Source organism: Eulemur rufifrons, chromosome 30 (assembly GCF_041146395.1).
Source record: "Eulemur rufifrons isolate Redbay chromosome 30, OSU_ERuf_1, whole genome shotgun sequence".
NCBI lineage: Eukaryota > Metazoa > Chordata > Mammalia > Primates > Lemuridae > Eulemur > Eulemur rufifrons.
The window spans coordinates 66,788,694-66,860,782 of NC_091012.1; the positions used below are offsets into that span (position 1 = coordinate 66,788,694).

At 38.4% G+C, this 72,089-nt stretch overlaps 2 protein-coding genes across 3 annotated transcripts; both read right to left on the minus strand.

The window, feature by feature from the left end:
• Positions 1 to 7,222: 7,222 nt before the first annotated feature.
• On the minus strand, positions 7,223 to 52,399 carry GPRASP1 (G protein-coupled receptor associated sorting protein 1). 2 transcript variants are annotated; one of them, XM_069463878.1, is made up of 10 exons: positions 52,350 to 52,399; positions 50,446 to 50,614; positions 34,312 to 34,386; positions 14,816 to 15,010; positions 13,819 to 14,046; positions 13,301 to 13,390; positions 12,678 to 12,749; positions 12,485 to 12,547; positions 12,268 to 12,345; positions 7,223 to 11,987 (listed from the first exon to the last, which is right to left on the minus strand). In XM_069463878.1, the coding sequence occupies exon 10, from the start codon at positions 11,660 to 11,662 to the stop codon at positions 7,562 to 7,564; it is 4,101 nt and encodes a 1,366-aa protein (XP_069319979.1). In that variant the 5' UTR covers positions 11,663 to 11,987; positions 12,268 to 12,345; positions 12,485 to 12,547; positions 12,678 to 12,749; positions 13,301 to 13,390; positions 13,819 to 14,046; positions 14,816 to 15,010; positions 34,312 to 34,386; positions 50,446 to 50,614; positions 52,350 to 52,399; the 3' UTR covers positions 7,223 to 7,561. The 2 variants fall into 2 exon arrangements, with proteins under 2 accessions (XP_069319979.1, XP_069319980.1); XM_069463879.1 differs by lacking the exons at positions 13,819 to 14,046; positions 14,816 to 15,010; positions 34,312 to 34,386; positions 50,446 to 50,614 and having other exon boundaries at positions 52,350 to 52,380.
• On the minus strand, positions 52,108 to 54,676 carry ARMCX5 (armadillo repeat containing X-linked 5). Its single transcript, XM_069463883.1, has 2 exons — positions 54,620 to 54,676; positions 52,108 to 54,282 (listed from the first exon to the last, which is right to left on the minus strand). The coding sequence occupies exon 2, from the start codon at positions 54,015 to 54,017 to the stop codon at positions 52,311 to 52,313; it is 1,707 nt and encodes a 568-aa protein (XP_069319984.1). The 5' UTR covers positions 54,018 to 54,282; positions 54,620 to 54,676; the 3' UTR covers positions 52,108 to 52,310.
• Between the last annotated feature and the right edge of the window lie 17,413 nt (positions 54,677 to 72,089).

Here is a 72,089-nt window from a genome sequence, read left to right on the forward strand (position 1 = left end):
TCAAGAGTGATCGTATGTTCCAACTTTATAACTAAAATTTTACACATTTAAATTAATATGAAAAATTACTTCTCAACTCAAATTACTGGGCCTTTTGATTTTATTTTTAATTTCCTCCAGGTCTGTATACAGTGAGAAAATCCACTGAATGCTAGTATTTCAGTTCCTTTGATATTACTATTTCCCCTTACAAATTAATAAACTGATATTCTGGATTCTGTAAGTCTCATGACCTTGTTAAATACAAGTTCTCCCCATACAGATGGATCTTATTTTTCTGTTATGAGGAAATTGAGCTTCTGAGCGGGTATAGTTGAGGGCCAGATGTTGTATACTTTTTTCAAAACCCATCAAAGTACTGAGCGCTATCGTGGAAGGCTTTCTTGAGGATATCCAGCAGACCTGGTAATACAGAGACACATCCTTTGGCCTGGCCAACAGCCTTTTCCATTTTGAAACTCCAAGAGAGTTTCAAGGGAGTTATGGGGGAATATTGATGTCCCCTACCACCAATCAATCTGATCAATGGGACTTTAAAGATAAGATGATAAAATTAACTGGAAAGTCCAACCATGTATGTGAGTTATGGATATAACATCTCAGATAACTCACAATGCTTATCACAAGCTGCATTATGTGAACTAGTGTGTTTCTAATACCAGAGAGCAAGTTACCTCAGATACATGTGTCAGGCTTTCTCCATAAGTTACAAAAGAGATGTGAGAAATTGTTAGAGGAGGGGCAGATTATTTAATAAATGATACTGGTATTATGTAGAAAGAATCCATTTCCATTGTCCTCTATGTGTCACCAGCCAAAATTCATTCCAGGTAAATCAGTGTTTCTCTTTCTTCTCCCACTCCTTTTAAAACACTCATTAAGACACTTAATCTTCCTGGAATTAGTGCGTGTGTATTGGGATCTAACTTGTTTTCCCAAATGACTAGCTAATTATTCCAACATCCTTCATGAAATGTGCAAAAAGGAGTTAACATAGCAGGCCTGAGATTGCTCTCCTTAGAATGTCCTGTTTTATGGTTTGGCCCTGGAGTTTGGAAACTTGGACTAAGGGAGAATTCCCACCACTCCTAGAACTTATAAGAATGGCCTCACTGTACCTAAATATTTTGTGTAGACAATGTGGTTTATGCTAAATAATTTCTTTCCTTCTGGGATTCTGGAAGTTTGGTACACCCTAGGCACAGGGTACGTATGTTGAAATCCCCCAATAAAACTCTTGGGCATTGAGTCTCTAATGTTGTCCCTGGAAGACAACACTTCACATATATTGCCAAAATCTGTTCAGAGAAATTAAACATATCCTGTGTGATTCCGCACTGGAAGAGGACTCTTGGAAGCTTGAGCCTAGTTTCTTCTTTACTTCCCTCTGTGTTTCTTTTCCCTTTGATGATTGGGCTTTGTATCCTTCCACTGTAATAAGTCACAGTTGTAGGTACAACCATACGCTGAGTCCTATGAGTCCTGTGAGCAAGTCATTGAACATGTGGGTGGTCTTGAGGACCCCCAGAACATGGAACATTTCATTTTTTTCTATGAATCTGAATTGTTATCCTAATATAAATGTCCATATACGGGCTCTCTATTTATGTTCCATTTATCTTTTCTGAGTCACTTCTCCTCTATTTAAATATCATAGCTTGATTTTAAAAATTTTAGATTCTTGCTCAGCCTCCAAATTATTTTTCTTTCAAAAATTTCTTAACTATTCATAGGTTTGTGTGTGTACAGAAATCTATAAGGATTTCTTGAACCTCTAAGAAAACCAAGAACCTCTAAAAGGCAAATGGGAAAAATCTATAAATACTCCATTCACGAGAAAGAAAATTCAACTGGTTGAACTTCTGAAAATAGGTTTAATTTCATTAATAATACCAAAACAACAATGCAATACCACATACTCCAATTCCACTGGTAAATGACTTAAAAATTAAGAATATATGCTGCTAGGGTCACAAACTTGTTAAAAGAGTATCTACCAAGCTCACCATCCCTCTCTAAGACAAACTATCCAGCCTATAGCCCTATTTTAAAGGAAGAAATCCTTGTTTGATTCTTGAGCAAAGCATGACCACTGACCTGGACCAACACTGAACACCTGGCCCAAGGATGCACAAAGATAAACAGAGACGGGGAAGGATCAGGTATGTTAATGGCAGAAAACGCAGATCTCTGAATGGCTGTCCAATCAAATAGGACAGGTTAACCACTGGAGTGAAGGTATAAAGCCATTAGGTTAGGAGATGGGCTTAAAAAAAGCTGAATGCTCATAGAGTTGGTGAGAGCGATCAGGAGTGTCACCATGAAGGGGGTGGATGTCCTTCTAGAAAATATTTGAAGGATGGATAAGCCTTTGACAGACAGATTATAGGGGGCTGGGGATAACTGGAGGGAACGGACAAGGTGAGTAAGAAAGGTGACTCCTCTAGGCACAAGGAACTGTGTGAATAAGCCGTGGTGCAGACAATGACTGTGAAAAGCCTATATTTATCTGTAAAGGAGCATATATTTCATGTGCTACCCTAAAAGGCATTAGGTACAAAAGGTTTTAGAGTTAAGTTCTAAGGTATCTTTAAGGCACAGACTATCTCACACAAACCATTTCTGAGACTAGAAAATGAACAGAAGCTGTTGAAACTCATTTAATGAGTGTAATATAACAAATCCATAATGAGAAAACTACAGAATCAAAAAATAAAATTATAGGCCAATTTCAATCATTATTAAGAATGAAAAAAGTGGCAAGTTAAGTCCAATAGTATATTAAAAAAATAGTAACAATAACAATAATGCTGTGACAGAACTTCAAGGAGATAGGCATATCCACAATTGTAAATAGGCATATTCATAATTATAGTCAGAGATTTCAGCACCTCTCTTTCAATAACAAGTAGAGATAAAATAAGTAAAGATATATAATAGAAGACCTAAACAACATTATGAACCAACTAGAATTAATTGACATCTATAGAACAGTCCATGCAATAACAGAAGAATATACATTGTCTTCAAGTGCACATGGAATATTTACCAAGATTGACCATATTCTGGGTCATAACTGAAATCTCAATAAATTAAAAGAATTCAGGTCTACAAAGTATGTTTTCTGATCACAATGGAATTAAATTAGAAATCCATACCTGGAAAAGCCCCAAACACTTGAGAACTACATAGCATACTTCTAGATAATTCTTTGATCAAAGAAGAAACCAAAAAACAAATTAGTAATTTCAATTGAAGAACAAAAACACAACATATCACAAATTGTGGGATGTAGCTAATGCAATATTAGAGGAAAATTTACAATACTAAAATGTCTATATTAGAAAAGAAGAAAGGTCTCAAATCAATGACCTCAGTTCCTACTTTAAGAAACTACAAAAATCAGAGTAATTTAAACACCAAGTAAATAGAGGAAAAGCAATAACAAATATAAGAGCAAAAAACAATGAAATAGAAAATAGAAAAACAATAATCAATCAAACTAAAAGCTACTTCATTGAGATGGTCAATAAAATTGATAAGCCTCTAGTCAGAGATATTTTTAAAAAGAAAGAGAAGACACAATTATTAACATCAGCAATGAGAGAGGAAATCATCAGATATTCTACAAATATCAAAAGGATAGTAAGAATTTGATTATTAAGGTTGCAGGAAAACAGGCACTCTCATACATTCCTGGTGTGAATGAAAATCTATAGTTCTCCTTTGGAGGGAAATTTGAGAATATCTAATAAAACTACACATGCACTTACCATTTGAACCTTCAGCCCCAATTCTAGGAACCTATGAAGATATACCACCAACCATAGAAAAATAGTTTTGCACAAGGTTATTCCTTCCAGTACTGTTTGTAATAGCTTAACATTAGAAACACATGTCTGTTCATAGGAGAGTGATTGAATAAACTATGGTAGTGACACAATGGAGTACTCTGCAGCTATAACAAAAAGACTAAGAAAGATGTTTATGGATTAATTGGCTTCAAATACATAAGATGTGGAAATAGAGATGTTAACAAGAGTAGTAGAATAATTTTTCCTAACTGTATTCTAACGGACTTTGGTATCCTGAGGCTGTCTCATAGAGCTGAGCCTGACCGAAAGAGAGCAACACAAACAAGAGGTGGCACCAAGAATGGGTGCAAATCACAAAGTCTAAAACATTGGCCATAAAAAAGAAACAAGGAAGAGAGTAAAGGATCTGAAGAAGGAAATCTGTAAGACTATCCATAAAGTGGTCTCTGTACGGGGTTCCACGAAAGACCCTCCTCTGAGGCCCAGGACTTTAGGAGGAGGGAGCATGAGATGGAGTGGCAAACCTTGTGTTATCAGATGCGAGGTAGCTGTTGAAGGCACACTGCTACTGGGCTCTTTCAGAACCTCACATCCAGGGCAGACTCCCAGGATGTTACTGTCTGAGAGTGAGATGCAGGAATCCTCTTTGGGGTTGAGAAACTTGTAGTATCCCAATAAGAAATCCTATGTGAAGGGCCCAAAGCACCTAGGTTCCCTACCCTTAAGTCTGTATGTCTCCCTCTTCCTTAGTGCTGACCAGGTTGAGGTTCATTCCTTCCTGCATTCCCAGCCATCAGGAGCCTTGGAACAAAAAGCAGATGTGTCCCCGTCTCCTCCCCAACCCAATCCTCCTCCAGTTTTGAGCTGGTTTCAGTCGTTCCCACTGTCTGGATACTGACAGTAAGAAGACAGATAGTAGAGTGAGTGCTGACTTGGTGGGAGGAAGAGAGTGGCAATGTGGCCCACGGTTCCCATCTCCACGCCTGCCTTTCCTGATCCAGCGCATGGGTGCTCATGACTTGTTACTTGACCGTTTCCCCTCGCTGGGCTCCCCTGAAGCCAATTCCGCCCAGATGCCCACCTCCCCCACCCACACATAGAAACAGAGTCAGGAGGCGCTGGGCGGCACGGGGCCCCCATGTCCAGGCTGCACACAGAAGGCAGGAGGGAGTAGAAGGGTCCGAGGCATTTCCTTCACCCGCGTCTCAGCCACCACCTCCCACGGAGGCCATCTGCCGGCCTCGCACCCACCTTCTCCAATGGCAACCGCCGCTTCTCTCCGCGAATGCCTCCTGCAGGATGACTCCCCGCTCCTTGAGCTCCTGGACAAAAGACAGACCCGGCTAAGACGCTCGCGGTTGGCCGAGGGATTGTTTTCTCTACCAACAAATGCTGTGGGTGCCTGAGAAATTAGTTTTCAGGCCAGTGCATCATGGAGAGACACCCACCCACCTTAACATCCCGCTGCTCCTCCCACCTGGGTCTGTGGATCCTCAGGTGTCTGTCCTTCCTGTCCCTTCTCCAGAAACACACCTCTCTGCCGGCCCAAGTGAGAGCCTGGTCACATGACCTACCATCAGCCTCACGTGACCGTGCAGTCAGCTTGTCTGCGGCAGCCTTGCACCACGGATGGCAGGCAGTCTTCTGCCTCTGGGGGTGAACTGTTTGCTAGAAGACGCTGAAGCTCCTGACTCTGGTGAAAACAGAGAGCTGGAAGGAAGGCTGGATTTGGAGCCAAAGCTTCCAGCCCTATGCCCGGGCCTTGCTCGGTAGGAGCACTTGGCTGGCGAGGAACACTCCATGAGGATTTTGGAGATGAAGTGATTTTTGATATTTTGTATACCACTCGGGCGATATATTAAAAAAAACACGCACACACGCACACACACACACACACAGGATCTGTCTTGAAAAATACCAATAATCAAAACAAACATTCAAACTCCAATCTGCACCACCAGGATGATCCCTGTTAACATTTGTGGTTTGTGAAGGGAGGCAAAATTGCTACTTGTCCCTACTTCCATAAACCTTAGCATACTACCATCAGAGGGGAAAAAGCACTTTGCACCCTGAGACAAACCAAAAATAATAGGATCCCTGAGTCTAGTTCTTTTCCTTAAAAAAATAAAACTCATCATATTTCCCCCTATACTGAACTCCCTTCCCAAACCAACTTTATCACTGACTTTTGCTCCTGTCTGAATATACGTTCCAACCTTTTCAAGTGTACAAAAACATGTGGAATTAACTCAGGAACTTTGGTAATTTTACAGTTTATTCCTCTTAAATAATTTTGTATTTTTATTTGGCAAACCAGTTCTTCTAAAGTTGTGTTTTGTACCTCTATTCCTTTGACAGATTTTATATCATTGTAGAATTTTCTATATAATCAAATAATATATACTTGCATGAATTCAATTTACTCACATTTTTTTAAATGGGATATTTTCCATATATGACACAAGTCTTCTCTATCACACCAAATATAGAAAGCATCAGGGCTTTTCCTAATTAAAAAACCTATATATCATCACTTTTAATTGCCTTAACACTTGTCATGGGCACCATCATGATTAAGTCATTTTCCAGACTCAAATAAAACCCTGTGCTTTCCTGTCTTGTTCTTTTACCCTTTAGGTAGTATCAAAGAAACAGTTGTACTTCGAGTTTCAAAATCCAACTTCTCAGCTCTTCAAAACTTACCTCATCCCCAATACCCCTGAGTATATTCCTCCCACTCACTCCAGGTAGACTGGATACCTCACTCCTGTAGGAACACTTTTCCCAGCTCCATGCTTTTCTTTATACATACCACCAACCTCTTTCCTACACTGAAGAGTGCAACTTAAAAATGAGTTCTTTTTCTCAGAAGCCTGCCCTAAGTTGCAGTCCATGGTAATCTTTGTGTTTAAAGCTGAGAAAAAGCTTTTGCAAGGAGCATATTATTCATACATTATCTCTGTGTGTATTCATGTTATCTTTGGATCTGAATTTTAAGTTCAAGAAGGGTGATTTCTGGCCTGGTGCGATGGCTCATGCCTGTAAATCCTAGAAGCTGAGGCAAGAGGATTGCTTCAGGCCAGGAGTTTGAGACCAGTCTGAATAACAGTGAGATCCTTATCTCTACTAAACATAGAAAAATTAGCAGGGCATGGTGGTGTATGCCCTAGTCCTAGCTATTCCAGAGGCTAAGGCAGGAGAATCACTTCAGCCCAGGAGTTTAAGGTTGCAGTGAGCTATGATGAGGCTACAGAACTTTAGCCTGGGCAATGAAGTGAGACCCTGTCACACACACACACACACACACACACACCTTTAGCCTGGGCAATGAAGTGAGACCCTGTCACACACACACACACACACACACACAAAGAAGAAGAAGAGTGAGTTCTGCCAACTTTAATAGAACTTTATTGAAACACAACACTCAGATAGATATCTATACAGTAGAACAACACTCAGAACAATCAGAAGGGTAGCTTATTTATGATGGCTCAGTTCACTATAAGCTCAAATACTAAAGATCACAATTTGGACGAGACAAATATCACCAAGTGTGTTTTCAGTTATAATATTCATTTGGCATCAGAAAAATGATCCAGCTTACACACAGGGTTAGGCAAAGTTAGTATCAGCATTAAAGATGTACAATGCAACATAGAACCAACTGTGAAAACCAAAGCATTACTCAAGGATCATAACTCAGGAACATAAGGACAATCAGAGGCAAGTAATTAATCATACTAATTCTCTTGGTCTTCTTCAGGGTCATTTTGCTTGTCTGTTTTGCCTTGCAGTTCCTTAGCAAATTTCTCAACTTCATGGAATGCAGAAATAAGCGGCTCAAGATCGAAATCATCATCAGCGAACTCTTCTTTTTTGATATTGTTACTAATATTCTCAAAAATCGCAAGAACAACTTGAATATTGTCAGGTATCTCTTCCCTGTTAAAGAGGCCCATAAATTCTGACATTGTTTCAGCACTGAGTAGTTCTTTTGTCATGGCAAGATTTTCAGACAAATTCAGTAGCATTTTCAGAACATGAAACCTTGTTTTGGCATTGCCTGTAGCTAATAAGGAGAGAAACCCAGACATATAATTGGCAACCAGTGTGTGATAGTCACTAGTAGTAGTGAAATGACTAATCATTCTTATTCCAAAAAGCTGCTCAGGGGAATCCAAGCTATAAGCAAGGGTTTCCTCACACACTTGACATATGTATGTCTGAATCATATTTAGATTTGGATAAGGTGGAGCCATGCGAACCATATTTTCCAAAAATCTTGTTCTAACTCGGGAGGACGGATAATTGAGCAAGGCTTCAATAAGTGAGACAACACCCGAATCACGAATGAAATCTCGGGTAAATTGAGAAGCACTTCTCATACCCATTGCAATTTTAGATATTTCATGAACAAAAGGATCCCGAGTTTTCTCCATTAATAAAAGGAGTTCTTCGAACTCTTCAGAACCAATTTTAAGCTCACATTGTATGCAGCTGCAGGACCAACTCTCAGGCTCTGCACTCGCCTTGGCCCTAAGATGCTCTCGAATTTCCCGGACTGACCGGTAGGAAGGATCATACTGAAATGGGAACTCAGGGTCAGGCTGATCAGTTTGAGGTGAAGATTCCTGCTCTTCCCCTTCTGGGCTAAGTTCTGCTTGTTTGGGCCCTCCCCCAAACATCTCACAGAATAAAGATGCTGCTTCTTTTGGAAATTTAAAGGGGCTTATGGATGGGAAGCCAAGCCTACCCCATGGACCAGGCTTGAACTGAACAGTGACCTCCTCCCAAGTCTGGGGCCTGCGTGAAGGATCGGGATCCTGCTCAACTGAACACCCCGACATGCAAATGGCCCTGAATACAGGTTTAGGATTTGACTCAAAATGGGGCTCATCTCCTGCCCAGAACCAAGACCCCACTATGGCCTCATCCTCATTGACTGATGTCCTGGACTCACAGTTGGTAACATTGCCAGTTCCGTTATTCATCTCATCTTCAGCTCCAAACAAATACCCAATAGCTATCTCTTCCTCATTTTCTGACCTGGACTCATAGGTGGCCACAGATTCAGTTTCCTTAATGGCCTTGTCTCCAGACCAGAACCAGGATTCAACAATCATCTCTTCATCATCTGATTTAGATACACAGCATGTCTCTGCTTCAGCCCAGAACCAGGATCCAAAAATGGTCTCCTCTTCAGTACCTGACCCAGTCTCTTCTACTGCCTGAGACCCAGCCTCTATGCTGGCTGCTTCTTCAGCCCAGAACCAGGACCCAACAGTGATTTCCTCCTCCTGAGTCCCAGGATTAAACTCAAAGTTGGTCCCTGCTGCTGCCTCCAGACTGACCTCTTCTTCCCAGAACCAGGGCCCGACAATGACTTCTTCCTCTTCAGTTTTGGGACTGGATTTGCTGCAAAACCCGGCCTCTCTTCTAATGGCCTCTTCCGTGGCCCAGAACCAGGACCCAACAATACCTTCCTCCTCAACTGCTAGCCTATCTTCTTCTCCAGCCTCAGGTTCTGCCTCAAACCTGTACTCTTCTCCAGCCCAGAACCAAGAACCAATAATGTCCTCCTCCTCAGCTTCTGACCTGGACTCTTCTCTGTTGGTAGCCTCTATAATGGCTTCATCTTCTTTCCAAAACCAGGAATTGATCATGATCTCCTCTTCAGCTGGTAGCTTGGCCTCTTCTCCAGTCCAATCTATACTACTCTCTTCTTCAGCCCATAACTGGGACCCTACAATGGCCTCTGGCCTTGTGTATTTTTTGGACCAGAACCACGAATCAACAGTGTCCTCTTCCTCCTCTGGGCTAGACTTCCAGCTTCCTCCACTGGTAGGATACATACAGGGTTCTTCTTCTGCCGAGAAGCAAGACCTATTTTCAGTATCCTCAGCCCCTGCCATAAATTTGCATCTGGCACCAGCCCCATACTTCATACTGACCTCTTCTCTGGCCCCAAACCAAGATGGTATAATGGCCTCTTCATCATCCTCCATGCTAGACTTGCTGTTGACATCAGCCTCTACTCTGGTCCAGAACCAAGACCCAACAATGGGCTCCTCCTCCTCAGCCTCTGGTGTGGTGTCACAGCTAGGTTCAGCCCCAGAATCTATGTGGGTTTGGTTTTCAGCCCAGAACCAGGACCCAAATATTGTCTCTTCTTCAGCTCCTGGCCTGGCCTGTTCTCTAACCCCAGTCTCTGTATCAACTTCTTCTTCAGCCCAGAACCAGGGACCAATGACCTCTTCTTCCTCAGAACTTGGCTTGGACTCACAGCTGACCCCAACACCAGATTCTACGCTGGTCTCATCAATGACCCAGAACCAAGACCCAAAAATGGTCTCTTCCTCAGCCTCTGGGCTGACTTCCTCACCAGCCCAGAACCAGGAACCAATAATGACCTCTTCATCATCAGCTGCTAGTATAGATTCAGAGATGGCCTCAGTTCCAGTTTTCATACTGGTCTTTTCCCCAGTTGCAAGCCACGAATCACAAATAGACTCCTCAGCTATTGGTCTGGATTTACTGCTGGCCCCAGTCCCCACACTGTCCTCTTCTTCAGTCCAGAACCAACTCCCAACAATGGACTCATCCTCCATTTGTGGACTGGACTTGACACTGGCCCCATCCACCATGCTGGGCTCTTCTGTAGCCCAGAACCAGGTCCCAATGAGGACCTCCTCCTCTGACCTGGCTTCTTGCCTGGCCCTGGCTCTAGCCTTGGTTTTGGCCTCTGCCTTTGCTATTGCTCTGGCCCTGGCCTCTTTCTTGGTCTTGGGCCTTGAAAAGGTATTAATCTTCTCTTCAGGCCAGAAGCAAGACTCTTTTTTGATTACATCTATAGACCCAGACATGAAATCAATGCAAGCTTCTCGCTTGGCCCTGCGCCTGGCCCTGGTATTGGCCTCTTTCCTGGCTCTGCGTTTGGATCTGAATTTGGCCTCTTCTCCAGCCCAGAACCAGGACTTCATATGGTCTTCATTCTCAGATCCAGAACTCGATTCAACATAGACTTCTTTCTTGAACCTAAACCTGGACCTGCTACTGTCCTCTCCCCTGGGCCCAGACGAGGTATTGGTCTTTTCTCTGGACCAGAACCAGGATGACTTCACAGACTCATCCTCAGAACCAGAACTAGATACAACATAGAGCTCCTGATTAGTTTGGGGCCTAGACATGGTATTAGCCTCTTGTTTGGCCATGTGCCTGGACCTAGTACTGGTCTTTGTCTGGTTCCTAGGATGACATCTTGTAGTGACGTCATCTCCACTCCAGAACCAGGAACTCACAGAGGATTTATCAACCCATCTGAAATTAGAATTGTAAGAGGCCTCTTGTTTGGATGTAGGCTTAGCAGAGTGCCAGGACCCCATATAGGTCTCATCCTCTGACATCAGAGAAGGCTGGAATCCAGCTTGGGAGTCAGCTTTCCTTCCGTGAAAGTTCACAGTGTCCATATTAACCAGTTCTCTATCCACAGACAGGCACTTAGCTTTAACAACCAACCCAGAATCAGTACTGACCAGTGGAGAGGCATTGGTCTGGGCATACACCTGGGGTTCATCCTTAAATCTTGACCCAGGTATTGCCTTGGCCTTACTCTTAGGACGTGATCTACCCGCCGCACTTGCCTCACTCTTTGGCTTTACTCCAGGCATAACCTTGGTCTTAGTTTTGGGCCTTGCCCCAGTCATTATCTGGGCCGGGGTCCTAACCTTGGGTCTAACCACCAGAGGGACATCACTCGCTATCTCAGCCCCAGCCACAGCCTCTTCCCCAGCTTTCTTTTCAGGCTTGGCCTGGGCACTAGGCTCAATCTCTGCACCAGTCATGGTACAAGTTACAGAGAAAACCCAGTTATATGCCCCGCCCTCAATCTCAACCTTGACCACAGATCTGTCACAGGTTTGTTTCTTCACACTCTGATCTTTCAGTAATTTAGGATATGAGGTTGGAAACAAGAGTTACAGTCAATTGCCAGTCCAGCAGTCAATCAGTCTCCTTCCCACGCACAGTCCCAGTCAATGACACAGACAAAGCGCAGAAGATGCACAAGCAAGCTGGGGATGATGGACGGTTCTTGGGTGGGTTGAGACTTGTTGAGGGTGGCGGTCAGCAGCAACTCCAACACCACCAGAGCTGCCACTGGAAGTGGATCTAGGGAGAGAGAATGAAATGGGGCTTTGAGTCTCTTCCAGTTGTGTCACCCATGCAGAGACTTACACAGAGAGACTGGTGTTGAATGCTGGGTGGGACAGCTGGGTTATGAGAAAGACTCTCTGGCCCTGCTGCCTGCTACAAAACAGGTACAGGGATGGTAGGAAAGCATGTTGGCAATTGGAGGGGCTGAGGAGTCCCCAGACTGGACCCTAATCAGTCCCAGACCAGTGCTGGTCTCTGCTACCCCACCCAGAGGTGTACCCACTCTCATACCAACCTTCACTGATGGGGTGCAATTTCTCCCTCCTTTCCTTGTTCAAGTGGTGTCAAGCCCCACAACCGACAGCAGGGGGTCCTATAAACAAGTAAACATACAGGAGAGAATGGAGTCTGAGTGCTCAGTAGATAGGCACACATCCAGGCTGCTGAGACAAATATCTCTCTTCCATTCAAGGGTCCAGTCTGTCCAATGTTTCCTGTCCCCTGGTCCCTACCTGCAGGTCTTCTTCTCCCAGTCACAGCCCAACCTACACCTGTGTCAATATTCCTAATGTTACCTGCAAGAAATGGACAAGGGATGCAGTGGCAGCGTGCAAATCTAGCAGAAAGCAGAAGCACCCACTTGGATCAAAGCCACCTGCCATGCTCTTCCTCTGTAGCTATCCCCTGCATTGCCCCCTTTCTCACCAGACTCCAGAGGTTTGAGCCAGTCTCCTCCTCCTTTCCTTTCTTGCAGAACTGATGAGCCTTAGAGCAGGCCTATGGACAAACAGATGAAAAGGTAAGACAGGAAATGAGGGTAGCAGTTGAGCACCTGGTAGACAGACCAACACCAAGAATAGGAGTCCCCATATTATCTGTCTTTCAACATTCAGGGTCCTGCTGGTAGAATATTCTCGTCTTATTTAGGCCCTGTTGCAGGGTTCCAGAGATAACAACTCCTTCTCTTGACGTCATAGTCTTCCCATTACTCCCTTCGCCAATTCTGAGGATCCACCACTAGGTGCACTACATCCTCTTGCAATGCGCAGCATAAAATGGGGGAAGGGTGCCGCATATTCTAGAAGGCAGGTTGTGACGTGATGCTAATAAATATGACTCCCTCATCACCCCCACCTCCAAAGCCCATCTTTTCATGGCCTCCAATTTCAGAGGGTTGGGGAGGAAAGTGGGGGAAGTGTCTGGAAGGGTGTTAGAGAGGGGAAGATTAGGAGATGCTCCTGGATGCCTGACCTGCTCTGGTCGCAGTCACCCCACCCCGATTCGGATCTCCAGCCAGTGCCTGGCGACCACCCCCCATCCCCACACACCTCCAGAAATCCAGGCCATTTCCTGCTCCTCCTTTTTCTCAAGCCTCTCGTCTACAGATGCTCACTGTGGCCTGTGAGAATACGCCAGACCTACCGCGCAGACAGGAGACTTTGACATCAACCTGAGCCTGTGGGAAGGGACGGCACCCAGGACACGGGGCCCAACGGGCGCCTTTCCGGAATCAGGGCCCGGAGTAGCAAACTCGACCCACCTCCCGCCGGCTGGGCACAGGGCTCCGACACCAGCCCCTGCCCCAGGCGGCCTCCCCGGGCGCCCCCCACCCCGGCTCCCGCTCCGCCATTTCTCCCACAGCAGCCTCCCCACACAGCCCTCTCCGGGCACAGACACCGTCGAGGGCGGGGCGCGGGCGCCTGGAAAACTGGCTGGGACGCGGTCAGCGCGGTTCGCCTCCAGGCCATCTGCGATACCTCTCGGGCCACCCCCTCCGCCCTCGGCCAGGCCCGACCCGCGCAGGTCACCGCCTTCTCTTCGCCAGGGGTCCTCGGACACTGCGCACCTTTCTCAGGGACGGGATCCGATCGTGTCGCCTCCTCCTCGCCGGGCTGCCAGGGTCTGGGGGACAGGCTGCCAGCCGGTCGACGGGGGAGGGGACCACCCACGCCCCACCACCACACCCCCACTTGCCTTCACAGGCTCAGGGCCCAGGTCGTCGGCCTCCCCCTCCTCTCCTAGGCTTGGCTCTGCTCTGCTCTGGCTGCTCCCTCACCCGGATTCCCACCGCTTTCTGTGGTGCGATCAGAATTGCAAAGAGGCGTCCCGCCCCCCGCGCCTCTGCAGCAAACTGGGCAGGGGCTACGCAGGATGCGGCAAGAACCACTCGCCGCGAGGGTGTCGGGAAGGGGGGCGGAGGGATATGGCGCGAATGGGCTCGACGCCCCCTCCCGGGCCCACCGTAGTTCCGACCCAGAGGTGGGCGGGGCCACGATGAGCCCGGGCCTGAGGGGCCGGCTGGCACCAGGCTGCCTCAGTAGGACCCTGCGGACCCTAATGTGGCGACCACCGCCACGTTTCTGGCGCTGCTACAATATAAGGGACCGGCGTGGGGGCGTGGGGGGATAGGATCGGGAGGTCGGAAACAGCCGCGCTGGAGAAGCGGATGGATACCAAGTAGCCCCTTGGTGTGTCTGCACCCCACACTCTGAGTGCTTCCCCCGCCCCCTGGCCAGCTCAGCCTCTCTCCTGGACGCTAATGGGAGAGGGGGTGTCAGGGCTGCAGGCTGGGAGGAGGGAGGCAGTCTTAGGCCAGACTGCCCTGGGGCTCTATGGTGGGCCCCCCATGCTTTTCTTTCACTGGTTGGTGGAGGCACGCAGGGGAGGAAAGTACACCTGCTCTTAAGAGAACTGGGTGGGGGCTCCCATAAAGGCCTCACCACTGAACCTCTTCTACAAAAAGGGTGACCCAGACCTCTAACCCTAGGGAATCAAGTATTGGTCTGCGCCAAGAGTCATTCATTCTGCCACACTGCTTTTTCTCATTCCAAATGGTAACTTACTTTGGCATTGTGCTGTCCCCAGCTGCCCATAAAAGAGGGCCTTTCCCTATCAGGACCTTCGTGGGGTCACACAGTCCTCACTCTCTGCTCTCCCTCATGCAAGTGTCAGGCACTAGGTAGGGCTGGTCCTGGCTCTTCTTCAATCTATATCAAGTCTTTCCTTATAAGGCACATCCAAGTCCTCATGGTATCTGCCTGTGTGGAAATGTAGTAGAGATTCCCACCAGCTTGGATCTTAGCGACTTGCCATACCCTCTGCCTAGTTTCGCCAGTCGTTGTCAGGGGAAGATAGTATCCCCACGATGTACCCAGGTCCCTAATACAAAAACCTGGCTGTTTTCACTTCTTCTCCGTTCACCCCCACATCCTTCCTCTACTCTTGAGCCCCACCTCTTCCTGCCTGTTGCATGGGATACACAGAGCAATGTGGTTAGAAACAGAGTTAATGCTGTTATTGCTGTGCACTTAAAACTCAATTTAAACACCACCCTCATTGTGTTTGGCAGGTAATCATACCCCAAAGATGTCCATGTGATGTTCTTTGGGACATGTAACATGTCACCTGGCATAGGAGAATTAAGGTTTAAGATGGAATTAAGGTTGGTAATCACCTGAATTTATCATAAGATTACACTGGATTATCCTGCTCAATGTAACCACAAGCATATTTTAGATGTGGAAAAGGGAGGGAGAGATTCCGTGTCAATGAATAAACTACACAGGCCACCGTTGGCTTTGAAGATGGAAGGAAGCCAGGAGTGAAGGAGTACAGCCTGTCTCCAGAACTTGGAAAAGACAGATTCTCTCCTAGAAACCCCAGAAGAAAAGCAGCTCTGCCAACACCTTGGTTTTATTATAGTGGAACCCTTATTGGATTTCCCACTTTCAGGACTGTAAGATAATAAATTTTTGTTATATTAAGCCATCCCATGTGTAGTAATTTGTTATAGCAGTAGTACCAACCAAATATACTCCCCATCCTGATGAAGTCTATTCCCCTTGACTTTCTTTACCTGTGCCTCAATCCCTGGGAAATCTGTTTTGAAACTCATCTCTCACCATTACTGCCACAAATGCCCTTCTCTATTTTCCAGATACGTCCAAAATCACAGCAACAGAAGCTTCTCTGGTAATTCTGGAGGTGCTAAGATTTTTATATCAAGATATTTACTGACAGAGGAGTGGTTCTACCAAAAGTTGATAGGTTTTACTGTGTGATTCTTTGAAATAACTGTTGGATAATTTGTTGTCAATTAATGTAGAAAACATGGTCTTTTATTGGTTAACATTTATTGAAGTGATAAATGCCCTATTTTAACCTTTTATATATGTTATCTTTTTATTTGTATCAGAGTATTATCTTTAAAATCTGAGCACAAATAAAAGATTGAAATAAGATAGTGACCTTATATTCTTACTGCTAACTAAGCATTACTTACTCCTGAAATGGATTCCAGTTCACCAAATTGCAATGATCATTCTACTCACCAGTGCCTCCACTAGCACCTCTGTAACCCTGACTTACCCCAAAATATAAATTTCAGAGCCAAATAATCTACTAGCATCGAGTCCAAGATACTGAGGCAACTGTGCTCACTCATCATACCCACTGTTTTCCTTCCAATCCCACCCACCTCCTACCTGCATGCAGGTGAACTTGCACACTGGCATATCCCTTGCTTGTGCAGCTCACTTGATCTCCTCTTGTCCTTCTCAGTCACCATGGTAATGGACCTGTTTTTGCCCACTTAGCTTTACTTGCCTCTCTACTTTCCTTCATGTGTCTCAGGAAAACCTTCTTTCTAGGACCTCTCTTTTGGTCAAGGTTGAGCCAAACTTTGTGTGTTCTTAGCATGTACCCCTTCTCCTATTCCTGAATTTTAGGGGCTCTACATAGGAATTAAAATGCCCTGAAGTCAGGATCAACTAGGCCAGGGTGGGTCTGGTGAACTAACTATTGAAATTGGCCAAATGTATGTTGACTTTCCGTACAGGCTAAAGATGCTATGGGAAAGATTTCTGCCTGTGTCTGCTACTTGAGACAGGGTATATTTGCAGAACTGGTGGGGAGGCCTGACCCAATAATATTTTCAGGTCCTATTTGGGGTGGGGTATACTTCAAGAGAATTCATCCTGAGGGAAAACCAAGTCAGGCACAATGACCCTAGCCCATCAACAATGCATAGTCATTAGGGAAGTATATCTGTTCTAATGGCAGCACTGAGATTAGGACTCCTATTTGTGCTTATTCCAACACAAACCCTCAACTCTCTCTGTCATAGCAAAGGCAGGTTTATAAGTAATCCCAGAAGAAACTTTGTCTAAATAAACTCTATTAACACTCCAGTATGCAGATCCCATTAATAAAGTATAACCTAAAAAGAATAAAATAGCCTCCTCTCCATTGTAACTTTAATGTTTTGACTACTACTCAGCTCTGACATTGTAAGAACTCTGTGTATGTATGGAGTTAGGAAAATTCGAGGGAACAGCTGGAGGGGCTTAAGTGCCTGGCAGTAAAGCTTAAAATGGCAGCAACTACTGGGAAAATCTCAGGAAAACCACCAAAATTCAGGACATAGGAAATAACCCCTGAGGGTTTTTAAAACTATAGGAACTGGTAAGGGGAGCTAATTAGCTTTGCAGGGAGAAGAAATTCTAAATTTCAACAATGCCAATAAATATTGGAAATTAATAGAATGTAGACTTTTTCAAATAGAAAAAAATAATGAGAAGTACACACTACCTTTTGTTGGTGTTTCTCATTAACTAACCATTACTCCCTGCCTCATCATGATAAAGCCTCATCATAGCCTGCATCCAGCCAGCAAAATGGTAAAAAGGAGAGTAGAGGTAGTCCATCTCCTTCTTAAAATCCTTGGTCAGGAAATGCTCACATCATTTTTGCCCACATCCCACTGATGGGATTTACACAATTTATTGAAAATTCTGTTCTTTCTCTACATGTGGTGTTAAGACAACTGGATATCCACAGACTAAAGAATAAAGTTGTCACAACAAATTAGGAATAGAGTGGAACTTCCTCAACTTGATAAAGAATTTTTAAAAAAATTCTAAAGTTAACATCATACTTAATGGTAAGAAACTAGGTTTACCACTAAGATCAGGAAAAAGGCAAGAATGTCCCCTCTCACCACTGCTTTTTAACATTTTACTGGAAGTCCTAGCTAATGCAATGAAGCCAAGAAAAGGAAATCAAAGGTATACTGATTGAGAAGGAAGAAATAAAACTATCTTTGCTTGTATATGAAATGATCATCTATGTAGAAAATATTAAAGAACTAACAAAAGAAAACAATTTCTGGAACTAATAAGTAATTATGGCAAGGTTGCAGGATACAAGGTTAATATGTAAAAGATACAACTATTATGTACTCATAATAATTAAAAATATTTTTTAAAAAACAAAAAATATATAAAAGAAATGGCTTTCCTAAATACCAGCAATGAACACGTGCAATTTGTAATTGAAAACACATTTATTAATACATGAGCACCTAAAAATGAAATATTTAGGAATAAATCTAGCAGAATATCCACAAGATCTCTATGAGGAAAACTACAAAACACTGATGAAAGAAATTTTAAAAACTAAATACATGGGCTGGGCACGGTGGCTCACGCCTGTAATCCTAGCACTCTGGGAGGCCGAAGTGGGAGGATCACATGAGCTCAGGAGTTTGAGACCAGTCTGAGCAAGAGGGAGACCCTGTCTCTACTAAAAATAGAAAAAATTAGCCGGGCAACTAGAAATAGAAACAAAAAACTAGGCAGGTGTGGTGGTGAGCACCTGTAGTCCCACCTACTTGGGAGGCTGAGACAGGAGGATCGCTTGAGCTCAGGTGTTTGAGGTTGCTGTGAGCGAGGCTGATGCCATGGCACTCTAGCCCAGGTGACAGAGCAAGATTTGGTCTCCACAAACAAACAAACAAACAAACAAACAAAAAACCACACAAAGAACCAATAAATAAATAAATAAATAAATGGAGACATATTTTATGTGCATGGATTAGAGGCCTCAATATTGTCAAGATACCAGTTCTTCCAAACTTAATTTATAAATTTAATGCAATCTTAATCAAAATCCCAGCAAGTTATCAAATATTTTGTGGATATTGACAAACTGATTCTAAAGTTTAAGTGAAGAGGCAAAAGACCCAGAATAGCCCACACAGTATTGAAGGAGATCAACAAAGTTGTAGGACCCACTAACACTACCTGACTTCAAGAATTACTACAAAGTGGGAAGATTAAGAGAAAGCTGGGCTGGGTGAGACTTCCCAAAAGTGGCCTTTGTTGGCCTCCTCCAGAGCCTAGGAGACTTAACTCTTGCCTAAATTCTAAGGCCTTAGCACCCCTTTCAGGGTATTTGGAAGTGAAAAGGCTCAGTGTCTGAAGACCTGGATATCCGATCTGTCACTCACTATCTCTCCAGAGGCTGAAGGCCTTTAGTGCTCTCTATTTAGAAGCTGTTGGATCTCTTCCAGGTGCCCCTAAAGGGTCTAGGGAAATGGTAGGTGCTGATCATATCACATCTACCTGATCACCAATGTGCACAAGAGCTTGGATTTGGAACGCACACAGAACTGGGTTTGAACCTGAGCTCTGCTACTCACTATGACCTTGGGCAAGGTACTTTACATCCTGATCCTCAATTTTATTATCAGTAAAATGGGGATGGCAATGTTGAGAGGATTAAATAAGATAATATATGCAAAGTGCTAATTATAAACACCCTTCATAAATATTAATTCCTTTCCTTCCTTTGATACCATTAAGTTCCCTTCCTTACTCTTGGGTTCTTTCTCTTGTTCTTCAGCACTTATCTTGTCTCCTATTCTTGCTGTGTACTGAATGTCAGAAAGCTCATAGTCCTGTCCCTTGGAAACAACTTCCAACCGGAGGCACTTGCACTTCAGGAGACTCACAATCACTCAGTCACATGAGCTAAGCATTCTATCCTAGGTCTTATGCTAAGTGTAGGAGATACCAAGGAGAATAAGGCACAGTCTCTTCCTCATGAAGTTCCACCCCAGTGAGAGACACCAGTGCAGCATGATAATGCAGTGCCATTGACAAAAGAGGACCTACACACTGGGTCTGGGAGCCTCAGGGAGGAGGCAACATGTGAGATGAGTCTTAAAGGATGGGTAGATATTGGCTGGAGGAAGGAAGGTGAGGGAAGAGCAGAGGGGAAAGGATGAGCAAATTTAAGGAGGGGGACCTAGTGTCTGACATAAGCAAAGGAACATGGGCAGTTCTGCACTGCTGGAAAATAATGTGGCAAATAGCCTATAGTAGATGCTCAATTAATATTTGTTTAGATAAGCATAGAAAAGAGACTGATTGGAAATACATCAAACTGTTCATTACATTGAAGTTGGAAATAGGAGACAAGGGGAAAAAAAATCTAAGATAATTGGCCCAGAAAAAAAAAAGTATTACTACAAAGCTATAGTAGTCAAGATAGTGTGATATTGACAAAAGGACAGAAAAATATATAAATGCAACAGAACAGAGAGCCCAGAAATAGACCCACGTAAATATAGTTAACAGGTCTTTGACAAAGGAGCAACGACAATATAATGGAGAAGAGTCTTTTCAATAAATGATACAGAAACAACTGGACATTTAAATGTAAGAAAAAATTATCTAGACACAGACCTTACACATTTCACAAAAATTTACTAAAAATGGATTATAGATATCATAGACCTAAACATAAAATGCAAAATTATAACTCCTAGATGATCACATAAAAGAAAATCTAGATTACCTTGGGTATGGTGAAACTTTCTAAATACAATACCAAAGGCATGACCCATGAAAGAAAGTATTGGTAAGCTGGACTTCATTAAAAGTAAAAACTTCTTCTCTGAGAAGGACACTGTCAAGATAATAATAAGATATGCTACAAACAGGAGAAAACATTCACAAAAGATATATTTAATAAAGAACTGTTATTCAAAATATACAAAGAACTCTTATAACTCAACAGTAAGAAAACAATATGATTAAAAACTAGGTCAAGGACCTTAATAGACACCTTACCTAAGAAGATATACAGATGGCAAATAAGCATATGAAAAGATGCTCCACATCATTCGTCATCAGGGAAATGTAAATTAAAATAACAATGAGATATCATTACATATTTATTACGATAGCCAAAATCTAGACCACTGACAACACCAAATGTTGGTGAGGAGGTGTAGCAACAGAAAGTCTCATTTTTTTGCTGGTAGGAATATAACATGGTCCAGCCACTTTGGAAGACAGTGTGGTAGTTTCTTACAAAATTAAACATTTTCTTAGCATGTAATACAACAATGGAACTCATTGGTATTTACCCAAATGAGTTGAAAACTTATCTCCACACAAAAACTTGACATGGATCTTTCTAGCAGCTTTATTCATAATTGCCAATACTTGGAAGCAACTATGATGTCCTCTAGTAGGTGAAAGGATAAACTGTGGTACATCTAGACAATGAAATATTATTCAGCATTAAAAATAAATGAACTATTAAGTCATGAAAAGACTTGGAGGAAACTTAAACGCACATTACTAAGTGAAAAAAGCTAATGTAAAAAGGCTACGTACCATTTGCTTTGTGGTTTCAGTGGATAAAATATTTTTCTTCCTTCCTATTTTAGGAACTTGGTTAATCTACTTAGGTATCATGCCATGGAAGAGAGAGGATTTTCTTGTATATAACTTATAAGATTCTTTAATATAATAAATATTTGGCTGAGATAAAAAGTATGAAGTTGGACTCCTACTTCATACCATATGTAAAAATTAACTCCAAAATGACATAAATATAAGTGTAAAAAAGTATAAAATTCTTAGAATACATAGGGGTAAATCTTCCTGAACTTAGATTTCACAATGGTTTCTTAGATATGATACCTAAAGAAAGATCAACAAAAGAAAAAAACACATAAAATGGACTTTATCAAAACTTTTTAAAAATGTTACGGACATCATTAAGAAAATTAAAAGATAACCTACAGAGTGGGAGAAGACATTTGCAAATAATTTATCTGGGTAAGGGTTTAATATCCAGAAAACATAAAAAAACTCCTACAACTCAACCACAAAAAGACAAACAATCCAATTAAAAATGGGCAAAGAATTTGAATAGACTTTTTTCCAAAATTATAAATTATAAAAATAGTCAATATTCACCTGAAAAGACTCTCAATATCATTAATCATTAGGGAAATGTAAATCAAAAACACACTGAGATACTACTGTACACCTCCTAGGATGGATATAAAATTTAAAAAAAAAGAAAATAACAAGCATTGGTGAGGATATGGAGAAATTGGAACCTTCATACATATCTGATAGAAATGTAAAATGGCACAGCCATTGTGGAAAAGTTTGGTAGTTCCTCAAAAAGCTAGACAAAATTACCATATGACCTTGCAATTCTACTCCTAGATAATATATCCAAGAAAAAGGAAAAGAGGTATTGAAATAAAAACATGTACTCAAGTGTTCCTAATAGTTCTTCACAAAAGAAAAACAGATGAAATCAATCCAAATAGCCATCAGTTGATGAATGTAGATACACAGTATTATATATATATAAATGTTATATAATTATATAAGTTATATTATATATAAATTGTATATTATTGTATATTAATATATATTAATTATATATCATTATATAGAAAGCTATACATTAATTATTCAGCCAGAAAAAGGAATGAAGTTCTGATTTTAGTATATGTGCTGCCGAAGTGAGCACAGGAATGAAGTTCTGATACATGTTACAACATGAATGAAGCTTGAAAACATTATGCTAAGTAAAAGAAGCCAGACCAAAGGACAACTATTACATTATTTCACTTATATGAAATATCTAAAATAGGCAAATTTATAGAGACAGAAAGTAGATTAGAGGTTACCAAGGGCTAAGAGGAGAGGAAAATGCTTAATGGTTACAGAATTTCTGTTTGGGCTGATGTATTCCTTTCCTTGGGCTGCTGTGACAAATTAACACAAACTGAGTGGCTTGAACAACAGATATTTATTGTTACATAGTTCCAGAGGCTAGAAGTCTAAGAGTAAGATGTCTATAGGCCCCTACACCCTCTGAAGTCTCAAGGAAAAGATGTGTTTCAGGCCTCTCTCCTAGCTTCTGATGGTGTTGGCACTCTTTAGTGTGCTTTGACTTTTGGCGTTCTCCTGTGTGCATGTCTCTGTGTCCAAATTTCCCCTTTTTATAAGGACACCAGTCATACTGGATTAGGATCCCACCTGAATAATTTCATTTTAACTCAAATACCTCTATAAAGGCCCTATCTCCAAATAAGGTCAAATTATGAGGTATTAAAGAATAGGACTCCAACATATCTTTTTGGGGAGACACAATTCAAACCATTAGAGGTGATGAAAAATTATGGAAATAGATAGTGGTGATGGATGTACAATAGTGTGAGTGTAATTAATGCCACTTAATTATCCACTTAAAATGGTTAAAATGGAAAGTTTTATGTCATATAAAATTTACCACAATAAAAAACAGATATCACACCTTCTCCTCAAACAACAATCACCTCCTACCTACTCCTCAATTTAAGCTGATGACTTTGCTTCTTATTAAAAAAAGTGATTAGAAGAGAACTTTGATAAACTCCTACCACCATATCTATGTACCACTTACATCTGTGCCCATAAATTCTGCCTTTTCTGCTGTTCCATGAATGAATTGTCCATGCTCCTATCTAAAGCCAACCTCTCTATTGTCCACTGGATGACATCCCATCTCTTCTATTCAAGGTAATTGTTCCAGCAATTTTCTTCTTTCTCTCCTCTATCATATAAACTTCCCTCTCAACTTCCAGTTTCTGGTTTTGTATGTAAGGAACTTAGAAGTCACCACTCTGTCCTAACAGGTAAAAAGCTGAACAAACTAAAAAAATCAACAATTCTTAGATCTTTAAGATAAATGAGGTCACAGACTAAAGTGCTGACCCCAAAACTGGAAGGAAAAAGGTGGATACAGAGAATCACAACGTACTGGAACAGAAGGCTCCCTGGGAATCAGTGGTGTGGTAGGAAAACCTGAACTATAATAAACAAATTGCTGGAGGGTAGGTGTGTACAACTATGAGAGTTAAAAATTCCAGGGCAATACAGTCATTGGGGGCTCTCATGCTTCTATGACTTTGAGACTTATTATGAAGCTACAGTAATCAAAGACAGTATGGTACTAGTGAAAGGACAGACAACAAATAGATCAATGCAGCAGAAGAGAGAGCCCAGAACTAGACCCATATAAATATAGTCAACTGATCTTTGAAAAAGGAACAAAGGCAATACAATGGAGAAAAGATAATCTTTTCAATAAATTATGCTGGGAAAACTAGACATCCACATGCAAAAAAAATTAATCTAGACACATACCTTACACCCTGAAAAAAATTAACTCAAAATAGATCATAGTCTTAAATGTAAAATATATCTCCTAGAAAATAACAGAAAAAAATCTGATGACCCTGGTTTTGGTGATGACTTATAGATATGACACTGAATGCATGATCCATGAAAGAAAGAAGGGTGTGTATGTGTGTTGGGAGGCAGTGAAGAGAGGCTGGTTTATGGGAACAAACACACAGTTAGGTAGAGGGAGTAAGTTCTGATATTTGATAGCAGAGTAGGGTGAAGTGACTGTAGTTACAACAATGTAGTGTACATTTCAAAATAGCTGTAAGAGAGGACTTGAAATGTTCCCAACACATAGGAATGATAAATACTAGAGGTGATGGATACCCTAAATACCCTGACTTGATCTTACACATTGTATGCATGAAAAAAAAATCACATGTACCAAATAAATATGTACAAATACTATGTATCAATAAAAGATAAAAATAAAAACATCTTAAAAAGGTAAATCTAAGCACATTTCTTTAAAAAAAGAATTCATAAGCTGGACCTCACTAAAATTAAACAATTCTGCTCTGTAAAAGACACTATCAAGAGACAGAGGCCACAGAATGGGAGAAAATGTTTGCAAAAAACATGTCCGATAAAGGACTGTCACATAAAATATACAAAGAACTCAAAACTCAACGGTAAAAAAACAAACCACATGATTAAAAAATGGGCCAAAGATCTTAACAGATACCTCACCTAAGAAGATATGCAGATGGCAAATAAGCATGTGAAAAGATGCTCCACATCATATGTCATTAGGGAAATGCAAATTCAAAAAAAATGACATACTAATACACAACTATAACAATGGCCAAAATCCAAAACACTTAAAATGCCAAAAGCTAGGGAGAGTATGAAGCAGCAGGAAGTCTCATTCACTGCTGGTGGGAATGTAAAATGGTACAGTTTGAATGACAGTTTAGCAGTTTTTTACAAAACTAAACATCCTTAACATACAATCAACAAGTGTTCTCCTTGGTATTTACCCAAACAAGTTGAAAACTTATGTCCACACAAAAACCTGCACATGGATGTGTCGAGCAGCTTTATTTATAGTTGCCAAACAACTGCCCAACTTGGAAACACTCAAGATGTCCTGCAGTAAGTGAATGGAAAAATATACTGTGGTATATCGAGACAATGGAATATTATGCAGTGCTCAAAAGAAATGAGCAATCAAGCTATAAAAAGACATGGAGAAAATTTAAGTGCATATTACTAAGTGAAAGAAACCAATCTAAAAGGCTACATATTGTTTGATTATAACTATATGACATCTGAGAAAAGGCAAAACTATGGAGACAATAAGGAGATTAGTGGTTGCTATGGGTTAGGGGAAGGAAGGGATGAATAGGCCAAGCACAGAGGATTTTTAAAGTAGTAAAACTACTCTGTATGATATAATTTAATGGTGGACACATGTCATTATATATTTGTGCAGACCCTTAAGATTTGCAACATTAAGAGTGAACTGTAATGTAAACAATGGAATTTGGGTGATAATGATGAGTCAACATAGGTTCATCAATTGTAACAAATGTACCACTATTGTGGGGAATGTTGACAATGGATGAGGCTATGCGTATTTGGGGATAGGAGGTATATGGGATATCTTAGTTCCTTTTTTTCAATTTTCCTGTAAACCTAAAACTGCTCTTTAAAAAATAAAGTCTTTAAAATTTTTTTCCTCTCCACTGGATATTCTCATTAACATGTAAACATGCTGTAATATCTCCTATCTTGAAAACAAAATTCTCCCTTTACCCATATAATTTCATAGCTACTTCACCATTTCTCTGAACTCTTTTGCTGTAAAACCTCTCAAAATAGTTGTCTATAGTTATCACGTTGCACTGTCTCTTCTTTCTCTTGAAACCACTCCAATCTTTCATCCCCAACATCCAACAAAGTTTGATTGCTCTACTGAAACTGCTTTTGTCAAGATTGCCAATGATCTCCATGTTGCCATACCCAATAGTCAATTCTCAATCCTCATATTGATCTATCATCATAGTGACCATATAATTTATCACCCAAATCAGGACACTTCTGGTAGTAAGAATTGGTATTGTTAACAATTATTCCTGTACAATAGGCATTAACTAGGACTGTCTTGGGAAACTAAGGATGTTTGGTCATCTCACCTATCAGTAGTATTAGACAGGGTTGATAACTCACTCTTTGAAACATCTTCTTGACTTAGCTTCCAACCTACCACACTCTCCTGGTTTTTTCCCTACCTTACTGGCTACTCCTGACTACACCTTCATAGCTTTTGCTTTTGCTTTTGCTTTTGCTGACTCATTCTCATCTCCTGTATTTCAGTGTTGAAATGCCCCAAAGCTCAATCTTTGAACTCCTTCTCATGCTATCTACATTATCTATACCTCTTAGTCATCTCACCCAGTCTCTTGGCTTTAAATATCATCTATACCTTGATGATTCCCAAATTTCTATCTCTAATCTGGACCTTTCTCAAAAATCCCAGACTTGTATATTCAACTACCTACTTTCCATCTCCATGTGGATGTCTAAAAGGCTTCTCAAACTCAACGTGTCCTGACCTGAACTCCTGATCTTTCCTCCAAAACCTACTCCTCTCAGTCTTCACCATCTCAATAAATGTCATCTTTATTCATTGAGGTTCTCAGCATCAGAGTCATCATTGATTCCTCTCTTTCTCTCACTTTATAGTCAATCCATCCACAACATCCATTGGCTCTACTTACAAAATATATTTCAAAGGTGGACACTTAACACCATTTCCAGAGCTAAGACTTTATTCCAAGCCATTACCATCTGTTACCTGGCCCACTACAATTGCTTTATAGCTACCAGTTACTCTCCCTTCATCCGTTCTTGTTTCCCTAGAGTCCATTCTCTACACAGTAGCCAGGATGATCCTTTAAAAACATAAGTCAGATAACACTGCTCCCTTTGCTAAAACCTTGTAATGGCTTTCCATAAGACTTAGAAGAAAATTCAAACTCCTTTCCATGCCTACGATATCTTACATGATCTGGCCCCTGGCTACCACTTTAAAATCATCTCTGATCACTCTCCCCTTGCTTCCTCCATTTCAGCCACACTGGTCTCCTTGCTGTTTTTTGAACAAGTCAAGCACATTCCTACCCAAGGATTTCTGCATTTGTAGTCCCAAAGCCTAGAATATTTCTCTGTCAGAGAGCTTCGTGGCTTACTCCCTCGTTTCATTCAGGTATTTGCTCAAAGAGAACTTGTTTTACTATTCTATCTAAAATAGTATTCCCCTTTCCAACACCCTCTATCCTCATACCCTGTTTTATTTTTCTCTTTATCACTACTTAATATTACATATTTACATATTTAATTTCTTATTATCTATTTCCCCCCATCCCTAAATGTAAGCTCCCTGAGGATGATTTTATTCTATGCTGTGTTCCTAGAACCTAACAACAGTGCCTGCCACAAAACAGACTATTCAACTTGTTGAATAAATAAAGGCTTCTGGAACCCAGGAATATCTTTTTTGTTAATTATATAAATCATGTCAGTTTACACTATAGTTTAAAATCTGGAAAGAAGTATCATGCTTTTATAAGCTTCTACCTTTGACCAAACAGACTAAGAAGCACCCGCTTAAAAATCTTTAGACCAATTACTTTGTTGGAGATAGTATTTTCTGCTGGTGAAAGGGAAAGTGTCTTGCCCAGTGTGTCTTTAAAAAATTTTAATTCAAATTTGTTTAGAGCCAGCTGCCCACTTTTTCCTAAATTATTGACTCTGTAATTCAATTAAAAGGAGGGGGTAGAGGTAGAGAGGGAAGGAGAGAGATAAAGAGAGAGAGAAAGAGAGAGGTGAAGAGTTTTCATTTTATTTTATTTTGGTTTGGTTTTTTAAACTGATGAAAATTGTATATATTTATCATGTAAAATATGTTATTTAAAAATATGTATACATTGTGGAATAGTTACATTGAACTAATCAACATATGCATTACCTCACATACTTATCATCTTTAGGCGGTGAAATTAAAATTCACTCAGTACTTTTCAAGTATACAATATGCTGTTATTAACTATAGTCACCATGATGTACAATCTATCTCTTGAACTTATTCCTCCTATCTAACTAAAATTTTCTAACCTTCGACCAACATCACCCCACAGTCCCTGTTAATCAACATTCTATTCTCTACTTTTATGGGTTCAACTTTTTCAGATTCTACATATAAGTGAGATCATGTGGTATTTGTCTTTTTGTACCTGGATTATTTCACTTAACATAATACTCTCCATGTTCATTCACATTGTCTCAAATGACAGAATTTCTTTCACTGCAAAGACTGAATAGTATTCCAATTGTGTATATATACCACATTTTCTTTATCCATTAAGCCATTCATAGATACTTAGGTTGATTTCATATCTTGGCTACTGTGAATAATGCTACAATGAACATGGGAGTACAGATATTTCTTCAACATACTGATTTCTTTTCATTTGGATGTATGCCCAGCAGTGAGAATACTGGATCATATGGTAGTTATATTTTTAATTTTTTGAGGAACCTCCATACAGTTTTCCATAATGGCAGTAAAATTTACATTCCCACCAACAGTGTACAAAGATTCCCTTTTCGCCACATCCTCATCGATACTTGTTGTCTTCCGCCGTTTTGGTAACAGCCATTCTGATACTTTTGAGGTGATATCCCACTATGGTTTTAACTTGCATTTCCCTGATGGTTAGTGATGTTGAGCATTTTTTAATGTATTGGCTGGCCATTTGTATGTCATCTTTTCAGAAATGTCTATTCAGATCCTTTGCCATTTTAAAAATCAGGTTATTTTTATTGCTATTGAGTTGACTGAGTTCCTTACATATTTTAGAAATTAACCTAATCAAATATATGGTTTGCAAATTTGCCTTCCCATTCCATAGATTGTCTTTTCATTCTGTTGACTGTTTCTTTGACTATGCAGAAGTTCTTTAGTTTGAGGTAATACAACTTGTTTAGTTTGGCTTTTGTTGCCTGTACTTTTGGGTTCATATTCAAGAAATCACTGTCTAGATATATGTCGCAAAGTTTTTCCCCTATTTTTTCTTCTAGTAGTTTCAGGTCTTATGTTTAAGTCTTTAATTTATTTTACATTGATTTTTGTAGATGTTGTAAGATAAGGATCTAATTTCATTATTTTGCAGGTGGACACCCAGTTTCCCCAATACTATTTATTGAAGAACCTGTCCTTTCCCTATTGTGTGTTCTTGGCACCTTTGTTAAAGATCAATTTATCATAATGTGTGGATTTATTCCTGGGCTTTCTATATTTTTCTTGCTATTCTGTTATCTAAAGCAGGTGGTAAGCTAATACATACACTTCCACACTGAAATTAAACACAATACTGAAAAAGGGCTATAGGTTTGCTAGAATTTATAAAGTTTGAAAATTTAAAGAAACTTCCACAAAACTCTATACATTCACCATAAACATAGGGCTCCTTTTCTTTCCAATATGATGCAAAATGTCAAGCTAATATCTAAAAGTTTGAGAATGTTTTATATTGCTAGGGCTGCCGCAATAAAATACAACAGGGTGGTGGCCTAAACAACATAAATTTAATTTCCTGCAGTTTGGGGGGCTGGAAGGCCAAGATCAAGGTGTTGGCAGGTTTGGTTTGTCCTAAGGTCTCTTTCCCTGGCTTATAAATGGCCACCTTCTTGCTGTTTCCTCACATGGTGTTTTCTCTGTGCATGTGCATGTCTGCTGTCTTTCTTTGTGCCCAAATTTCCACTTTTTATAAGGACACCAATTAGATTGAATTAGGGCCCATCTTAATGGTATCATTTTAACTTAATTACCTCTTTGGAGACCCTATCCAAAACACAGTCACATTCTGAGGTGCTTGAGATTAGGGCTTAAATATATAAATCTTGTGGTAGACATGATTCAGCCCATAGTAGAGGATTATCATGGTAAAGAGGTATTAAAATGAACCTCTGTCATATTTACAGGAATTCCTCAGAAGAAAGGTTTCCAAGTTGTTTTTTAATTCATTGTGAAGTGAAATTTACAGAATGGTCAAATTTCACAACTCCACTTTAGTAATGAAATCTGGGGTATATGATACCTTATTATGATACTATCCTTTTGTGAATTCATGGATGGTGACATGGTGATGATTGGAAGTAAGTATGTTAAAGATATCCATATAATACCAAAAACTCAAAATATCAATAGCCTGTTTTACCACATCATTTACACATCTAGAACTTGCTTGTAGCTGTGACCATTGCCTTTACTCTAAGTGGTATGGTAAGCTAAATAATATGCCCATATCCTAATCTCTGGAACCTGTAAATGTGTTACCTCACATGGCAAAAAGGGACTGTGCTCCATTTGATCCAGCAATCCCATTATTGGGCATCTACCCAAAAGAACAAAAGACATTCTATAACAAAGATATCTGCACCCGAATGTTTATAGCAGCACAATTCATAATTGCGAAGATGTGGAAACAACTCAAGTGCCCATCAATACATGAGTGGATTAATAAAATGTGGTATATGTATACCATGGAGTACTACTCAGCTATAAGAAACAATGGTGATATAGCACCTCTTGTATTTTCCTGGAAAGAGTTGGAACTCATTCTACTAAGTGAAGTATCCCAAGAAAGGAAAAATAAGCACCACATGTACTCACCATCAAATTGGTTTCACTGATCATCACCTAAGAGCACATTTAGGAATAACATTGATTGGGTGTCAGGCAGATGTGGGTGGGGGAGGGGATGGGTGTATACATACATAATGAGTGCGATGCGCACTGTCTAGGGGATGGACACGTTTGAAGCTCTGACTCGGGGGGGGGGGGCAGGGCAATATATGAAACCTAAACTTTTGTACCCCCACAATATGCTGAAATAAGAATAAAAAAAAATCTTGAGATGGGAAGATTATCTTAGCTTATGTAGATAGTCCCAATATAAGCACAGAGTTCTTACAAGAGGGAGGCAAGAAGGTCAAACACAGAAGAAAAAGATGGGACAATGGAATCAAACGTTAGAATGATGTGAGAAAGGGTCCATGACCAAGGAATACAGGCAGACTTCAGAAACTTTTGAAAAAAGGCAAGAAAACAGATTATCCACTCATAACCTTCAGAAGGAACCAGCCCTGCCAACATCTTCACTATAGCCCAATGAGCCTAATTTTGGACTTTACACATCTAGAATAGTAAGATAATAAATTCATGTTGTTTTAAAAAAGTAAATTTGTGGTAATTTGTTACAGCAGTGACAGCAAAATAGGAAGAGTGGTCTTTGATTTTCAGCAGTAGAAAGGTATACTAGAACTCTTTTTTAGGGAATTACTTGGCAAATTGTTGAGTATATTGATACTGAGCACATCACAAAGTTCCTACCCACCCAACTCCAAAGTCACTGCTCTGTTCTCTAAATCATAAAGCTGTAAGATATCAGCTGATAAGACCTTGTTGAAGGCAAGGAGATTATTTTGAATTTAACTATTAGCACCAAGGCCACTTTTCAAGGCTTAGAAACTTTAAGCTTGTTTACTGCTCAGAGAGTAAAGGTAAACTCATCAGTATTATTTTGTGATAACACTGGCATACAGAAACAAAGTGAGTGGAAAACAACTCAATGAACTGTCTACAGGTGTATTAATTACTGATTGCTTTAATATGCTCCTTAATGTCTACTGAGCCCTTTGAAAAGTAGCAATAGCCTGTTTTCCTATGTTTAGTGTAGACCCTTTATGCCAAGAAAAAGCTTTTTGTAATTTTTAAATAGATACAGGAAAAGCAATACTATATTATCAAAGTTTTTAAAGAGATTTTATAACTGCTAGCATCTGTTGTACAGCACACTGCAATAGCATTTCTCAAAAGCCAATTTATGGAATTTCTCCCTGCAAGGATTAATAATGATGAATTATTCCCAATATATAAATATGGTGGTTGTAGATCTCTGATACACAGAGTCTATGAAAGTGGTGAAATTAAAAAAAGTTTCTATCTTATGTTTACCACAAGAATCTCAGCTTCATTTACATCATTCAAAATGTAACCTGCTAAATAAAAATAATCTCACAAATTAAAGACAGACTATATAGTTCTTGCTAAAAACCCTTAGGGACAAATATAATCACTACGAATATTCTAAAGGCCTTTTCTGTAGAAATGGAAAAGCAGATACTATAATTCATATGAAATTGCAATGGGCTTCAAATAGCCAAAACAATCTTGAAAAAAAAGAAAGAAGCTGGAGAACTCACAATTCCCAATTTCAAAACATACTACAAAGTTATACTCATCAAAATAGGGTGGTACAGACACAAGAACAGACAAATAGATCAATGGAATAGGATTGAGGGTCCAGAAATAAACTTACACATCTATGGACAATTGATTTTTGACAGTGGTACTAAGACCATTCAATGAGAAAAAAATGTCTTCAATAAATGTGACTGGGATGACTAGAAAGCTATATGCAAAAGAATTAAGTCGGACCCCTACCTCATACCATATATAAAAACTACCTCCAAATGGATAAAAGACATAAGAGCTAAAACTATATTGGGCAGTGATTCTGTTATATCTCACACTTATAAGAAAAACAAGGAAGAAAAGCTGTTCTCAAACTTGTTTACTAAGGATGACATTATGGCACCTACATGTTACTATGATTAGGGAACTTACAACTAAGATAATCTCTAACAAGAAACATACAATAGCATGAATGAACACTCAAAAAATAATAAAACAGAGACTTCTGATTTCCAGTCTGACATGTAAAGAGCTTGGAAGTCATTATTCCCATTGTCATTATAAGGAAAAAAGCTAGACAAACTAAAAATTAACAGCTCTTCTTAGATCCATCAGAGAATTGAGGTCACAGGAAAAGCTACTGTCCCCCAAAGTGAGAGAAAAGTAGATACCGAAAACCACAACTTGTTGAGATCAGAAGCCCGCTACTAGACCCAGTACTAGAAGGAAAACAAACAATAACTGATGAATTGCTGGAGGCTCAATGTGGACTAGCTTTACCTTTAAAAACTCTGAGAGTTCCTTTTAGAGGGGCTCCCACAACTTAATGAGTTTTACCTCCAGGAGCCCTGACAGGTTCTCAACATGAGGATTAGAGAAAAGTCCCCTCATGTTTCTAGTAGGAGGAGGGGGGAAAACAACCATTTGAAATATGCCCAGAGAATTCTGTTCTCCTTAACAAATCCCTGCTGCCCTCAAGGGAAACTATTTTACCAGACCTTAACTGAATCGGGTTTTATCAATGCCTAACCAACCATAGGGAAGTGAAATACCCAATTCCAGTTCCCATTAGCCTCTGATGTGGGATAAGGGAAATAACCAACTCCAGCCCCCTCTAGGATTCCTGTATCACCTAGTAGGAGGAAAAATATTGAGAAGAAGGTCATAGCACAGGAGCACAAGCTCACTAAAAGACTAAGAACTAATTATAACACTATAGAATATATCCCCTGTCCCCATTGCTTACCACCACATGGAGCAGGCTCCTGTATAATAACAGAGGATTGTAGCTGGAATGGTAACAGACTCTATATAAGAAGTCATCTCTGGGGAACCCAAAGACAACAGAATAGGAAAAAGGATAGCAGAGGAAATTTTAGCCTCTGACACCTACAACTATAGCAAACAATGAACACAGCCTAACTCCTAGCCAAATAAATATAAAACCTCACACTTAAGGCCTGTTTTTCTGGATTCCCGTTGCCTGATAAATCATATTTGGCTTTTAATAAAAAAATTAAAAGGCATGCTGAAAGGCAAAATACAGTCTGAAGAAACAAAGAAAGCCCAGAACCTGACTTGGATATGGCAGAAATTTGGAACTATCAGACCAGTATGATAAGGGCTCTAATGGAAAAAAATATGGACAACATACAAGAACAAATGGGTAATATAAACAGAGGGATGAAAACTCTTTGAAAGACTCAAAAATGCTAGAAATTAAAAAAACTGTAACAAAAATGAAGAATACCTTTGAAGAATGCCTTCATCATTAGATTGGACAGTGGACAGGGAGCTTGGAGGTATGTTATAGAAACTCCACAAACTGAAAAATAAAGAGAAAAAAAGAATAAAAAAACACAGAACAGAATAACCAAGAATTCGGGGACAATTACAAAATGTATAACATATAGATAATGAGAATTCCATAAGAGGAAGAAAGAAAAAAAGGAACAAAGAACTATTTAGAGTAACAATGGCTGAAAATTTTGCAAAATGAATGAGAGGTGCTGTCTTTGTTTGTTTTCTGCTGCTATAACAGAATGTCACAGACTGTGTAATTTATAAAGAAAAGAGATGTTTTTGGTTCACAGTTCCGGAGGCTGTGGGAAAGTTCAAGATTGAGGGGTTGCATCTAATGAGGGTCCTCTTGCTGGATCATTACATAGTGAAAGGGCAAGCCAGCAAACAAGATAGAGAAATAAAAAGGGGGCCAAACTCCCATGATAACTAATCCACTCCCACCATAATGGCATTTATTCATTCATGGGGGCAAAGCCCTCATAACCTCTTAAAGGTCCCAACTCTCAACACTGCTACAATGGCAATTAAATTTCAACATGAGTTTGGAAGGGGCATTCAAACCATAGCAGTTGCCAAACTACAGATACAAGAAATTCAGAGAACACTAAGCAGAATTTAGCAAAAAATCTACACCTAGGCATATCATACTCAAGATGCAGAAAATCAAAGACAAAATGTTCAAAGAAGCCAAAAGAAAAAAAAATGCCTTACTTATAGAGAAACAAAGATAAGAATTACATTGAACTTCTCTTTAAAAGGAGGAGGAAGAAGAGCAGGGGTTGGTCTTGCTGTCTTGGGGTGGCAGAGGCAGAAGAAAATCTGGGTATAAGTGGACTTGCGCAGTTCAAACTTGTGTTGTTCAAGGTTCAGCTGTGTTTTCCTCATTCCTAATTGATCTAACAGATAACTGTCCAAAATAACAATAGAAACAATGTATTCAGTGATTATAGCTTATGGATATTAGAAATGAATGACAATAATAAGGATGGGAGAGAGGAATTGGGAATACTTTGTCATAAGGTATGTAAATTACCCATGAAGTAGTATAGTGTTATTTGAAACTAGACTTAGAATAGTTGCTAATACATCTAATGTATATGACAAATTCTAAAGCCATCACTAAGAAAACTGAAAAAAGAAATACAGGCTGAGTATCATTTATCCAAAATGCTTGGGACCAGAAGTGTTTCAGATCTTTATGGATTTTGGAATATCTGCATTATACTTACCAGTTCAGCATCCCTAATCCAAAAATCTGAAATCTGAAATGCTCCAATAAGCATTTCCTTTGAATGTCACATCAGTGCTCAAAAAGTTTTAGATTTTGGATTTTCAAATTAGGAATGTTTAAGCTACATAATTAATGTGCTAAGAGAAGAGAGTAAATGGAATATTTTTTTAAATGCTCAGTTAAAACCAGAGAAGGCAGAAAAAGAGTGGAAGACAAAATATGACAAGGAGAACATGGCAACAAACATAAAATAGTTATAAATATGCTCAATATTAATCCAATCATATGAATAATTACTTTAAATATGAATTGTCCGAATACTTCAATTAAAAGACATACTTTCAGGGTGAATGAAAAAAATCAGGACCCAACTATATGTTGTCAATAAGAATCCCCTTTACATATAAAGAGACAGATAGCTTACAAGTAAAACAGATTACGATATAACATGCAAATACTAATGAAAAGAAAGTTAGAGTGGCTGTATTATTTTCAGTCAAGCAGACTTCAGAGAAGGGAAAATCATCAGGCATAAAGAGAAGTACTACATAATAATGAATGGATTAAACTTCAAAGAAGACACAGCAGCTCTTATGGTGTATGCTCCTAAAAACAAACTATCAAAATATTGGAGGCAAAATCTACTAGAACTGCAAGAGAAATAGATGAATCCACTATGATAGTTAGATATTTCAACGTCATGCTATCAGCAATTGACAGATCCAGCAGGCAGAAAAATCAATAAGAACACAGTTATACTGAACAGTGCTAACAATCAACTGGATTTACTTGACATCTATAGAATATTTCATCTAAAAACAGAATATGCATTCTTCTCAATCTCACATGGAACATACATCAGGATGGACCAATTCTGAGCCATAAGACATACCTTAATAAATTTAAAAGAACAGAAATATTAGTAATTCAATGTATGTTCTTGGACCAGAATGAAATTAAATAAGAAATCAAAAATAGAAATATAGCTGGAAAATCCCAAAATATTTAAAGCAGACAAAAACATATACTGGGGAAAAGAATCCCTATTCAATAAATGGTGCTGGGAAAATTGGATAGCCACATGTAGAAGACTGAAACAGTATCTGCACCTCTCACCACTCACAAAAATCAACTCACAATGGATAACAGAATTAAACCTAAGGCATGAAACTATAAGAATTCTAAAAGAAAATGTTGGAAAAACTGTTATAGACATTAGCCTAGGGAAAGAATTTACGAAGAAGACTCTAAAAGCAGTCAAAGCAACAACAAAAATTAATCAATGGGATCTCATCAAATTAAAAAGCTTTTGCACAGCCAAGGAAACAATCATTAGAGCAAATAGAAAATCTACAGGATGGAAGAAAATATTTGCATGCTATATATCCCACAAAGGGCTGATAACTAGAATCTATAAAAAACTCAAGTAAATCAGCAAGAAAAAAATCAAATGATCCCATTAAAAAGTGGGCAGAAGACATTAACAGAAACTTTTCAAAAGAAGACAGAATAATGGCCAACAAACATATGAAAAAATGCTCAATATCTCTGATCATCAGGGAAATGCAAATCAAAACCACAATAAGATATCACTTAACTCCAGTGAGAATGGCTTTTATCAAAAAGTCCCAAAATAACAAATGCTGGTGTCAATGTGGAGAGATAGGAACACTCATACACTGTTGGTGGGACTGCAAACTAGTATAACCTCTATGGAAAGTAGTATGGAGATACCTCAAAGAACTAAAAACAGAACTACCATTTGATCCAGCAAGCCCACCACTGGGGATTTCCCCAAAGGAAAAAAAGACATTCTATAAAAAAGACACTTGCACTTGAATGTTTATAGCAGCACAATGCACAATTGCAAAGAGGTGGAAACAACCCAAGTGCCCATCAATACATGAGTGGATTAATAAAATGTGGTACATATATACATATGCCATGGAGTACTACTCAGCCATAAAAAATGGTAAACTAATACCTCTTGTATTAACCTGGATGGAACTGGAGACCATTTTTCTAAGCAAGGTATCACAAGAATGGAAACCAAACACCACATGTACTCACCATTAAATTGGAACTAATCGATCAACACTTATGTGCACATGTGGAAATAATATTCAGCAGAAATCCAACAGGTGTTAGGGGCAAGGAGGGGATGGGTAAATTCACACCTAATGGGTACTATGCACACTATCTGGGTGACAGACACGTTTATAACTTTGACCCAAACAGTACAAAAGCAATTTATGTAACCAAAACGTTTGTACCCCTGTAATATTCTGAAATATATATATATACATACTATATATACACACATACTATTTATATATATATATATATATATATACACATTTCCAAATAACAAATGAGTCAAAGAAGAACTCCCAAGAGAAATTTTTTAAAACTTTGAAATAAATTAAAATGAAAATATAACATCAAAATTTGTAGGATGCAAATAAAGCGGGAAATTTACAGAACTGAATGCATATATCAGCAAAGTAGAAATATCTAACATCGATAATCTAATATTCCATCTTTGAAAACTAGAAAAAGAGAATATTTAATCCAAAGTGAGAAGAACAAAGAAATAATAAAAATTAGAGCAGAATTCAGTGAAATTGAAGAAGATAATAGAGTTAAAAAAGAAAAGAATTTCAAGTCAACAACTAAACTATACACCTTAAGGAACCAGAAAAAAAAATTGACAAACTAAACCCAGAGCCAGTAGAAGAAAGGAGATAATAAACATTAGAGTGAAAATAGAGAGTAGAAAAACAATAGAGAAAAATCAATGAGATCAAATGTTAGTACTTGAAATGAAAAAAAAAATGGATAAACCTTTTGCTAGATTGACTAAAAAAAGAAAAGCCTCAATAAAATCAGAAATGAAAGTAGAAACATTATTACCACTTTTACAAAAATAAAAAAGATTATAAGAGAGTATAATGAACAACTGTATGCCAGCAAATTGGATAACCTAGATGAAATGGACACATTCCCAGAAACACATAACCTACTAACACTGAATAACGAAGGAATAGAAAATGTGAATAGACTTGTGTCTAATAAGGATATTGACTCGGTAATCATAAAATCTCCCAACAAAGAAAAACACTGGACCATATGGTTTCACTGGTGAATTATATTAAACATTTAAAGGAGAATTAACAGCAATCCTTCTCAAACTCTTCAAAAAAATGGAAGAGGACGGAATACTTCCTAATTCATTCCATGATGCCAACATTAGCCTGGTACCAAAGCTACAGCCAACATCCCTTATGAATACTGATGCAAAAGTCTCAACAAAATGCTAGCAAACCAAATTCAGCAGTATATTTAAAGAATTATACTCCATGGTCAAGTGGGATTTATTCCTGGAATGTAAGGGTGGTTCAACATATGAAAATTAAACAATGTAATGTACCCCACTGACAGAATGAAGGGAAAAAATATATCTCTTTCATATAGAAATAGCATTTTACAAATTCCAACACCCTTATATGAAAAAGAAAAAAAACCTCAACAAAGTAGGAATAGAAGTAAATCTCCTCAACTCCTCAACAAAATAAGGGTCATATAGGAAAAGCCCACAGCTAACAACATACTCAAGAGTGGAAGACTGAAAGCTTTTCCTTAAGATCAGGAACAGGACAAGGATGTCCACTTTTTCCACTTTTATTAAATATAGTATTGGAAGTTTTAGGCAAAGCAATCAGGCAAGAAAAAGAAATAAAAAGCATCTAAATTGGAATGGAAAAAATAGAAGTATTTATGTTAACAGATGACATGATTATATATGTAGAAAACCCCAAAGGTAAGACACAAAAATGATTAGATCTAATAAACAATTTTAGCAAAGTTGAAGGATACAAAACCAACAAACAAAAATGTGTTGTAGTTCCATATACTAACAATGCATAATCCAATAAGGAAATTGAAAACAATTTCATTTACAGTAGCATTAAAAAATACTAAGGAATATGCTTCACTAAGGAGACCAAAGGCTTATACACACAAAACTTGAAAATATTGCTGAAAGAAATTAAAGAAGATATAAATAATTGGAAAGATATCCTGCGTTCATTGATTGGAAGAGTTAATATTGTTAAAATGTCAATACTATCCAAAGTGATCTGTAAGATTCAGTGTAATCCCTGTAAGAATCCCAATGATATTTTTTGCAGAACTAAAAAAACCCATCCTAAAATTTATAAAGACTTTCAAGGGACCCCCAAATAGATAAAACAATCTTGGAAAAGAAGAGCAAAGTTGGAAGAATAACACTTCCTAATTTCAAAGCTTACTACATAACTAAAATAATCTAAACAGTATGGTACTGGCAAAAAGACAGACATAATTAAATATAAACCAATGAAATAGAATATAGAGTCCAGAAATAAACCCTTGAGTATATGTTATTAAACAAAATGATTTTTGACAGGGGTAAAGACTATTTAATCGGGGAAGTACAGTCTTTTCAAGAAATGGTGCTGGAAAAACTGGATATCCACATGCAAAAAACATAAAATTGGACCTTCCCTTACCCCATATACAAAAAATTAACTCAAAATGAATTAAAGACTTAATAAAAAAGGACAATAGTGATTACCAGGGGCTGATGGGAGGGGGCAATAGGGAGTTATTTTTTAACAGGTATGGGGAGTTATTTCTTAATGGGTATAAAGTTTCAATTTGGGATGATGAAAAGTTCTGGTGATTGATAGTGGTGATAGTTGCACAGGAATGTAATATACTTAACGCCACTGAATTGTACAGTTAAAAGTGGTTAAAATGGCAAATTTAATGTCATGTGTATTTTATCATAATTTTTAAAAATTATTTTAAAAATATTATTTAAAAAATATTTAAATGTACAACACAAAGGGCAAACCCTAAAGTATACTAGCAACTTTAGTTAATAATAATGTATCAGTTTTCATTTATCAATTGTAAAAAAATATACCACACTAAATACAAGATGCTAATAATATGGGAACCTGTGTGTAGGGGGTGAAAGAGTGGAGGAGTGGGGAAAGAAGTAGTATATGGAAGCTCTCTGTATGTACTTTCTGCTCAGTTCTTCTGTGTACCTAAAACTGCTCAAAAACATAAAATCATTTTTTTAAAAAGCCAGTATTATTGCATTTTGGTTTCTTCTGTTTTTGCCCTATATGTCTTAAAAGCCAAATGCATAAAACTATAATCATAAATCTATGTTAATGGACACACAGTATATAAAGTTTGAGTTTGTGACAATAACAACATAAAAGAGGGGGACTGGCTGGGCACAGTGGCTCAGGCCTATAATCCTAGCACTCCGGGAGGCCGAGGCAGGAGGATCCCTTGAGGTCAGGAATTCGAGAGCAGCCTGAGCAAGAGCGAAACCCCATCTCCCCATCTCTACTAAAAATAGAAAAAATTAGCCAGTCAACTAAAAATAGAAACAAAAAATTATCCAGGTGTAGTGGCTCGTGCCTGTAGTCCCAGCTACTCGGGAGGCTGAGGCAGGAGGATCACTTGAGCCCAGGAGTTTGAGGTTGCTGTGAGCTAGGCTGACGCCATGGCACTCACTCTAGCCAGGGCAACAAAACGAGACTCTGTATCAAAAAAAAAAAAAAAAAAAAGAGGGGGCCTGAGCTGTTAAGGAGCAGAGTATTACATACCACTGAAACTAAGTTGGCATTAATTCAAACTTGGGTGTTGTACAGTTAAGATATTAATTGTAACACCTAGGATGACCACTAAGAAAAAACTAAAAAATATATGAAAAAAGAAACGAGAAGTGAATGAAAGTGGTATATAGAGAAACCGTCAAATTGTTTTCCACAGTGGCTGTACCATTTTACATTCCCACCAGCAATGTACAAGGGATCCAATTTCTCCACATCCCTTCCAACACTGACTTTCCATTTTTTAAAAAAGTATAGACATGCCAGCAGATGTGAAGTTAGGTATCATTATGGTTTTGATTTGCATTTCCCTAAAGACTAATAAAGTTGAGCATCTTTTCATGTGCTTTTTGGCCATTTATATATCTTCTTTGAAGAAATGTTTATTAAAGTCCTTTGCCTAGTTTTTGATTGTGTTATTGATCTTTTTATTGATTGGTAAGAGTTATTTAAATATTAAATACCATTATTTTTGGTATATCAGAAAAATCACGTTACTTTAATAGGAGTGACAAATGAAAAAGGCACAACCTTTGAGCCATTTTTTCTTGTTTCTTATCCACTTGGGATTTATAAACCAAGGGATGATACTCACTTGAGTTTTTGTTTTTCATAACAGACTAGTTTTGATTCAGAAGAAATTATTATCTGTTTAGGAAATTGAAGATGATAGAGAGCCCTCCTCTAGGAGCATAGGCTTTATTGTACTTGGTCATTGGGTCACTGAGGGTTGAATCTTCAGCTCCGGACCAGGGTTTCTCATTTAAGGTGCTTTGAAGAGCATGAAGTTTCTTCAACTGTGTTATCTCAATGAAATAAACCCCTGCTGGAGAACAAAAGATATTGACATAAAATTCATAATTTAATGTATATACTGCTTAGGGTCACTTTAGTGTAATCAGATTATGGGATCTGCTGTAGCACAGAATGGAGTTTTAACATAGGAAATCAGATCATGTGTTTGCACTAATTACCATTTTCTTACTTTTCAATCTGGATCATAGATTTCTGTGTGTCTAACTTTTTTCTCTGGTGAATAAGTCAACAATCCCTCCAAAAAACATTAACACTTGCAAGGTCTAGACATGTTCGAAAATCCTTCGAATATGACTTTAGAGAAAGAAAAATATTCTTAGCTAAGAAAATCAACTTTCATACTTACAGAGCCTATTCCCAACAGCTGCAAGTCCTCAACTGGATTAGTAATAATAAAACGTCATTAATTGTGAATAAAACATTAACAAAAATGTGTTAAGTATGTTTTAGAAAATAAATGGTTAGATTTTAAAAAAAGAATTTTACTAAGAATTATCCTATAATATGACGATGATCAACTAAACAGTTTTCCTTAACACTACCAAAATAACTTTTATAGGGTTTGAACATAATTTTCCTTTAAAAAAAGCTTAGTAATCTTACTGCTGAATTACATCATCTACTAGAATTTTAAATCATCATTTATTATCATGCTAATCATTGATGATTTATATAACTATCTGAAGTATCTGAACATACTTGAGACAATTAAAATAATAAAAGGTCTTATTAACTCATAACAGTAAACTCCCAAATTTGTTAGCACTATGAGAATTCTTTTCTTCTCTTTGCATATCAGGAGTTTTGAATATTAAGTTCAGGCAAAGAAAAAATGCTTTTCTTTCCAGACATTTCCTCAGCCCCCAAAATCTTTCTAATTAGCATTTTGCTACTTACAAATTGATTTTCATTCTTTAAGGGGAAATTCATATTTCTGATCTTATTCTTTTCTGTGAGTTAATAGAACTTATATATTGTATTCATCATTAGTAAAAATGCAAATTAAAACAAAGAGGGCCGGGCACGGTGGCTCACGCCTATAATCCTAGCACTCTGGGAGGTGGAGGCGGGTGGATCGTTTGAGCTCAGGAGTTCGAGACCAGCCTGAGCAAGAGCGAGACCCTGTCTCTACTAAAAATAGAAAGAAATTAGCTGTACAACTAAAAATATATATAAAAAATTAGCCTGGCATGGTGGTGCATGCCTGTAGTCCCAGCTATTTGGGAGGCTGAGGCAGAAGGATCGCTTGAGCCCAGGAGTTTGAGGTTGCTGTGAGCAAGGCTGATGCCACAGCACTCTAGCCTGGGCAACAAAGTGAGACTCTGTCAAAAAAAACAAACAAAAAAAAAAAAAAAACAAAGATACCATTTTCATTTAACAGATTGACAGGTACCTTTAAATATGTAAATACTCAGAACTGCTGGTAAGTGTGTAGAACAAGAGACTGTGATATACTGATAGGGTATAAAATGATATAATCCCCTTGTAAGGAGATTTCTAATGTCTATTAAAATGAAAAATGCCAATGACTCAGGAGTCCACTTCTCAGCATCACCCAGAGAAACAACCACGTAAGACTATGAAATACTACACAAAACTAATAAGAGATAAATATATAATTAAACGGAAAAATCTCCAAGACATACTACTGAAAAAAAGCTGTATAATAATACATATGCTATGATAACATTTAATATTCTAAAAAAACTTTAGAATACTTAGATATATTCGTATGTAGGTAATACATAGAAAAGTTCTAGAAAGTGACAGTATGTATTACCTCTAGGAAGGAGACTGGGATTGAGGTTTATAGTTGAAGAAGCTTTTAACTTTATTTGTAATGGTCAATATTTTGAAACCAAAATGTATTAAGATATTATATGAGTTGGCGTTTAAAGGGCCCAACAAATGTCAATCTTTTTCCTCCACCCAAGTTCTGAACAAACTGAGTAAAAGGAGTAAAGCAGATGAGAGATCCATAAATAATCTTTGTTACTGACAAATCTGGTACAGAAGAATATAACTTAGATCTTTGGGCAAAAAGCCTTCTCAAAAATGAATCCTAAAATTTGACATACTATATCATCCAATTAAAAACTGGTACCCTATTCCAGCCTATACTTGAAAACTTACGTTACAGAGAAGCAGAGTAGGACACAGCTCTCCGTGGGAAAGCCATCTTCCAAAGAGAAAGGAAAGAGGGAAGGGCAAGAGTGAGTAAGGGTGGGGACACAGAAAAGCCAGAAATGTTATTCTAATAAAGATCCCTCCACAAGGAAGACTCAGGCAGTGCAAAGGCAATTTATGTAACCAAAGCATTTGTACCCCTGTAATATGGTGAAATAAGAAAAAAAATTAAAAAATATATATCAGGGAGTACTACTCAGCCATAAAAAACAATGGTGAACTAATACCTCTTGTATTATTCTGGATGGAGCTGGAGCCCATTCTTTGAAGTGAAGTATCATAAGAATGGAAACACAAACACCACATGTACTCACCATTAAATTGGCGTTAATTGATCAACACTTATATGCACATATAGAAGTAACATTCATTGGTTGCCGGGGAGGTGGAAGGGGGGAGGGGATATGGGTAAATTCATACCTAATGGGTGCAGTGCATACTTTCTGGGGGATGGGTACACTTGTAGCTCTGACTTGGGTGGTCCAAAGGCAACATATGTAACTAAAATGTTTGTACTCCCACAATATTCTGAAATAAAAAAATTTTAAAAAGTGGATAAGCAGCATTATTCCTTAAAAACATGTATAAATAAAATTTTTAAAAAATAAACTGTTCTTCTTTTTTAGGGAATATTGAGGCTTTGGTGACCTTGAGGGCAGAGTTTCAGTTGAGTAGTAGAGGAAGAAACTAAATTGTAATTGTGTGAGGACTGAATAGGAGACGTGAAAGCAGAAATAACAAACGTAGAAAACTTGATTGTTGTGAAATGGTGGAGAGAAAGAGGGTGGTAGCTGGAAAAGTATGTGAGATTAGTGCTGGAGAAAGAATTTTTTTCCCTTCCAATGGGAAAAATATTTATATTTTTCATGCAGATATGGAAAAACCTATAGAAATAGTAGGGTTAAAATACAGGAGAGTGGAGATAATCAGGAAGGCAGAGTCCCTAAGAAGAAGCAAACACTGAATCAAAAGGAGACATAAAGTTTTAAAATAATAGTTGGAGACTTCAAACACCACACTCAATAACAAACAGAACATCTAGACTCAAGATCATAAAGAAATAGAGAACTTGAACAATGCTATAAATTAACTAGACCTATCAGGCATATACAGAACACTTATTCTCCTAAGTTGCAATGAACTTTAAAATATTGAAATCACATGAAATATCTTCACTGACAATGGATGAAGCTAGGAATCAATACCAGAAGGACAAATGGAAAACTCACAAATATGTGGAAATAAAACAACACACTCTTAAACAACCAATGAGTCAAAGAAGAAATCTCAAGGAAATCAGAAAATACTCAGAAATGAATGAAAACAAAAACACAACATACCAAAACCTGTGGGATGCAGCAAAGGCAGTGATGAGAGAGAAGTTTATAGCTGTAAACACTTATATTAAAAAATAAGATCTTGGCCGGGCGCGGTGGCTCATGCCTGTAATCCTAGCACTCTGGGAGGCCGAGGTGGGCGGATCGTTTGAGCTCAGGAGTTCAAGACCAGCCTGAGCAAGAGCGAGACCCCATCTCTACTAAAAATAGAAAGAAATTATATGGACAGCTAAAAATATATATAGAAAAAATTAGCCGGGCATGGTGGTGCATGCCTGTAGTCCCAGCTACTCGGGAGGCTGAGACAGGAGGATCGCTTGAGCTCAGGAGTTTGAGGTTGCTGTGAGCTAGGCTGATGCCACGGCACTCACTCTAGCCTGGGCAACAGAGTGAGACTCTGTCTCAAAAAAAAAATAAATAAATAAAAAATAAGATCTCAAACCAATTATCTAACTTTACACTTTGAGGAATGAGGAAAAAGGCAAACTAAACTCATAACTAGCAGAAGGAAGGAAATAATAAAGATTAGAGTAGAGATAAACAAAATAGAGAATGGAAAAATAGTAGAGAGAATCAATAAAACCAAAAGTTGGTTCCTTGAAAAGTTCAAGAAAATTGATAATTCTTTAGCTAGACTGTCAAAAAAAGAAGACACAAATGACTAAAATCAGACATGAAAGTGGGAACATTATTGCCAACCCTATAGAAATTTAAAAAGATTAAAAGAGAACACCAACAAATTAGATAACCCAAGTGAAATAAACAATAAACAATTTCCTACAAATATACAAATTACCTAAAATGACTCAAAAAAGAATAGAAAATCTCAACAGTCCCCTAAATAGTAAACAGATTGAATCAGTAATCAAAAACTTCCCAAAAAAGAGAATTCCAGGACCAGATGATTTCATTAGAAAATTCTGACAAACGTATAAAGAAGAACTAACACAAACCCTTATCGAACTCTTCCAAAAAAATAGGAGTACATTTCTTAACTAATTCTATGGAACCAACATTACCCTGATACCAATGCCAGATGCAGACATCACAAGGAAAGAATATTACAGACAAATAACCCTTATGAATAAAGATGCAAAAATTCTCAACAAAATACGAGCACACCAAATCCAACAGCATATTAAAAGGATTATACACTACGACCAAGTGTGATTTATCCAAGAATTGCAAGGGTGGGCAACATAAGTATGTCAACTCATGTAATATTCCACTTGAACAGAACAAAATAATCTCCACATGATCATCTCCACTGATGGAAAAAAGGCATTTGATAAAATCTGATACCGTTTCATGATAAAAAACATTCATAAAATTAGGCATAGAAAATAACTTCCTTAACATGTTAAAAGGCATTTATGAAAAACTCACAGCTAATATCATGTTCAATAGTAAAAGACTGAAAGCTTTCACTGGGAAGATCGGGAACAAGACAACATGTCTGCTGTCACCACTGCTATCCAACATTGTGGTGGAAGTTATAAGCAGAGCAATTATACAGGAAAAAAGAAATAAATGATATCCAAATAGTAACAAAAGAAGGAAAATTATTTCTATTTGTAGATGACATGATCCCATAGATAGAAATTCCAAAATAATCTACCAAAAGCTGCTAGAGTTAATAAATAAATTTAGCAAAGTTGCAGCTTAAAAAATCAACACACAAATATGGGTTATGTTTTTATATACCAGCAATGAACAATATGAAAAGGAAAGTAAGAAAATAATTCCATTTACAATAATATATAAAAGAACGAAATACTAAGAATAAATTTAAGGAGATGAATGATTTATATACCTAAAACTATAAAATATTGCTAAAAGAAATTAAAGACCTAAATACATGGAAAGTTATTCTGTGTTCATGGATTGGAAACTTAGTATCATCAAAATGGTAATACCTCCAAAGCAATCTACAGATTTAATGTAATCTCTGTCAAAATCCCAATGACTTTTTTTTGTATAAGTCAAAAAGGTGATTCTAAAATTCACATGGAAGAGAAAGTGATTCAGAATAACAAAAACAATGTTAAAGCAAAAGAACAAAGTTGGAGCACTTATACTTCCTGATTTCAAAACTTACTACAAGGCTACTTTAATCAAAGCACTACAGTACTTGATGAGACATAGAGGACTAGTTTCATTTCTCTACATATGGATATCCAGCTTTCCCAGCATGACTCAAAATAGACTGTACAGTTAAATGTAACTATGAATCTACTAGAAGACAACATAAGGGAAACACTTTAGGACATTGGTCTGGGCAAAACTTTTATGGATAAGGCTTCAAAGGCACAGACAACAAAAGAAAAAATAGGCAAATGGAATTATATCAAACTAAAAAGCTTCTGCACAGCAAGGGGCACAGTCAACAGAGTGAAGAGAAAACCTGCAGAATGGGAGAAAATATTTGCAAACTATTCATCTGATGAGGGATTAATATCCAGAATATGCAGTCATGTTTTGCTTAACAATAGGGATACTTTCTGAGATATGCGTCATTAGGCAATTTCATTATTGTGAGAACATCATAGAGTGTACTTACACAAACCTAGATTGTATAGCCTACTACACACCTAGGCTATGTAGTATAGCCTATTGCTTCTAGGCTACAAACTTGTCAGCATGTGGCTGTACTGAATACTGTAGGCAACTGTAACACAATGGTAAATATTTGTGTATCTAAACAAATAAAAGGTACAGTAAAAATACGGTATTATAATCTTAAGGGGCCACCCTCATATATGTGGTCCATTGTTGACTAAAGCATTGTTATGCAGCACATGACTGTACAAGGAACTCAAACAACTCAACAGCAAAAGAACCAAATAATCTGATTTAAAAATGGCCAAATGATCTGAATAGACATACCTCAAAAGAAGATATACAAATGGCCAAAAAGTACATGAAAAAAATACTCATCATCACTAATCATCAGAAAAATGCAAATCAAAACCACAATGATACATCATCTCACCTCAGTTAAAATGATTATTATCAAAAAGAAAAGAAATGACAAATGCTTGGAGAGGATGTAAATAAAAGGGAACTCTTATATACTGTTGAGAGGAATGTAACTTCTGCTATTATGGGAAACAGTATGGAGGTTCCTCAAAAAATTAAAAACAGAACTACCATATGATCCAGTAATGCCACTACTGGGTATATATCCAAAGGAAAAGAAATCAGTATGCCAAAGAGGTATCTGTACTCCCATGTTTATCGCAGCACTATTCACAACAGCCGGGGTATGGAATCAACCTAAGTGTCCATCAATGGATGAGTGGATGAAGAAAATGTGGTATATATACATAATGGAACACTATTTAGCTGTAAAAAAAGAATGGAATTTTCTTATTTGTGGCAACATGGATGAGCCTAGAGGACATTAAGTGAAATAATCCAGGAACAGAAAGATAAATACCACATATTCTCATTCATATGTAGAAGCTAAAAAAGTTGTTTCATAGAAATAGAGATTAGAATAGTGGTTACTAAAGGCTGGGAAGGGAAGGGATGAGAGAGGGATTGGAGGAAGAAGTTCTAGTGCTGTATAGCACCGAAGGGTGACAACAGTTAGCAATAATTTAGTTTGTATTTTTAAATAGCTAGAAAAGAGGATTTTGAATGTTCTCAAAACAAAGAAATGATAAATGTTTGAGGTGACGGATATACTAATTACCCTGATTTGATCATTACACATTGTATCAATGAACTAAAATATCCCACTATACCCAATAAATATGTATAATTATTATGTGTCAATTAAAAATTTAAAAAATACTGAAGTACTGGCATAAAGTCAGATAGAGACAAATGGAATAGAATTGAGAGTCCAGAAATAAAACCACAAGTCCAAGGCCAATTGATTTTGACAATAGTGTCAAGTCCATTCAATGGGGAAAGAAAAGACTCTTCAACAAATGGTGCTGGGACAACTGGATTTCCATATGCAAAAGAATAAAGTTGAACCCGTTCCACATACTATATACAAAAGTTAACTGGAAATGGATCAACAGTCTAAACATAAGTTAAAACTATAAAACTCTTAGAAGAAAATAGGGGTAAATCTCTTCCTGACCTTGAATTTAGCAATGAATTCTTGGATATGACACCAAAAGCAGCAGTAACAAAAGAAAAAAATAGATGAATTAGACTTCATTGAAATTAAAACTTTTGCACATAAAAACACAATATTAAAAGTGAATAAACAACCTATAGAATGGAAGAAAATATTTGCAAATCATATAGCTAATAAGGGGTTTATATCCAGAATATGTGAAAAAACTCCTACAATGCAACAATAAAAAAACAAACAACCCAATTAAAAAATGGGCAAACATCTTGAATATACTTACTCCAAAGAAGATATGCAAATGGGCAGTAAGTACATGAAAAAATACTCAACATCATAAGTCATTAGAGAAATTCACATTAAAACCACTTCACACATACTAGGACAGATATTTTAAAAATAATGGAAAGTCACAAATGTTGACAAGAAGTAGATAAATTGGAACCCTTGTGTGTTGTTGATGGGAATATAAAAATGGTACAGTCACTGTGGAAAACAGTTTGGCAATTCCTCAAAAAGCTAAACATACCATATGGCCAAGCAATTCTACTTCTAGGCATATACTCAAAAGCATTGAAATCAGGGACTCAGATATTTGTACTACAGTGTTCACTGCAGAATTATTTATAATAGCCAATTGATAGAAACAACCCAAGTGTCCATCAACAGATGACACCCTAGGAACAATCTGGGAAAGGACAGACCATCAACTTCTTGCCTTGACACAAATACACACTACACTCACCCTTCTCTTTAGGTGATGTTGGAAAATTCCATAGCCATCAACTGATTAAGTATGTGCTCCACAAGGCATTTGAGACACAATATTTCCAAAGGATCTGGTATGATTGTATTGTGAAGATCTCCAACACTGAGAACAGTACCCACAGCTGGTATTATAGTCTAGGAAAGTTCTGTGGATTAAAAAATAAGTTATAAAGAACTTCAAAAATCATCTAAATTGAAGCTGCACATTGCAAAAAACCTACCGTTTTTTTTTCTGCTCTTAATGCACAAGGTGTAGCCGAACGTCCTTCATTTTAACTCCTAGACATAGGAAAGATAAGTTCATGCCTGACTTTATTAGAAATTAGCTAGGGATAGCTGTTAAAACTGGGGGTACATTACACCATATTGAGATTTTCCAGTTTAGGCCTTCCCCTAAATGCATAACAAGTTAGGAGAGAGAGGAAGATCAACAGAAAGACTAGCATTTGTACACTGATCCTAATATTGATATTTCCAAATTCTAGGCAGTAAATTAACAGCAAAGGAGGTAGGGGGTAGGAGTAAAAGTGACCCCAGATCCCAATCTATACTATGTCATTCTATACACAAACCCCTACCTGCAACATAGTTTTGGTTAAGTATAAACAGGACCAGCTGAGGTAGTACAGACAACATGGCTTCAGCTCTGTAAACTATGTAAATAGACAGACTAGTAGGATTGTGAGAATTAATTTCTCCCTAAAGGGAAGAAATTACACACTCCTAAAGGACTTTGGTATCCTGTGGCTGAGTCATACATAGAGCTGAGCTCTGACCAAAAAGGATTAGCACAAACAAGGGGCTGCCACCAAGGACAGGCACAAATCACCAAGTCCATGAAACAAAAGGAGAAAACAAAAGCAAGGATAAAAGTCAACAGTCACCAAGGCAGGGCAGATCAGACTATGAAGAAGTTTCTTCAGATGATCCCCAGAAAGACCCTCCTCTGAGGCCCAGGACTGTAGGGCAAGGGAATCTTAGATGAAGCAGTAAATTTGGTACCCCTGCATAGGGAAGGAGCTATTGAGGGCACAGTGGGATTGGGTCCCTTCAGAACCACACTTCCCAGGCAGCTGTCCATGGCTTTGCTGAATGAAGGTGAGAACCAGGAATCCTCTTGGGGGGTTAAAAAGCTTCAAGGCATCCTGATGAGACATCCTATGTGAAAGGCTGAACACAAATTCTGGGACTCAGACTGGAATGAAAGCATCTGTGTTCCCTTCCTCCTGAGCTGCCTCCTTACTTCCTTCCCCAGAGCTGCCCAGACAGGGCTCCATTACTCACTTGAAGCCCTATCAGTCAGAACCTACAGACAGCTAGTAACACAGTCCTATCTTCTTGCATACAAATCTACTCCTTGAACATGTTGAAACAAAAGAATCTGTCAATGTGAACTTATTTTGTTTGTGCCCCTCTACAGACACAGACAGGGCTCCTCACCATCCTTATGTTGTTTGTGCTTTTATCCCACTGACTAGATTTCAACTGAATAACTAGGACAATGTTTTCACCAGTTTTAGCATGTAACTTTATTAACATGTAAATAAAATCTCAAAAGAATACATTTATATCAATATAAAGCATAGAAGTATAGCTTACTCAGGATGTATAGGTTCATTATTGGGTCACATTGCAGGAATACTAAAAATATCTCAATTTATATTATATAGCACAATAAAAATCAGCAAGCGTTCAAGCTCTCAAGATTAATTGGTGTCCATAAAATTGCCTCCCTCAATCGACACAGAGAACATAAGCATAGAATTTGTAATTATAGTATGCATTGGTTTCACATTGCAACACCAAAAAACTGGTCAAGATTTTATGAGAACAGATAGGTATTCAGAGCTTGAGTATCAATCGTATGACTTTATCTCTCACCTCAGGATCACTGTGCTCTGCTAAGTCTTGGAGTTTCTGACCAAACTCTTTTGCTTCCTGGAATATGGAAATAAGTTCAGATTTAGTGAACTTTTCCTTGGTAAATAGCTTCCCCCTTTTTTTGAATTGGAAATTTATATTCTCAAATATTTCAATGATATTAAGAATATTGGCCTTTGACTCATTCTTGTTAAAGGGAGCAACCAATGATGAGAGTACCTCAGCACTGATCAGTTCTCTTGTATTGGCTTGATTTTTAGACAGGCACAAAAACACTTTTAAAACATAAAACTTGATTTTGACACTTCCCTTATTTAACAAGGTGAGGAAATCTGGAATGTAATTAGCAATCACATGGTGATCCTGGAAATTCACACTCAGGTGTGCTAGTAATTTTAGTTCAGCCAGTTGCACAGGGGAGTTCAAGGGATAAGAGATTATGTCCTTACAAACTTGATGTATGTATGACTCTCCTACTTTTGGTTCTTCAGGAGACTCAGAGCTATCATCCACCACACTTAAAGCTCTAGGGTGTTCTTTAATGTTGGGATTTTTGACCAAGTTTTCAATCATAACAGTAATACCTACATCATGAATTATATCTTGGGTAAATGGATAAGCAGGACTGATGCCCATTGTCATCGTAGCTATTTCATGAATGAAAGGATCCCTAGTTAACTTAAGTAGGGCAACAAGTTTATCAAACTCTTTAGGCTCTAAACTAAAGCCACGTGATTTGCAGCGGCAGGCCTTTGGATTAGGCCCATACTTTTCCCTTTGCCTAATCTGTTTTTTGATCTCAGCTAAGGTCTGAAAGTAAGGCCCATCATAAGGTGGAATCTTGGTCAGAGGCCGAATCCCCAAAGGAGTTTCAATCAAGGTGTCAATCAGGGTCCAGTCCCCTTCTGGCGGCAAGGACTGCTCCTCTCCCTCAACTGGGACTAGGACAATATACCTGGTCCTTAACCATGCCTTTGCCTTTTGTTTTGTAGTAAGTTTGGGTATGGGGGGAGGCTTGGGCTTTTCCTGTATCTTAGGCAGGGACTTATAAACTTGAGGAGGGGTCTCTTCTTCAGGCCAGAACCAGGACCCTACACCAGGTTCTTCTCCAGACCAGAACCAGGAGCAAACATTTTCTTCATCCTCATCACTGGATTTGATCCCAATACCAGCTTCATCCCCAGCCCTGGCCCCGATGCGGGCCTCTTCCTTTGTCTCAGGTCTGTACTCAACATTGGCCTTATCATCAGCCTTGGTACAGAACCTGATATTTGCCTCACTGCCAGTACCAACCCTGACTTCAATGGTTACAGCACTGACCCTAGACACAGGCATGGACTTTGACTTGGTTTGGGGCACTTGGTTTAGGGCACTTGCCAGGGGTTTTGTCTTAGTCTCAGCCATGACTCTAGTCTTAGTCATATCTTCCATGTTGCTAACTTCCCTTGTCATAGCCAGAGCCTCAGTGTAGGTCATTGTCTGTGTCCTGGCTATTGTTCCATCGCCAGCCTTGACCTGGATCACCGATTCTGTTTTTGGTTCTGCCTCAGCCACTGCCTTGACCTGGGTCTCAGCCTTCACTCTAGCATTGGCAGAGCCACTGATTCCAGCTTTCAGGACAGCCTCAGCCTCTCCTCTAGTTCTTGCCTTAGCCCCGGAGCCAGCCATGGTCCAAGTTTAAGGTAGGGCCAAGTTATGTACCCCCACCCCTGTCTCAGCCTTGACTGAAGGTCTGTCCCAGGTTGGTGTTTTCATACAAAGTCCAGTAGTCACTCAGTCCCCTTTCCAACTACAGGCTCTGACAGTGATACAGAAAACATGCAGAGGAAGTTCACTCAAGGTGGGGAAGGATGGCTGTGCCTGAGCGCAGCCCTGTGGAAGGTGGTGGTCTTCAGCCACTCCAAGGCCACCAGATCTGCCACTGAAGTTGGACCTAGGGGTGGAGGAAGGAAATGGGGCTTTGAGTCTCTTCCAATTTTTTCTCCTTATTCTGATTAGCACAGAGAGACAGGAGAGTATGGAGATTCAGTGCTCGGTGGGAGAGGTACATTATTAGCAAAGTCTCTCTCCCTTCATTTTACCCGTTCCCTACACCTCCAAGTGCTACCAATCTCCTTTCCAGGCACCAAAAAAGAGCATGACAAGTAGGAAAGCTGGGTGAGAGAGGCCGAGGAACCCCTAGACTGGCTCTTGACCCCTGCTGGAGCCAAGTAGACCTCCACTATCTCCTCTTACAGGTCCACCCCGACAGTTCCCACACTCATACCAACCTGTACTGATCTGGAGTGATTTTCTGCTCGCTCCTTGATTCCAATGGTGATAAGCCCTACAGCAGAGCTATAGGCAGACCTATGGACAAATAAACAAATTGGAGAATATGGAAACTGATCTCTTGGTGGACAGACCTTGGTCCCTGACCCCTATTCTTGCCTTTACAAATACAGTTTGTCTAGTGTTTTCCTCCCCCTGGTCTCCTCCCCCTATTGTTCTGCTTCAGGGTTGCTCTTCCTCCTTCCTATTGCCCACCACTTTCCCCTTCAGTGATTGCTCTGGCATTTCCCCCTAGTTCAGAAATAGACTAGGGTGAAGCAAGAGATCAGGACAAGCAAGTAGGGAGTGGGAAAAGCTTACCAAGCCTCCCAACTAAATCAACAGTGATGGCAGGAGCAGACAGTGATTGTTGGTAAGCTGACAAAATGGAAGAGATAGAATTCTCTAGTCTCAGTCACCCCGTCTCTATACCCTCACCCCAAGCTTAACAGATACAGGGCAATTTTCTCTTCTTTATTATTTCCAGATTCAAGTTGGAGGTTCCATTTTACGAACCTTCACAAGTGACAGTTCTGTAGACCTAGGGACAGATCTACCCACAGAGATTCACCAACACAGAAACCAATAAAAGGAGATACAGGAAAGTGGAGACTGAGTCCTTCATAGAGACCAGCACCTAGGGCACAGATCCTTTCTCGATACAGGTACCTGTTTGGCAAACGTTTTCTACCTCCCCTCTTCACCTACTCCTAAGTCTCCAAGTCTCTCTGCTCCATTCGCAAAGTCTGACAATTCCCATACAGAGGTACCTCAAACATCCTTACAAGGTAGTAGTAGTGTTAGCAGGGATGAAATGTCCAAACCACAGAGGTTTGGAAAACAATGAAAAGTATTATTTGCAAATTTCATCTAGGCTCTTATGTTTGTTTCCTTCCTCTCCTGCAAAGCCTATCATTTTCTGCAACATAATAGGGGTAAGGGAGCTGGATTTGGAAAGGTGGCAGGGAGGAGATCTGAAGGTTTCCCTACCCTTACCAGTTCTAGTCTTAGCCATCTACCTACCACCTCCAAGCACTGTCCTCTCTACAAAACCAGGCTAATTTTCTTTTTTCTTCCCCCCACCCCTTGAAGTCTGCTGCCGCCTACAGATCATTAGAGAAATAAGGAGTACTGCAAACTTAAGAACAGATCTATATATATAAATGAATGATACACAGCCAAACACCAAATGAAAAGACAGTGGAGAGACGTGGTTATTAGTGGTCAGACCAGTAACCAGGCCATGAGACCCTTTTCGAATACAGGGCCTTCATTATCAAACATTAACAACCTCTTTTTACACGCTGTCCCTCTCAGGGCTCCCCAGACAACTGTCCTGAGAAATAAAGGCAGCCCCTCTTCCTCTTTCCGCCATTTCCCTGCTAGAAGGCGCTACTATACCCTTTTCCTTCCCAAACATGGTCGGAAGTGGGGTGAGTGTCTGGAAATCAAGCTAGCAAGAAGAAGCTCACTTTTTATTGTTGAGTGTCACTCAAATTACCCCTGCCTCTCCCTGCCGCCGCCCGCCTCCCACGACTAGATCGCGTATCCCGCATTCACCTCCGAGACCCACATTCACACCCCCAAGAGATGCCCGCCTTCTCACTGACCTGCTCTGCTTTGATCAGGAACAGTTTTCTTATTTCCTTGCCTCAAAGGGTGCCGTGCCATAGAGAAAGAGGGACGGATAGTCAGATGGACACAAGGACCGGAGGCAATGGCGGCGACTGTGTTTGGGGGTTGCCCCAGCACCTGCGACTTAGGACGAGATATCTGCTTTATCAGATTAAGGCCGTGATTGGCAAACTACTGTCACTTTTTGGTATTCCCTTCTCCTTCCCGTTCCCAGGGCTCCTCAGGACCCCGCGCGTAGTGAACAATTAACATCTACCTTTTTCTCCGCAGACTAGGCTCGGCCACGTCCCCAGTACCCAAATTGGCAACGGGAGGAGCTAGAGAGCAGTTTAAGGGGATCCGGCTTAGGGAAGCGGAGTGATACCAAGCTTTGCCTATTGTCGCTTCTCTTCATGTCAGTGGGCTGCGCCCCGCCGTTCTGCCCGTCTCAGGTACTGAAACGCGCAGGGGCTGAATCCGAATACGAGGGAAACAGCGCTGAACTGAGAGAAGCACACAAATACCAAAGTGTATCGGTATTAGTCTCCTTCTTGTAGGAGCTCGCCCACCAAGCCTACCATTTTTTTTCCCGAACTGAAATGCATACGGGTTTCGGGCTGCGGCGTCAGGAAATGAGTTCTAGCCTGCCTGGCGGACGGATACCAAAGTGTTCCAAGAATTACAAGTTCATATCTACAACCTGGAGGCCCACCGAATTGCCTGGATTAGGGGAGGGGCCAGAGGTAGGAAAGTGGGCAAAGAGGGTCAAGACTGAGGTAGGAGGATAAATTCTAATTGATTGCACATGTTTTCTCTATGAGAGAAGCCCTTAATTTTCTACACGAAATGGGCCTCTAGAAAACTGCTCTGGCTTGACTTGCAGATCAGTATCAAACACCTTAGTCTTTTCCTTTTCCTCAAGCCTGAGTTTTTCGCCCTTATTGCCCAGAGTATGTCTTGCATTGACATAGTCAAAGGAAAAGCAGAGATGAATGGAGAGAAGCACATTAGTACCAAACTACTGTGTGTACATGTCCTATTCCCACAATATTCTCCCCACCTAAATAAATATGCACGGCTTGAATGTGGGCATGAAGAAAACAACTCTGTGCTCATGGAAGAGTATTAATACTAAAATACCTTTGTACCCATGAACCACCTCCCTCCCCGCTTTTGTGGTCCCCTTCTCAGCCTGACCCACCACGTTTCCTGCCCCAAAAGTCCAACTTAGAGCCGGTGTCAGGACTGCAGGCTGGGAGTGGAGAGGTGATCCTTGGCCACACTGCCCTGGGGCTCTAGGATGGACCTCCCATGCTTTTCCTTCACTTCTTCATGGAGCCGTGAGGTGACATAATCATCAGGGAAGTGCTTCCTGATTTATTGGCGCTTGCCATTTCCCGGTTCATTGATGGCTGCCTTTTTTTGCTGTAACCTCATATGGTGGAAAGGGTAAGGAGTTTCTCTCAGGCTCTTTTATAAAGACACTAATCCCACTTAGGAGGTCTAATCACCTCCCAAAGGCCCTTCTAATTACTTCCCAAAGTCCCCCCACCTAAAAACATCACATTGGCTACTAGGATTTCAACATATGAATTTGTAGGGGACACAAACATTCAGACCGTAGCATCCTGCCAGTTTTCATGGTCTATTTTTCTCTAATTTGCATAGGTTTGGGGGGTTAAATTAATTATATTAAAAATTATTATGCCATTTCTTCTCTGTTAGGTTGTTAGTTAAACATTATTTTATCATTCTTTCAGTGATTATCCTAGATTTTACGGCATGCATCTTTGACCTACTTGAATTTATGATAAACGAATATTTTTTTAGTACTTTCCTGTCAATGTTGTGAGTATAGAACATTTTAACACTATTCACTCCCTTCAGCCTTTTTTGCTACTGTTTTAATGAAGTTTATTTCTATGTATTATTTAAACCCCCAAGGACATTATTGTTCTCTAATACAGTCAATATTTATTTAGATTTACCCACATTTTCATCTGTGGCAGTGATATTCATCCATCCCTGCATTTATTTATTTTTGTCTGGAATTATTTTTATTTTGTTTGAATAACTCCTGTCTTTTGATGTGGATTTGCTGGAGATGAATTCTTGTTTTGTTTGTCTGAAAACTTTATTTAACATAATATATAAAGATTATTTTTGCTTGGCACAAAAAACTCATTTCTTTTTGCCACTTAATGTCATTCTATTATCCTTTTTTTTTTTTTTTTTTAAGTCAGAGTCTTGCTCTGTCACCTGGGCTAGAGTGCAATAGCGCCATCATAGCTCACTGCAACCTCAAACTCCTGGGCTCAAGCAGTCCTCCTGCCTCAGCCAAGTGAGTATTTGGGACTACAGGCACATGCTACAAGGCCCACCTAATTTTTTCTATTTTTAGTAGAGACCAGGTCTCACTGTTGCTCAAACTAGTCTGGAACTCCTGAGCTCAAGCACCTGCATTGTTTTTGTTGTTGTTGTTGTTGGAAACTTTGCTAGCAGTTTTGTTGGTTCTTCTTTGATGGTAACAAACTTTTTTCCTCTGGCTGATTTTAAAATATTCTCTCTAGTATATTTTTTAGAAGTTTTATTAAGATGAGCCCAGATGTGTGTGTGTGTGTATGTGTGTGTTTATCCTACATAGATTTCATAGAGCTTCTTAAATATGTGGCTTTATTTTTTTAAGTCGGTTTTGGAAAACCCTCATTAATTTCCCAATATTGCTTTTGCCCCATTCAATCCTCCTGCCCTTCACCTCCCCAGTCTTCTGTGACTGCAGTTATCTCACCTTGGCCTTTGTACCCTTCTCTGAACTTTCCATCTTTTTTTTGTCTCCCTGTGCTTCTGCCTGGATATTTTTCTGATCTATTTTCAAGTTTACTAATCCTCTCTTCTCCTATATCTATGCTGCTGCTAAATCCAATGAGATATTAATTTCAGCTATTGTATCTTTCAATTTTAATTAACCTTCAGAGGGGGAATTGGTCTTATATGAAATACTCTATAATACCCACTATTTGACCTTCTTATTGAAATACAAATATTACAGAAATTTTTAGAAATAAAATGTGGCATGATTTTACTATCCTAACATAGCAAAATTTCAGAGATTTTTATTCTCTCTATGCTATATTTCTTACATATTTTAAATTATTTTTAACTTTAATTAAAATTTTTATTGTGAGATAATCATAGATTCAGATAGAATTGTTAGAAATAGTACAGAGATATCTCCTGTACTCTACACTGTTTCCCCTAAAGATGGTATCTTGCAAAATGATATTGCAATTTTACAACCAGGATAATGGCAATGATAAAATCCCCTGATCTTATTCAGATTTTTCCAGTTTTACTCATTTGTGTGTGTGTGTGTGTACATTTACATCAATGCAATTTTATCACTTACATAGGTTCACACATCTACAAAACAGTGAAGACACTTAACAGTTCATCACCACAAGCATTCTTCAGGTTTCCCTTTTATAACCACACATACTGCCCTCCTGTCACTCCATCCCTCACCACTTGCAACCACTAATCTGTTCTGCATCTCTATAATTTTGTCATTTTAAGAAAATTCTATAACTGGAATCATACACTATGGAATCTTTTGGTATTGGCTTTTGCATGCAACATAATTCCCTAAAGATCCATCTAAGTTGTTGCTTATATCAATAGTTTGTTCCTTTTTGTTGTTGAGTAGTATTCCCGGATATAGATGTACCACAGTTTATTTAACCATTCATCTACTGAATGACATCTGGGTTGTTTCCAGGTTTTTTGTCCATTATGAATAAAGCTGCCATGGACATTTGTGTGCATAGTTTTGTGTAAACAGATCTGGCTTCAGAGAAACTTGTCTGGAAGCTGGAAGCTGTACTCATAGTTCCCTGGAGAGGGGTTGGCAGAGAAGGGGTTAGGAGATGGCTTGGGAAGCCTTTAGAGTGGTGAGGTTCTGGGGGCTTGAACTGCCTGTTCTGTCTAAGGGGATCTTTCTATAGTGTGGACAGATTTAGCAGACCCTGATGAGGGAAGGGGAGAGGGAAACAAGACAGGAGAGAGGAATTTAATGAATGAAACGTAGATTTGAGGTCAACTGCTTATGCACTAGAGTATACTCACCTTCACTCTTTTAAGATACATAGGAATTTCCTAAACAGAATTTGTATCATACTACATATACTGTTTCATAACTGCTTTAAAAATACCATTTGTTTTCTCTTTGCAAAAATTATATCTTTTTTTATTTCAGCATATTATGGGGCCACAAAAGTTTAGGTTACGTGTATTGCCCTTGTGCACCGCCCCCCAATCACAGCTTAAAGCGTGTCCTTCCCCTAGATAGTGCGCATCACACTCATTATGTATGTATACACCCATTCCCTCCCCCTCACATCTGCCTGACACCCGATTAATGTTATTCCTAAATGTGCTCTTAGATGATGATCAGTGAAACCAATTTGATGGTGAGTACATGTGGTGCTTATTTTTCCATTCTTAGGATCCTTCACTTAGTAGGATGGGTTCCAGCTCTATCCAGGCATATATAAGAGGTGCTATATCCCCATTATTTCTTATAGCTGAGTAGTACTCCATGGTATACAAATACCACATTTTATTAATCCACTCATGTATTGATGGGCACTTGGGTTGTTTCCACATGTTTGCAATTGTGAATTGTGCTGCTATAAACATTTGGGTGCAGATGTCTTTGTTATAGAATGTCTTTTGTTCCTTTGGGTAGATGCCTAATAGTGCTGTTGCTGGATCAAATGGTAGTTCTACTTGTATCTCTTTGAGGTATCTCCATATTGCTTTCCACAGAGATTGCGCTAGTTTGCAGTCCCACCAGCAGTATATGAGTGTTCCTGTCTCTCCACATCCACGCCAACATTTATTGTTACGGGACTTTTCGATAAAGGCCATTCTCACTGGAGTTAAGTGATATCTCATTGTGGTTTTGATTTGCATTTCCCTGATGATTAGAGATGTTGAGCATTTTTTCATATGTTTGTTGGCCATTCTTCTGTCTTCTTTTGAAAAATTTCTATTCATGTCCTTTGCCCACTTTTTGATAGGGTTGTTTGATTTTTTCTTGCTGATTTTCCTGAGTTCTAAATAGATTCTAGTTATCAGCCCTTTATTGGATGTGTAGCATGTGGAAATTTTTTCCCATTCTGTAGGTTGTCTGTTTGCTCTCATGATGGTTTCTTTGGCTGTGCAGAAGCTTTTTAATTTGATCAGGTCCCATTTATTTATTTTTGTTGTTGCTGTGATTGCCTTTGGGGTCTTCTTCGTAAATTCTTTGCCTAGGCCAATGTCTATAAGAGTTTTTCCCACATTTTCTTCTAGAATTCTAATAGTTTCACACCTTAGGTTTAAGTCTGTTATCCACCGTGATTTGATTTTTGTGAGAGGTGAAAGGTGTGGGTCCTGTTTCAGTCTTCTACATGTGGCTATCCAGTTTTCCCAGCACCATTATTGAATAAGGATTCTTTTCCCCAGAGTATGTTTTTGTCTGCTTTGTCAAAGATTAGATGGCTACATGAGGATGGTTTTATATCAGGATTCTCAGTTGTGTTCCACTGGTCTGTGTCTCTGTTCTTGTGCCAATACCGAGCTGTTTTAATAACCACAGCCTTGTAATATAGTTTGAAGTCTGGTAAATTAATACCTCCCATTTTGTTCTTATTGCCTAAAATTGCTTTTACTAAACAGGGTCTTCTCTGGTTCCATACAATAAAAATGATATCTTTTCAAATAAAACAAAATAAGAGACAAAGAAAAAGGGAGATAGGTATCGTATGCTGATCAAATCCAGAATTTCAGTTCTGAAAGCAAAGACACCAAAGAGTTAGAGAATGATGAAATTGTCTTTGTTCCTTGATTTTTATTCCACAAATATTGCTGTTTTTACAAATAATATCTCAGAAAATATCAAATTTTTTTCTGGATGGTAGAAATACATTGGAATATCGGGAATAATAATATCTTTTTATGTGGTATTGACTAAGTATTTGCCCAACGTACATTGTGTCATATGTTCTATATTTCCAGTTTATAAGTTTAATCTCGTAAAAGACTGTGTAAAGAAATTTCCATTGGGAAAACTCTTTGAGGCCTAGGAGGGATGAATTTTCCATAAGCAGAAGGCATTTTTTTCGGTGTCAATTTTATTGAGTTATAATTTACATACAGCAACATTCATTCCTTTTAGTGTGCAGTTCTTTGGGTTTATACAAATGCATGCTTTAATGTAACCACCACCACAATCAAGACACAGAACATTTCCATCACTTCCAAAAAATTTCCTCATGTCTCTTGGAAGGCAACGCTTCTCCTCATCCTCTGCAAGTTACCTCTGATCTGTTTCTGTGCCCATTGTTTTTCCTTTTGCAGAAATACGTATCAGTAGTCTGAGGCATGTTTAACAACCCAGTTGTCTTATAAATAGTATGCTGTACTATAATTATCATTGCTTTTTAAAATTAAAATTTCACTGATGCATTTGAGCCCCCAAAGTTGAGGGCTTTGCTCAACTTCAAACCTCATGGGCTGACATGGTTCAACAAATGACATTTTCTTTTACTTAACGGACTGCTTGGGTTCAAATTCTGACACTGCCACTCACTAATTGGCTGTCTTTGAGTAATTTACTTCAATTCAGTAATATAGTTTCCTTTTGTGTAAAATTTGGAAGGAAAAAATAAAACAAACAAAAGAAGTACGTTGTCCTTTGGGACCTTAAAAAATAAACTATCTGGAATCACTGTATTTCAAAACTTCTTCAGGCTAGGCATGGTGGCTCACACCTGTAATCCTAGCTCTCTAGGAGGCTGAGGTGGGCAGGTTGTTTGAGCTCAGGAGTTTGAGACCAGCCTGAGCAAGAGCGAGACCCCATCTCTACTAAAAAAAATAAAATAAAATATAAAAGAAAGAAAGAAATTAGTTGGACAACTAAATTACATATATATATATATATATATATATATATATATATAAAATTAGCTGGGCATGGTGGCACATGCCTGTAGTCCCAGGTACTCGGGAGGCTGAGACAGTAGGATTGCTTGAGCCCAGGAGTTTGAGGGTGCCGTGAGCTAGGCTGACACCATGGCACTCTAGCCTGAGCAACAGAGTGAGACTCTGCCTCAAAAAAAAAAAAAAAAAAAAAAAATTTCTTCAGCTGGATAGAGAGGAATGGTATTGGGTGCCTGGGCCAAGTTACTTAAGCTTTGTGTGCTTCAGTTTTCACTTGTGCAGAATGGAGGAAATAAAAGTGCACCTCCTGTATGTGGTTGTTATTGTAGAGGTTAAATGAAACACAATCCATGTAGAGTCCTTTGAACAATGCTAGGCTCTTATAAACACTACAGGAAACTGACCTATCATAATTACAATCTGAACTTATATAGCCTGAATGCAGTACATATTGAAGAAGGCTTAATGATCTTATTGCTGAAGTATGTCTATCAACTGATATAATTTTATAATCATGAGTTTTCATAATAACTGCTGTTTTATGACTTACATAATTATGTTAAGAACATTTCAAAGACATTAGAAGAAGCAAAGAATAGGTATATCAGAGAATAATCTAAATATGAAGCCTATTAAAACCAGGCTTCCTATCTATTTTTTGGGGTGTCAGGAGCTGTGCATAGTAAATTGAGGCAAGGAGAAAAAAATCCCCTTGCCTTGAGTTTTTACTTGGTCTTCAACTTGTAGCCAGCAAGCCCATTAGAGTTTCAAGTTAACTTTTATCGTTAAAGGAAAACTTATACTTCTAATCTTACATTCTGCCTAAAAGAAAAGTGACTTAATGCTTTCTCTAAATACACCTCATAGAGTCATTTGAGAGTTGAAAGATCTAACACATTTTAGCAATTGTTGGTAGTGATTTTTACGTACTTAATTATCCATTCACTATTAATCATATGGTACATATTCTTCAGATTATTTCTCTTACTGTAATATATTCTTTTGTATATCAAAACATTCAAATATATATACACATGTAACAATGCGTTCTTTTACAAGATTGTGATACTTTCTACCTAATATATTACCTTACTGCTTTCCCTTATTATGATATCTCTGGATTTTTATTTGCTATTGCGTTTGGTTGAGCACATTTTCAAATGTTTATTGGATATTTACATATTTTGTTGTACATTCTGTTCTTATTCATTGCCCATTTCATTATTTGTTAAGAAATCTTTGTATGTCAAGGATATTAACCCCATGTCTGCAATATAGGTCACAAATATTTCTCTCCATCTTGTTTTGTGTATGTATTATATATGCGCTATTTATGTGTAATTTGTGTATGCCATATATAGAGAAAGCTATACTGAACACATTAATATGTGTTATAACATCTATTAATATGTTATATATTACATTAATTATAATATAACATTTATATATTATAACATATATAAACATATGTATATATACATATATAGCTATACATAAGACATTTCAAATTTTATAGTTGTTTTTTTATTTTAAAATCTAGTACAGTTCATTATTTAAGACAAAAAAATAAACAATATACTTGGGGGCACTGAACATCTGTTCACGTGATAGGATAGAAAAACATCATGTTATTGAGTAGTTCTAGGGTTTGAGTCTCTGAAAAGTAATTCATGTTATTTTTTCTCTGAGGAAAATCACCTTTCCTAACACTTGATCTAAGTCATGGTAATTATAAAAGGTAGGATCAAAGGAGATAAAAATGTATAATACTTGGAATATAGTAATTCTATAAGTTTTAATTCCCTACCCCTTAGGTCAGTTTTTCTCTATCAGTAGCCTATACTTGTGGCTGAACAACACAGCACTTCAGGGACCAGTCATTGCTCATGACCACCCCCCTCCACCACACACACATACACCTAGACATCTTGGTCCAAGGAGCAGGATTTCATCTCCACCATCATTGTCCTCATCATCAACAGATTTACTGAGTTAGTGGGGGCCACATCTTAGATTTAAACTCAGCATGACATGGCTTTATAGTCAGAACTCTTAACCACTGCACTATAGAACCTCTCTCCTAGGGAAATCTTCATCATCACCAGAATCAATGAGCATTTATGCAGTCACTCTCAACATTCCCAGTGGTCTATGTGTTGTGAAACATCAAAGTAATCATCAAACAAGGTCTAGGTCCCTGTGGAGGTTATGATGACCTTTGTAAAACCATGTTGCTATATAAAGAGAAGGAGATACATAAAGAGAAACTCCTCACTGGAGTTGTCAGTGACTCCTTGAAGAGGGGCTGGACCTGGTAAATTAGGCAAGACTTTTGGGGGTTGGATGAGTGGAAGGGGACAGGAAGTCCAGCCTGATTGGAGTAAAAAGTGGGGGCCCCCCAGGAGAGCAGACAGAGCTCTGAGATACCTTACTGGACACTACAGGGGTTTTAGGTCATCTGGTTTGGGACCAATTAAGGAAGGAGCACATTTGCTTCTATGGGATGCTACATAGCTCCTCTACACAGTGAATTGGCACAAGTGTTGATAAGTTGGTAAGAAGGAAACCTACATATCTGTCACTCATCCATGAGGGCAGAGGCTAACCAGAAGCACTGAGAATAATAAAGATAAGTTGATGTTCAGTTCCTAAACCTTCACTAATAATTGGAAGCAGATTTCAAGGGGAATGGTTTACAACTAATTAAACCTGTCCCTCTGGAAATTATACACTCCCTTTTAGTTTTCTCTGACCCTAAGTTTCATGGACTCCCGTCTACCAACAAGTTTTTGCCTGCCTTCTGGAGTCACATTCTTTTTTTTTTTTTTTTTTTAGACAGAGTCTTACTCTGTTGCCCTGGCTAGAGTGCCGTGGCGTCAGCCTAGCTCACAGTAACCTCAAACTCCTGGGCTCAAGCGATCCTCCTGCCTCAGCCTCCCGAGCAGCTGGGACTACAGGCATGTGCCACCATGCCCGGCTAATTTTTTCTATATATTTTTAGTTGTCCAGATAATTTCTTTCTATTTTTTTTTTAAGTAGAGACGGGGTCTCACTCTTGCTCAGGCTAGTCTTGAACTCTTGAGCTCAAACAATCTGCCCGCCTCGGCCCCCCAGAGTGCTAGGATTACAGGCGTGAGCCACCGTGCCGGGCCTGGAGTCACATTCTTAAAGCATTCTCTCATGTAGTAGTACTTGTTCTATACTTTTGTTTGTTTCATCTCTGTATCCTACCAGAAATTATTCACTGAGGCTTTCCTCCTCTTTCATGGTCTCAACTCCTTCATCAGCTCAGAGAATTGTGTCACAATACAGCACTGTTTTGACAAGTTTAGGCAAAATTTAACACTCACCATCACTATCTTTTACATATTGCTTCTGTGTACTTTTCATTTCTGCAGAGTTAAGATGTGACTACCAGATAGAACTGTGGTTGCCGGCCAAACACACCATTGTGAAGATAATTCTCTGATGTTGTAGACACATGACTATGAATGAGAGTTTTGCCATTTTCTCTAGGTGTCCATTTTGCTATCACTCAGAGTTCTTGACAAAGTTCAACCATGTTCTACCAAAACAGAATTTCCTATTCAGATACTACCAATCCATTTGGAAATGAGATAACTGGGATATCTGGGATATTCATTTGCTCATCCCTCTGAAAAAATATGGTGATTGTTTGACTCTTTCCATTGACAAGGCCATCAAGTTCCAATGGTGATTGTGAATCACTCCAAGAACTTGGCCCCCTCGAAGATAGGAATCATTATTCTCTTATAATACTAAAGAAAAGGTCCAAGACACCAAAACATTACCGAACTAAAGATGTACCCTCATTCTGTTTTTGTTTTTCAAAAAAATACTGTAGCTTTACAAATAATGTCTCAGAAAATTCCCACAGTCTGGCAAATGTATTTGTGTGGTGGGGCTGAATTAATTTAGGAATGTCATAAAGAACAATTTTATTTCAAATAATATGGGAAGAAAAAATATTATGTTGTTTTCTCTTTCATGTGTTTCAAGGTCTTATTTTGCCCAAAGAATATTGTACATAATATTTTGGAATCTCAGCTTCTATATGTAATCACACACAAGGCTCTGTACATAAATTATGTTTAGATTCTCTGAGGATAAATTAACATGGGGGATCTCGGGTGAAATATTAGAGCCAGGGAAAGGAGTATGCAGAGAGTATTGAGGAGAAGATCACACAAGGTGCTGAGGAGAAGTTTTTGGCCAGCCATTACAGAGGTGGGACACTGGCAAGTGTGCTCTCTGAGAGGCCCTCTCTACAATTTGGACTTATCAACAGACCTTGATGAGCAGAGAACAAAGCATGTCACTCTATTGGTGTGGCCTCAGTGGAGCAGCAGCCCTAGTAAGGACATCTTTGTGGCTGGAGGGAATTCTTTCTATGACCCCTTATATGTGAGACAGAGAATTAGGAACTAGCTGAGCCTTAGAGCTAATATAGGCATTGTTATCTTGCTTGTCACACAGAATGGCACAAACTTGCCACTCAGCCTGTGGTTATGAATGAATGAAGGTGCCTGCTGGGTTTAGTCTGTGAGTGAGTACCCACATCCTCATGGGGGAAGGCTGTAAGTAAGCAGGATCTGAACACCTCTGTTTCATGGGCACTGGAGGCCATTCACTCAAGAATTAAAAAACAACATCCTTCAAGAGACCCCAACCATTTTTTCTCCTTTGGAACCCATAAGCAGACCCCATAGGGTAGTTAAAACTATTAGAATTAATAAACAAGTTCAGTAGGGTTGTAATATACAAGATAAATATACAAACAGTTTCATTTCCATACACTTGTGATGAACAATCTGAAAATAAAAGAAAAAATTCCATTTATAATACCATGAAGAATAAAATACTTAGAGATAAATTTAACCAGAAAATGGATGACTTTTATACTGAAAACAAAATACCATTGAAATAAATTAAACAAAATCTGAATAAATGGGAGAAAATTCCCTGTGCATGGATCTGAAGACAGAATACTAAGATGGCATTATGCCCTAATTTCATTTACACATTCTACACAATCCTTATCAAAATCCCTCTTTACTCATTTCCTGAAATTACCAAGCTCATCCTAAAATTCAAATAAAATACATAAACTCAGAATAGCTAAAACAATCTTGGAAAAAAGCAATGTTGGAGGAATTCCCTTTCCCAATTTCAAAACTTACTACAAAGCTACATTAACCAAGACTATATGGTATCAGCAAAAGGATGGACATACAGATCCATGGAATACAATTGAGAAACTAAAAATAAACCTACATATTTATGGTTATTTGATATGATAGAAGAGTGCCAAGATCATTTAGTGGAGAAATCAGTGTCTTTTCTTCAAATGGTGTAGAAACAACTGGCTATCCACATGCAAAAGAATGAATATGGTCCCCTACTTCACACTATATGAAAAAATTACCTAAAAATGATCAAAGACCTAAATGTGAGAGCTAAAACTCTAAAACTCTTAGAAGGAAACAGGAGTCATCTTCATGACCTTGAATTAAGTAATGATTTTTTTTATATGAAACCAAAAGTATACATAACAAAATAAAAAAAATATATAAATTGGAATTTATCAAAACTAAAGCTTTTATACTTTAAAGGATGCTATCAAGAAAGTGAAAAGCTGGGGGGTGGAGGAGTAAACCCACAACTAATGGAAACGGAGTGCACTGTATGGGGGAAGAACACGCTTGTAACCCTGGCTTAGGAGAGGCAAACACATTATATGTAACCAAAATGTCTGTACGCCCGTAATATCCTGAATAAAAAAAAAGAAAGTGAAAAGACAACCCACAGAATTGGAGAAAGTTTTTGCAAATTATATATATTATAAGGGAATTATATCTGGAATATATAAAATATCTGGCAACTCAAAAATTATGAGACAAATTGCCCAATTAAAAACTGAGCCAAGGATCTGAATAAACATTTTTCCAAAGAAGATGTACAAATGGCCAAAAAACAGATGAAAATATACTCAATAACATTAGCCATTAAGGAAATACATGTCAGTACCACACTGAGATACCTACTTTACATCCACTAGGATGGCTATAGTAAAAAAGAAAAGAAAAATAACAAGTGTTGGCAAAGAGATGGAGAAATTGCAAACCTCATACTTTGCTGGTGGGGATATAAAATGGTGCAGCCACTTTGGAAAACAGTCTAGCAGTTCCTCAAATAGTTAAGCATAGTGTTATCATATAATTCAGCAATTCCACACCTAACCATGTACTCAAATGAAAACATATATCCACATGTGTAAACTTGTACATGAATTTTCATAGCCACATTATTCATAATAGCCCAAAATTTAAAGCAACCTAAGTGTCCACCAACTTATGAATTAATGGATAAAGATAGTATATTCATACAATGGAATATCATTCAGCAATAAAAATAAATGAAGTACTGATACATGCTCCCACATGGACAAATCTTGAAAACATTATGCTAACTTAAAGGATCCTGTTAAAAGGACCACGTATTTTGTATAATTTCTTCTATGTGAAATGTCCATAATTGGCAAATCTATAGAGACAGAATGTATAATAATGATTGCCTAGAGCTTGTAGGTATGGGGAAATTGGGATGACAGCTTAAGAGGAGCACAGTTTCTTTTAGAGATGATTGAAATGTTATAGAATTGATTGTGGTGATTGATGTACAACTCTGTGAATATACTAAAACCCATTGCATTGTGCACTTTAAATGGATAAGTTGTGTGCTATGTGAATTATGTCTAAATAAATCTGTTAAATATATTTGAAGAAATAAACATCCCAAATTAGATGCAAAACACTAATCTACATATGTAAGAATCTCAATGAACTGTAAGTAGGATAAACAGAAAGATATGTAAACATATGACAAACTGTTGAAAACCAAAGACAGCAAGTCTGGAAGGCAGTAAGAGAAAACTAAATCATCAAATATAAGAAAATCACAATAAAATGATAGCTCAGAAACAATGGAGGCCAGAATGCAATGGTATGATATTCAAAGTGCAGAAAGAAAGAAAAAATGTCAAGCCAAAATTGTATAACTAGTAAAACTATATTTCAAAAGTGAGGGTGAAAAAAAAGACGTCCTAGGTAAGCAAAGACTAAAAGAATTCATTAGTAGCAGCCCTGTCTTTATAAGAAATACTTAAGAGATTTCCACAGCCTAAAATGACAAAAAATGATAATACAAATCTATACAAAAAATTAAAAAGCACTGGTAAAGATAATTACATTTACATAGGTAAATGTAATAGACAGTATAAATATATATTATTTCTCTCTTCCTTTAGAAACAAATTTTTATTGATGCATAATAAATGTATACAGTTTCGGGGTACATGTGAAATTTTATACATTCCTATAATTTGTAAAGATCAAATCAGCATACTTGGATTATCCATCACCTTAAATATTTGTCTTTTCTTTATGCTAAAAACATTTGAATTATTCTCTTCTAGCTATTTTAGAATGTATAATATTAGATTATCGTGAACTATAGTAACTCTACCGATCTACCTAACACTAGGTCTTATTTATTCTATCAAACCATATATTATATTTGTACCTCTTAATTAAGTTCTCTTTCTCCCTTTTCTTCCTTCCCCTTCCCAGCCTCAAAGAATCCAAAGGAAAAAAAATGCCTAACCTATAGATAAATATAATAATTTCATTAGACTTCTCTTCAGAAACCATGCAAGTAAGAGAGTGCAGTGAAATATTTCAAGTGTTGAAAGAAAATAAAATCAACTTAGAATTCTGTATCCGGTAAAATTATCTCTCATAAATGAAGGAGAAATGAAGATTTTCTAAGCCAAACAAAAATTTAGGGAATTTGTTACCAATAGACGTGCCTTGCAAGTTAATATTAATCTGAGGTAGACAGTGATTAAGTTTATATGCATTTTGTCATCCCTAGAGCAACCAATAAGCTAAAACATATTTAAAAATTAAAGGAAGAATTAAAATGGCTCATTAGAAAATATGTACTTAATTTGAAAGGGGGAAGTAAAAGAGAAACAGGGGAAAATAGGCATGAGGTATACAGAAAACAGCAAAATCACAAACATAAATCCAATCATATCAACAATAACATTATTTGCAAGAGTATCAAAAGGCAGAAATTCTTTGATTGGATAAGAAAACAAGTTCCTGTTATAAAGAGACACACTTTAAATGAGAGGATGGTGAACTATGGATTGTGGGCTCAATCTGGTTGGTCATTTATTTTGTAAAAATAGTTTCATTAGAATACAGCCATGTTCATTTATTTACATGTCACCAATGGCTGCTTTCACACAACAATGCCAGAGAAGTATGGACAGAGACCATATGACCTGCAAAGCCTATAATATTTAATACCTGGCCCTTTACAGAAAGAGTTGGCTAACTTCTGCTTCAGATTCAAAGACACAAAGTAGGTCAAAAGTACAAATATAGGAAAAGATTTATGCAAGGGCGGTGTCTCATGCCTGTAATCCTAGCACTCTGAGAGGCTGAGGCAGGAGAATTACTTGAGCTCAGGAGTTTGAGACCAGCCTGAGCAAGAGTGATACCCGTCTCTACTAAATATAGAAAAATTAGCTGGGCATCTTGGTGTGCACCTGTAGTCCCAGCACTCGGGAGGCTGAGAGAGGAGGATCACTTGATCCCAGGAGTTTGAGGTTGCAGTGAGCTACTATGACATCACTGCACTCTACCTGGGGCTACAGAATGAGACTCTGTCTCAAAAAAAAATACCCAAAAAACAAAAACAAAACCTTACCTAACGGGTACAATAGACACTATCTGGGCGACAGGC

Excerpts from the sequence above, each read along its gene's own strand:
- GPRASP1 (XM_069463878.1), bottom strand. The coding sequence starts at position 11,662 with ATGACTGGTGCAGAGATTGAGCCTAGTGCCCAGGCCAAGCCTGAAAAG.
- ARMCX5 (XM_069463883.1), bottom strand. The coding sequence starts at position 54,017 with ATGGCTGGCTCCGGGGCTAAGGCAAGAACTAGAGGAGAGGCTGAGGCT.